Raw genomic sequence first — 72,089 nt, 5'->3', positions numbered from 1 at the left:
ACCATTCAAATATTTTATGTTTTTAATAGATGCATCAACAAGATGGTCACATGTCTGTATACTTTCTGCTAGGAATGCTGCATTTGCTGGAATGCTGCATTTGCTAGAATGCTTGCTCAAATCATTAAGTTGCAGTCATAATTTCCTGGTTTTCCAATTAAGAACATTCGCTTAGATAATGCAGGTGAATTTATATTTCAAGTATACAATGACTACTCCATGTCAGTTGAAATTGATGTTGAACACCCTGTTCCACATACACACTAAAAAAATGGTTTAGCTGAATTACTGATCAAAAGACTTCAATTGATTGCTCATCCTTTGCTTATGAAAACAAAATTACCTATTTTTTTTAGATACATGCTATATTACATGTTGCATCATTAATTCATATTAGGCTAACTGCTTACTATAAACACTCTTCAATGCAATTTGTTTGTAATAAAAAACCAAGTGAGAAACATTTGGTTGTGCTATATATGTTCTCATTTCACCTCCACAACGCACTAAAATGGGTCCTCAACGTAAAATTGGTATTTATGTTGGTTTTGATTCTCCATCTATTATTAGATATTTTAAACCTTTGACTGGTGATGTTTTTAAGGTATGTTTTGATGATTGTCATTTGATGAAATAGTCTTCCCGACATCGAGGGAGAAAAGTCGTTGCTAGAAGCACAATGAGAGATAAGTTGGAATTCTTTGACGTTATCTCATCTTGATTCTCATACAAATCAATGTGAACTTGAACTTCAGAGGATTATTCATTGGCAAAGTATTGCAAACCAGTTACCGAATGAATTCACTAACAATAAGAAAATTGTAAAATCTCACATTCTAGCTGGTAATACCCCAGCAAGGATTGAAGTCCCTATAGGGCAATCCATCAACATAGCAAAAAATGAGTTTAAACCACACTTGAAGCATGGAAGACCTATTGGTGATAAAGATAAAATTCCTACAAAGAGAAAAATACAAGAAAAACAAGTCGCAACTCTTGAAGAAGCTATACCCATGAATCATACAATAGAAATAATTGATCTATCCAAATTTCATAATTTTCCTGAAAATGAATCCTCTAAAAAAGGACTATCCTGAAGAGGAGTCACCTGAAGAGTTATCCTTTGAAGAGGATTGGGTACCTGAAAATAGTGAGATCTCAATACATTATGTTGGGTTAAGCTAGCTTGACCCCGATTAATTAATTCAATTACCCAAATTGCTTAATTAGGTTCAATTGCATGCAAATCATGGAGGCACCAACAAATCACCAAATATACTAAATGCAGCAGAAAATAAATTTGCCACGGTGATTTGTTGATAAATAGGGAAAATTTTGCAAGGAAAAAATCCTATTGGGTGATTTTAAGGTCACCACTTCCAAGAATTCATTAATCAACAATCAAGTAATTACAAGTATAATGAATCTTACCAACTACCTTGGCCTATCTCAAAATACCAACCTACAGTTAAACCTTCGCTCCAATACCGAATTGGACTTGATCTTGTAGTGGCATTTTTTCTCTTGATGCACAAACTTCCAATTTGTGACTAACTCCTTTGTACAGATCCTACTACGGATCCTAGTACATGACTAATTTCAAAAATTTGAATGGTTGTTGGTTGCAAAGTTCTTCACTTCATCAATAATGAAGATCAAGAAGCACTTAGTTACTATATATGTATATTGGTGGCTTTTAAAATAAGCTTTATATATGTCTAGCGTTATGAAAAAAGAAACCCTAAATAAACACATTAGGTTGGGTTGAATATCAAATCTGAAAATTCTGAAATCGTAATTCTCAATAGATCGAGCTGGTATCGAGCTTCGAATTAAGTTTAGATAGCAACTATCTGTTGAGCTATCTGTCGAGAAATAATGAGCAGCTTTTCTTCATTTTTTTTCTTGGATCAATCTTCATATCTTTAATATTTGACTTGAACAACATATTCCTTGAAGTAGTAAACACATCTTAGATATACCCAATTATAAGAGATATACGGGATAAAAAAAAATTGTTGTTGACAACGTATTTCATTCAAAGTTGCCATTGACATTACCAGAAGTAATAATGATCATAAAATGGAACCACAATATGTTGAAGAATGTCAATGTATAAATGATTGGTCAATGTGGTTAGAGGCAATTTAGGCATAATTAAATTTACTAGCAAAATGTGAAGTATTTGGACCAGTAGTCCAAACACCTGAAAGTGTAATGCCTAACGAATATAAATGCGTATTTGTACAAAAGCGTAATGAAAAAAATGAAAAGTATGAGGTATAAAGCACAACTTGTGGCACGAGGTTTCTCACAGAGACCTGACATTAATTATGACAAAAAATATGCTCCTGTAATGGATGCAATTACATATAGATTTTTGATTAGTTTGGTTGTAATAGAAAATTTAGACATGCATTTAATAGATGTGGTCAAAGAATATCTATATGGGTCATTAGATAATGATATATACATGAAAATGCCTAAAGTATATGACTCCACATCTCGAAACATGTATTCTATCAAGCTACAAAGATTCTTATATGGATTAAAGCAATCTGGACACATATGGTATAATCGCCTCAACAAATATTTTTTGAAAGAAGGATTTGTGAATAATCCAATTTGTGCATGCGTTTTTATTAAAAATTCAGAATCTAGATTTGCTATTGTTGCGGTATAAGTTGGTGATTTAAATCTTGTAGGGACTCTAAAAGAGCTCACAAAAATGGCAAATTATTGAAGACTGAGTTTAAGATGAAAGATCTCGGTAAGCCAAAATTTTGTCTTGGACTGCATACTGAACATCTTCCAAATGGAATTTTAGTTCATCAATCAACATACACATAAATGGTCTTAAACCAATTCCTAATTGATAAAGCTCACCCTTTGAACACTCCAATAGTGGGTAGGTCACTAGATGTCAGAAAAGACCCTTTTCATCCTCAAGAAGAAGATGAAGAAAATTTTGGTCCCTAAGTGTCATATCTTAGTGCAATTAGTGCTCTAATGTATCTTGCTAGCAAGATATAGTTCTGTACCAACTTAAAGACATTAGAATGGAATTAAGCATGTATTACGTTACCTCCATGGAACAACTGACTTGAGATTTTTTTTATCCAAAATGATCAAATCTACAGTTGATTGGATATGCAGATGCATGTTATCTTTTTGATCCAGATAAAGGCTGAACACATATAGGATATTTGTTCACTTGTGGCAACATTGCTATTTCATGGATATCTGTCAAGCAAACATTATCTGCTACTTCCTCTAATCACTCAAAGATTATTGCAATCCATAACGCAAGTCATGAGTGCGTTTGGCTAAGATCATCAATTCAACTTATTCGAGAAAAATGTGGCTTATCACTAATTAAAGATAGCCCCATGATCTTATATGAAAACAAAGCTGCTTGCATTGCTCAGATTAGTGGAGGATACGTCAAAGGTGATCGAACTAAGTACATTTCACCAAAATTGTTTTACACATGATCTCTAGAATAACGACGAAAATTGATGTCATGTAGATACTGTCAAGTGACAATTTGGCAGATCTATTCACTAAGTATTACCAACTATAACATTTAATAAATTATTGCACTACATTGACATGCTTCGACTTAAAGATCTTTGAAGATATATGTAATTATGAGGGGGAGTATATGCCCAAAAGGATATGAGATGCACTTTAAATGCACTCAAAAGCTCACTAGAATACTATACTCTATTTCCTTCACCACTAATTTTTTTTACTAGATTTTTTCTTGGCAAGGTTTTAAAGAGGCATATTCATAGTAAGTGGTCAGGTATTAAATATCTCTTTATATTACATATGAGTAGCTTGTAAACATATGGACTACATGTGAAACATACCCTAAATCTATAGGGTAGCCAAAAGCTACTATTTAGGAGTAGAAATTTACTCCTTCAATTAATGCTTTGTCTGGAACTTTTTTATCTATAAATAGATAGTGCAAGAGGCGAATGTGTGTAGAAACGGTAAAATCGCTGGGATATCACCTAAATCTATAGGGTAGCCAAAAGCTACTATTTAGGAGTAGAAATTTACTCCTTCAATTAATGCTTTGTCTGGAACTTTTTATCTATAAATAGACAGTGCAAGAGGCGAATGTGTGTAGAAACGGTAAAATCGCTGAGATAGATATCTCTCTTTCCCTCGCTGTTATCTCTTTAGAAAACAAAGAGAGATATGTATATGTAGAATATGAATGTGACCTCTAGAAAAGAAACAATTCAAATATAATCTTATTCTTATATTTCGTATTCTTGTCTCTATATTTCCTTTATTTTACAATATTTTTGTCTATTTTGCATGTTATTGTAGCTCCTACTGCTTAAAAAAAAAAACAAAAAACAAAACAAACAAAACACCTGGCATTCTGTCACTGTTGAGAATTTTGCATTTTGCAACAGTGACTAAAAGTAAAGGTCTACTGTAGCATCATTTATATATTGAACTCTGTTATTTTATTCCGTTCCTTGATAGAAATTTCTAAGCAACAAGCCTCTTGAGAACAACTCGCCACACTTTTTTTTTTTGCTGAATAACTTGCATGCCACACTATTGGAATAGACTCTAGAACACTGACTAAACTAACACATTATTTCAAGAAAAGATTTTTTTTTTCTTATAAAAAGAAAAATAAATCTAACATATGTACTAGGATATTAAAGGCCTACTTGGTTTAATTTTTTCAAGTGGAGTAAATCCAAAGATAAGATTTATTTTACAAGAGAAGAATCTATAAGAAATTAGAATTACATATACTTGAAAATTAAATAAATAAAAAAATCGAAAATGCTAATCAAATTAGATGCCGCCAATTTGTACATATAGCAGATGTACCACAACAGTTTATGGCATAATATTAATAATAAAGAATTGGCAAATGATAGAAGGTTTCTTATCAATTTGAAAAAGAAATTTTTTATTTATTTATTTAACATTTCATGTCTCTGTAATTGAATATTTTTTATGGGTTTTCACCTAAAAATTAATGTTATCTTATTTATTGGCTAAGCAACAAAATAAAAATCAAATTTAATCCTTTTTAGGATTTAAACCCCTAAATATTAAACCACATAGGCCTGTAATATCTGTTCATGATTTTTTTTTTTTTTCAAGCTTTAAGACCCAAGTCATGAAATGCCTAAATCAACGTGTAGCCCGAACTGGGCCATTGCCAGCATCGCGAAGAAAAGAGACCCATTGTGACTGATTAATGAAGGCCCATATCGTAGAAGCAACTTATGGTGGACCCAATGACCTCCAAATATGTCGCAATAGAATAAAATCCAAGCCCTGCTGCAAACGGGCATGCATAAGTTCTTTTATTTTTGAACAGAGTGGCCCAACTCATGGAGAAAGCACGCAAGGGCCTAATGGGTCAAACCCACTGAAACTCAGTCCATGGAGAATCAGTTTGGTGTTTTTAGAAGAGGTAAGTAGTTTCAATTCATAGGGTACTGATTAATGATCATTGCTTTTTATTATTAGATCAAGATATTAATTAGTTTTTGGTATAAGCGAGTTCAAATCCAAATTTCTTATTCGACGACAAGAGACTATACTAATTGAGTTAACTAAAAATCTAGAACTCACATGTTTAATTTGGTTAAATGGAGTGTGAAAACCAAGTAATTGGTTATCTATTGCACCTCTTGACTATGTCGGCTAATGGATACATGCACCTTTGGTCTTTGAGTGGATCCTTCACCAACAGTCAAAGCCACGACCACTATGCAAAGTCGATTCCAATGGTGGTTCTTCCACTGGAGGAGCAAATGTATTTTTTGTTTGAGGGGATTTGATTTTCTAGAAAGGGTGTTAATGAAATAAGTATTGTGTGTAGTAGGCTCTAATCTTTAGGGAGAGAGACATACAGTAGAACTGTGCAGAGTTCATAGAAGCTACAAAAGAGAAGCCAAGAGATATGCGTAGTGAAGGACGATAGAGGGTAGGTGAGACACATTAAACAATTGGGGGAAATTTCGTATTATGCTGGCAAACATGTTTTCACGATTATTTTCCTTCAATTTGGAGAGATCAATTCTTAGTGGGTCAACTTATTAGTTCTGAATTCTGCCGTGACTTTGTTCAAATTTTCAGATTAAAGGAATCTTTTCTCTCACAATTAGGGCCATACGCTCCTTTTCCTTTGCTAATTACTAAACCCAGTAACGAAGTTAAACTCAGTTTGGTTAAATGGATTCAAATCTTCTAAATTTTTAGGGTACTCTACCAATAAAATTTCTTATATCCTAATCACTCTTATATGATTTAAGGGTCTAGATTCTACCATGTCAGCATTCCACTAACAATAATCTTAAAATAATAAAATAATGTTGTAAACAAAACAATTAATATTATTGTTAGTAGAATGCTGAAATGGTAAAATCTAGACCATTAAACATTAAAGAATGGTTAAGATTGAAGGAAATTTATTTGGTAGAGTACCCTAAGAAATTTAGAGGATCTGAATCCTGGTTAAATGGGTTTTCAGAGGAAACGCTTTGAAATATATATATATATATATATATATATATATATATTGAGAAACAAGCTTTGGAATATTGGTTTGAAGAGTCCAATGGTGTGCTTTAGTAGCTCTAACGGACCATTAAACTAACCATGCATATTGTAAAGTTGTAATTTACAACTATTTTGTGTTGACTTTAATTTCATGCTGAATTTGATTGTAATTTTGTTTAATCTTTTGTACCATGTATTTTATATGGTGGGATTTATTTGTAAGGGTTGTGTGTATGAGAGAGAGTGTGAAGACTCAAGACAACATTGAAGATTAAAGAAGCTTTCGCGGGTAGCTCGCGAGTAGACTTCCCGCGAAGTGAAGCATGTGCTCAGCACATGACTAGAATGCGAAGAGTCAAGACAAATGGTGATAGCTGGTTTTCAAGAGTGTCTCGTAGGTAAGGCTTTCCCATGAGATATCTGCGAAACAATCTGTTTTACTATTTTGTCATATTTGCTCCACTACATCCTCATACATACTATATATACTATCATTACCCACATATTGAAATGAGTGTTTTTCAAAGAGAAACCCTAGCTACAAACACTTGAGAGTTAGAGATTGTCATACTCACAATCCTCAACACTATCCATTTTGGTTTTTCTCAACTCCTACTTCTCTATATCCAAATTCTTGAGAGGTTGATAGCCCAAACACTTACCATACCCATATTGAGTGTCAAGTAAGGTTTTGGTGTTGCTAGAAAGTATTGGAAGAAGCCAACCTTTGACAAATGCAATCGGGCGCATTGCAGGATTTGGAAAGCTAGAAAAGACACGGTTCCGAGAAGCCTTGTTAGAGTAGGAGCTTGGAGGGCTTAGGTGCACTGGGTAGATTAGGCTTGGAGGGTCTCTTGCTATTCGTGTATCCCAACTCATTGTCTAGTGGATTGATTTACCGCTTGGAGGGTGGCAGAGAGGTTTTTCGCCGAGTTTTTTGGTTTCCTCTTCGATAACACATCGGCGTGTTATCTTGTGTTTGCATTTCTCTTCTCTACTCTTTTCGCTTTCATTTTACTGCTGTGTTTTGTTGAATATCGCTTAGAGTAGTTGTATTGTTTGTTCGCTTACATTTACTCTATTCCGCACTTAGTTTAAATTAGAGTAAAATCACCCGAGCCATAATTTATTAATTTGGGATCTAAACAGCTCTTATATTTTTAACACAAATCCGAGCTTTCACACATGAAAGTGGTCATACCAAAATGATCACTTGGGCTTCAGAAAAGCTTAAGCACAATAATGGATCTTTCACTAGCGAATATTTTTCCAATAAAACATAAAAATTGGCATTTTGCCTTATAAGAGACTACATAATTAAATCCCTAGTAGTAAGCACAGACAAGCATCCGTAGGAAAGAACACTAAATGGCTTAAACCCTCTTTTCTTACTTTTTTTTTACCCTCTTTTCTTACTTTTTTTTTTTAATTTAAATTTATATAATATCCAAAAACCAAGTATATTGCCAAAACTCACTGACCAAATAAAGGAAGGATACTTATACACATTGCATTTTCCCGTTCTTTTTCTATTCCCCTTGTTTTCTGTTATTTGCTTGCTTTGTTTTGAAACTTAATACGCTAATTATTACTTAAAGGAGCCCAAATACATTCTACAGCAACCAACTCTGTAAAACCTTGAATAGCCTTACTCTAATACAATAAAGTGATAAACCATTCCAACAAAGAAATTTAGTCCTTTCTACTATCATAATCTACACTCATAAACACCTTAGAATTCCTCACATAGTAGCGGAGCCAGGATTTCACCTTAAGGGGGACAAAATTTATTACTAATATCCATGTGTTTCCATAAACAAACATAGATATACAAATTGTGTATTTGGCATACAACACATGCATCATATATACAAAATATTAACTAAACTTGACAATTAAATGTATGTAATATGAATAGTAAGTGATCAGTCAATATTAAAAGATCCCCTAAAATCATTGCATATCATTATATTGTGTATATTTTATTAGTTTTTTTTTTTAATGTATAGCTAAATTATGTTGTAATTTTTTATGTTAAAATTTCATTTATAATTCTCATGTAATGATTTTTTATAGGATCATATAATGATTTTTAATAAATCAATAAACCTAAATTACGGGTTTTGTTAAACTTATAATATGATTAGATTATAACAATTTTAAACCACATAATGACTATTTGTGCAACTACATTTTTAGAGTTTAACTTTATAAATAATATCAAATTATGGAATTTGTCATGTAATTATTTCCAAATTTTATTGCTTAATACTTTTGAAAGGAAACTTTTTTTGTTTTTGTTTTGGAGTAATGCTATAATTACAAACTATCTTACAACATTTTTACAAACTGTTGATATTGCCAACTTCTTATTGGTTTTCACCTAGACCCAGCATTAACAACAATTTTTCATTTACCAATAATCACTTACTACATCAGCAGTTTGTAAGATTTTTTGTAAAAAATTTGTGTCTCTAGCATTACTCATTTTTTGGTGGTATTTTCGTCTATTCAATTAAGACTTTTTCTTCTTTAATTTAGTTTATTTTATTATCATTTTTTTTCTTTTTATAAATTTTGAACTTAAAAAAAATATTGATAAAGTAAAAAGAGATTTGAAGATATAAGATATATCAATTGAGTTTGACTTATAAAAAAGATATCGAGATATATGCACACCCAAAAAAAAAAAATTGGATGTATGTGGTTGCTTATTATGGCTCCATCACTTTTACAATTTTGTTTTGAAACATGTAGCTGAAGGAGTTTTCAATGCAGCTCAATTATTCAGGCACTATTTATCACAGTTCTCCACCTTTTACAGCAACACACATTAGAAAAGGGAAATTTTGGGCAGGGTCGGGGTGGGGGCTGTTGCCCCCTCTTGACCCCCTTGGCTGCGCCCCTGTCCTCACATAATCATCACTGCAGTATATAAGAGCCTTTCTCAAAACGGACAGGGGTCCTTTATTAAAAGAAGCCCTTATCTTTCCCAAACTGGTGATAAGAGAACTTGGCTAATCATGGCTGTGCAGAGTTGATCACCACACTCCAAGTTTGTTTCACAAATTTGAGGGCATCATGGAAAAGCTCAGAGTCTATACCATGTTCCATATAATAAGGTCAAAGGTTTTTTATTTTATATATATATATATATATATATATATATATATATTATGAAAGTCCAGTTTCATTTTTGAAGTCCATGTCCATGTCCATTATTTATTTATATTATTTTGAACAGCAATAGAGCAGAGAAAACGAAAACTTTTTATTAAGCTACATTCATCAAGGCCTAATTCATAAATCAATTTCACAGAAAATAAAGAAAGTAGGTAAAGAGAAAAGAACTTTATTTAAAATGATTTTTTTTTTTTGCTTAGAGTGAGAAAGTGATAAGCCAGAAAATTAAAACTAGTTTGCTATATGAAATACAGAGTTTTATTAATGGTTTCCTTTTACCTCTGCACTGTTACTTCCCAGTATAACGAAAAATGAAATAATAGAGATGTACAAGGACTTCAAACCCTTCGTAAATTTAGGAATTTATGTGATAAAATTAAAAATTTGGGTTCTAATTTGAAATATGGAATCTTTTTTTTAGTTTATAGTTTTACTACTACTGAATTTATTATTTTTGTTAGAAGTTTAACATTTTCGTTTTCTCTATCTTTGGATGTTCGTTGTCTTGTTCACCTCTCATTGTTGGATGTATACACATATTGTTCTGTTTTATGTAATGCCATTGTACACAAATTAAAAGCCAATCAACACTTCTCAAATTTTGTGTTTGGCTTATCTTGGGTCTACGTTGAGTTCCGGATTTACCTCTCAAAACAAATTGATTTAGTAAGATCGACTGTTTATCGATTCACATGTGACAAAAAAGGGTTTGATTTTTTCCGTATCCACTATTTTACCCAAAATAAAAACATTTTGGCAAAAACCAAAGCTAACTCTCTAATTTTCAGCTTTTGTCATTTCAATCCTCTTATTTTTAGTTTTGTCATTTTAGTCCTCTAACTTTCAATTTTTGTCAATGCAGTATTTCGTTAATTCTCAGTCACTTGCTACCGTTAAATGACTTTTTTTTAATTGAAATTCGGAATTAAAAGAAATTTAAAAAAAGAAGAAGCTGTTAAGGTGATGGATTTCTGAAATCAAAAAATTTGAACAATGCCTTTCCCCTTCCCTGAAATCAAAACCAAAAAATTACACAATGAGTTAGTTTGAAGAGAGAGACCAAGATTGAGGCTGTGAAGGTGATGGATTTCTGATAAACCGATTTTGAAAGAGAGACCAAGATAGAGAATGATTTGCAAAAAGATTGAGAGATTGCAAGGTTTCTATTGCTAACATTCTAATTTTAGAGAATCAACGTGAAGAAGAGAATGTTGAGTTCTGTTTTCAGGATTTAAAATATGTATAGTATGTAACAACATAAAATGCCCATCCACACAGAGCTAACAACCGCACATCAAACCAAACAATACAAACAATCACAAAAGCAAAATTAACCACAAAAATCATTAAATCAAACACAAACACCATAATTCAATATAAGAAAAACTAAATAATTATCCATCCATATCATCTAATTACCTTGAAATATCTCAAAATTCACCAAAGTATCCAATTTCTTTTTTCAAAATTAAAATAGAAGAACCTCTATCTCTCTCACTCAATCCAGAGGGACTTACATGTCACCATTGGAGATTTCCTGTTGCAAATCCTTAGGGTCTTTCCCATTGATAGTGCAACCCATAGAGACGCATGTGCCGAGATACTCTTCGTCTTCTTCCAGTCACGCTTTGACTCCTTTAGTGCCCGGATGACCAAAGCCGCTGCCAATGGCACCACCAACACCTTGGCCTGATGATTCTGCATAGTCAGCTTCACTGTCACGCGCGGGCCCTTCTAGTCATTCGCGGTCTCCTTTGCTATGTCTTCTTCGATCTTCTTCGGCGAAAGACTTAGCGGACTAATCTTTGGGGCGAGTGCACTCACAGCACTGACCTCACCTCCGGTGACTCAGTCTCTCTCTCAAACTGACCCAATTTTCCCCAAAATTAGTATTCATTGTGTTTTCTAGGTTTTTATTTTTATTTTTATTAAACATGTGTTTTTTGGTTTTGATTTAAGGGGTTCAATGTTTTTTTTTCTTTTAATTCTGAAACTAAAAAAAAAAAAAAAAAGACCAAAACGACATCGTTTTGGCTCATTTAACGACAATATATAACTGAAGTCTAACAAAATACTACATTGACAAAAATTAAAAGTTAGAGGACTAAAATGACAAAACTAAAAGTTATATGACTGAAATGACAAAAGTTGAAAGTTAGAGCATCCACACCAACTCGTTTAAAATTTTCTGTCTATTTTACACTAAAAACCTTATTTTTCTATTTTATATCATCACTTTTATAAAACACTCACATCAGATTATCTATTGTACACACTTTTTTATTAAAATAATGTTTTTTCTTATTTTTTTTTATTATTTCCCACCTACTCCACTTAATATCTTCCTCACTTTCCCCTATTCCACTCACTCCACTCACGAGACTATTCTAGTCTTCATTTTCACTCCTCTCTGAAACTCCTCTCTATTCCAAACCCTCCTTTGAAATTTCGATCCAAGCAGGAGCACGGCGAGAAGAACGCCAATCCAAGCACGGCAAGAAGCACGCTGATCCAAACACTCTGATCCAAGCACTCTAATCTGAAACTACGATCCAAGCATGGCGAGAAGAATGCCGATCCAAGCACACCGATCCGCCACAGCGCCGATCCACTCTCTCTGTCTCCGTTGGTGTCTTTGGTTGATTTGTGGTGTCTCTGGTTGATTTTGTTGTTGATTTTGTGGTTGATTTTTGATTTTGTCTATGGGAGTGCGTATATCAGAGGGAGAAGCAGATCATGAGGGAGTTAATTTTGCAGTTGGAGAGGAGAGAAAAAAAAAAGGAGCGAAATTAGAAATTATTATAATAATGTATAGAAGAGCTAGAGTAACCGTGTATATATACACGCTTACTGTAAATCATGAAAATATTTGCATAATTTTACATAGGTTTATACCCATTGATGTGAGTGTATTTTTGCCTAAAATGTGTAAAATAAGAAAATTTTTGTATTTTAGAAGAGTTTTCACTCACTGATGTGGATGCTCTTAGAGAGTTAATTTTGAATTTTTGCTAAACAATTTAACATCTAAATTTATGCATTAAAATGTGGTGTGAAATAATAAATATAAATAAGTGTGAAAACAATTTAGCCAAAAAAGAATAAAAAAACTGACAATACTGCACCTCAATTTTTAACATTAATGGTGCCTAAACATGCAAGAGGTTAGGTTTATAATTGAAATTTTTTGGAATATGGGTCTGTATCATATGTTGATTCATTGCCATTTGAAGTGTGATTGTTTCATTGCTATTTTTAGAGGATGCGAAAGGCAGAGCCCTGCCCCCTCAAAGTTGAGATGGCCGAGTTGGTCTAAGGCGCCAGATTAAGGTTCTGGTCCGAAAGGGCGTGGGTTCAAATCCCACTCTCAACATGAAATTTGATCAATTTCATGAGAAAAACCCACTATAGGTAAAAGCCATGTCACTTGTAAGCTCTCTCTCCCGTGAAGAAAAGGATGAACTTGCGCACAGCAAGAAGAAGGTCAACGATGTTAATCATGCTGGGTTCAGTGAGGATCCAAGTTCCAACCCCTCATCTCCAACTCCAAGCCATGGTTCGGGTTCCGGGAAACAGGGTATGTCTTTTAAAGAGAAGCTACTTGGTGAAATCCCAGAGGCTTACACCCAGGCTTTTAACTTTGGGGATAGCATAGTATGGAGGAGGATGCTGATTCTGATGAAGAAGTGGAGTCACTCCGACAAGGTCTGGTTGCTGTGAAATTTTCTAAGGAGTTCAAGCAACATATTAGGAGGCTATGGGCTAGAGCTTTCATTGTTAAGGTCTATGCATGGTAGGACTGTGGGCCTTAGTTTAGCAGACCGCTGATATTCGCATCCTCCACATCCTCCAAAAATAAAGACTCATATTCGCATCCTCCAAAAATCTGTTCGTCTTGATTTTTGGAGGATAGTCTTTATTTTTAGAAGACGCGAATATCAGTCTTTATTTTTGGAGGATGCGAATGGCGGAGCCACGTTGTGGCCGAAGGAGGCCCCTGCCCCCTCAAATTTTTTTGAGAAAAGTTGAAATATATGGACTTCTATACAAGTTATCTCAATTTTTTAGAAAGAAATCAAGTGGATATTCCTTAACTTAAATATTAATAACTTAAATTAACTGGATATTCATCAACTTATGATAAACATATAAAGGGCGTTTGCATTCAATGTTCATCGTCCACGTTTTGGATTTTTTTTTTTTTTCAGCGTGCCTGTCACTGTTCATTAGTCATGAACAGTGATTTTAGGCCAATGAATAGTAATTTTAGGTATGAACAGTACTTTTTACATATTTAAAAATTATTTTACTACAGTATTTTCAGTTTTCAGTTTTCAGTTTTCAGAAATAAGTTCTGTCCAAATAGACTCATAGTTTTTAACAATTACCTAAAGAAAAAATTCAAAATTTTGCTCATCCCTCATTTAAAAGAAAAGAAAGAAAAAAAAACCATTCCCTCTTTGCTTACTTTGGCGTTGATGGCAGAGATGACTGTGTTTCTGTGCATTCTTCTTCATACTAAAAAAATTACACCACCACAACACACAACACCACCAGTAAATGTACAACTGAACTAATATGCAACCCACCTTGAGCCCACAGATGAGTCTTTGACTCTTTTCTCAGTTTTAGTCCTTCCTCTCTTCTCTTTTTGCATTCCATATTTTCTTAGTTTATCTCTATGAAGCACGGGTGCGGCGTTTGGGCCGCCGCACCTGCGTCGGACGCGGCGACGCCGCTGCCTGCACGTCCGTGCCGCGTCGGGCAATAAACAATTAATTTTTTCGACGCGATTCACGCCGATACGGCGCCAATACGGCGCCGATTCGGGCTGACGTGCGCCGAATCAGCCTGAATCAGTCTGTATCGGGAAAACCGATACCGGCCGAAATTAAAAAAAAAAAAAAAAAACCCAGGTGCGCAACGCACCGTTTTACTTGGCCCAAAAAAAAAAAAAAAAAAGAAGCAAACGTTGTGTTTTGGGAAAAAAATAAAAAACCCTTATATGCTTATAGCCCTCACAGATCACTCCCAGCCAAAACCCTTGTATGCTTATATCCCTCACTGTTTTGTTAATGTATCTTTTATTTTGTTTTAGTTTCAAACTTGTGAGTTGTATTTTAATTTTCGAACATCATAGAATGTTTATATAATGGAGTTGTATTCTAGTTATTATTTACTATTATTCTTAAATTTAGTATATGTTTATATAATGTGAAAAAAGTATGTTTATCAATATATTAAAAATATAAATAAAAATATTTTTAATAATTTTTTAATCGCCGCATCCCGCCGCACCCGCACCCTACTTTTTCAAAAATTACCGAGTCTCGTACCCGCTCTTACACCCACACCCAAATCCCAAAACGCACCCGTACTTCATAGGTTTATCTCCTTCATCTTTCTTTCTTTGATTTCCCTTCTCCTTTCTTTTTTCTTCGGTAAAACTCTTTTTCTTCTCACTTCAAGTTGTTTAAACTCATTTCTCAACTATTGTAGTGCCTTTAAGTCCTTGCTTCAATTCCAAGAAGGGTACTTTCCACGTGTATGGTTGAAAACCATACACTTAGTCATGTTAAAAAATCACAGTTTTCAAGCAATCTGAGAAAGTCATACACGATTTTCCAAGCAATCTGATAAACTTTTTTTTTTTTTTTTAATAATGGTAATAAACCCTTTTAGACGCAGTTAAAAATTAAAAATATTATAATAAAATAGTTTTTAAATATGTAAATAGTATTATGAGACTTATTTTTAATAAAAAAGTGGTTGAAGAGTTAAGTTTGTGAGTCTTGTAAAAGTACACGAGACTCACTGATGTGCTGAAGAATCAACAATTATGGTTACTATTTATGAAACGTGAAACTCAAAACACAAACGGCAATAAACCCAATCCCAACAGGTACTTGATCTTCCCAACCCACTTCTCAATTTTCATCACTCTTGATTACTTGGAAGACTTGATTGATTTATTTGATTATATTTTTTTTTATCATTAAATGACTATTATTTGTCTATTTTTTAGCAATATGATTAACTCCTTTTTCTAGTCCTTTACTTTGTCTTCCCAACCCACTTCTCAATTGCTTGGAAGACTTGATTGATTTTTTTTATTTTTATTTTTCATTAAGAGAGTGTTTGGCACAATAATTTTAACATATTTTTACACACATTTTCACACATATTTTCACCTACATGTATATCAAAAACATTCAAACAACATAATTTAAACTACTCTACTAAACACCCCCTAAGTGATTATTATTTGTCTATTTTTTAGTGATCTGTAACCCATTAGTAAATTTTTATTTTAATTATAATACTTAATAAATTGTAATTTAATTTGATAATCTAGGTCTATTGACAAATTAAAAACTATTGAGTTATAAATCACTTAACTATTGAAAATCTGAAAAATATATGTTTATAGTAGTACTGTTTAGACTATTATACATAGTGTTTGTTTAACATTGACTTAAAAAGCTAATTTTTTTTACTATTTAACTTATTTTTGCTATATTTATAAGTTTCATTATATTTTTTAGTAATATTTATAAGTCTAACTATACTATTTCAGCTACTTTTTAGTTTTATTTACAACACTTTCAATAAAAATTTTTCAATTTTAATTAAATAAACTGTCCCAGACAGACACATATAATATGTATAAATATATAATTATCTCTTTTCTTTTTAGCTCCTCAAATATAAATTGCTGGCTGCGTGCGAATATTTGTACGAAATTTTACGTTCCAAAAGAGAGGAAGTAGTTTCTCCAAGTGGCAATAATGCGATCACTCCTTTAGGCTTCACCTCTGACTAGTATGGGGCTATGTCACTTGGTGACATCACACGTACATTACCTGCTGATGATGGCATGCTTTGTATTGTGAAATCAAGTAAATTTGCTCTTTTATTCAAGATACAGAAATTTTATTTTTGGGTGCAAATCTTTAGAACCAAAATGAAATGGTATGCGTTCTCAAAAAAAAAGAAAAAAGAAAAAAAAAAAGAAATGGTTTGAAACTCAAATCGCACATACGCGTATTGAATACGATATGAGAGCATGCTTGTGAATTATAAAAATTAAGCATATTGAATGTATAGTCTGAAAGGTGATAGTTGAAACTGGACAAAACCTAAACTCCTTAGACAACATTAATGGTATTAGAACCACTAAAGAATTGTCACATATTATCTTCACAAAAATAATGAATTAAGTAGAACTTTTATAAAATGTGTATGAGAGTATATTATCTTCTTCTTCTTCTTAGCCTCGATATGATGAGAATTGTACTGATTAGCAAAATAAACTTGATTAGCTCATAATCCCAAAACGATCATCCAATTATTTAACAGCATAATAATGACTTTTTCCATACACGATTAACACAATTGAGCATAAAAATAAAATTATCTTGTATCGCATATGGAAAATTTTTAGGTAAACTTGGAGCATGGAAAAATGATGTTCCTTTCTCTCATATTTATAATGGACTCCACCATGAATTTAATGAGGGGAACCCACCATGAATGTATGAGAAATGATCACTATTCTCTATGTTTTGAAAATACCTAAGAATTATTTAGTGCATATACGGTTTTATGAACTATTGAGCATTGTCTAGACTTTAGACCAATAAGGGCAGGGAGGGAGCCACCCTTGGACAATGGGGTCAATGGCCCCCCAAAATTTTTTTTTTTTTTAAAATTATTAGTGTGTATGATTGTGTGTGTGTGTGTGTATATATATATATGTATAGGTATTAATTTTAGCAATTTGTTCTATAAAATTACGTTTTACCCCCTTAACAATATTTTTAATTTTTTCTGTGAGTAATGTTACTTCCACAAAACGTTTCTACAATATTTTTACAAATTGTTAAGATAGGAGATTCTTATTGGTTTGCATCTGGACTCACCTTTTACGTCACTTTTTAACATAACAATAACCACTAACCATATCATTAATTTATAAAAACGTTTGTAACTCTAGCATTTTCCTCCTTTTAAATGTTGTAAAAAATTTATAAATCTAAAATTTAAAACAAAATATACAAGGCCATAAAAATTAGCCCATCAACAAAAATTACCAATAGCAAAAAAAAAAAAAAAAAATTATGCTCAATCAATCAATTTTACCTAAAATAAACAACCTAATTTTTAAAAAAATTTTAAACAAAATAATTTTGTTTTTGCCAGTTGTGTGCATTAAAGAAACTAAAAAAATAAAAAATAAATAAATTTGAAGCTGCTAAACAGTAGAGCTGTAGGCTGAAGTTGTTGCATGTAGTCAACAAGCCCCAGTCCAAATCCTAGCTCCATTCCTGTAGAAAGCACTAGCTTCCTTTGCTTTGCCCTTTTTACCTATCGTTTTCTTGGTTTTAGTTCATGTAATGGTCCACCAGCTACAATTTTGTAGCCCACTTGCTTGTTTTAATGATTAAAGAGTTAAATGTAGCAAGTCTTTTTCTTTCTCTCTCTCTCTCTCTTTAAAATTCTTTATCTATATAAATTTATGAAAAATGTTATATTTACATTATTTTTTATTTTTTTTAGTGATAAATTGTTACCGGGCATTATAAGTGAACATAAAAGTAATTCAAAAAGTAAATTCAAATTAAAAATAATAAAAATTTGTCATTTAAAAGTTATTATAAGACTGCTGTAAAATTTTTGTAAATGTAACATAGCAGATTACTCTAATAATAATGAAAAGAGGCCTATGTTATATTCAATTTCAATTTCATCCTTCAACTTTCATTTTATATGAATTCGATCATTCTATCCACTTTCATAAAGTGGATTGTTTTTTAATTGGTTAAGAAATAACTTATTTAAATGTTATAAGTTATATTTAAAATATAAGAATAAAAAATCCTGCCCCGATCGATTTTAATTATCATTCTCTAGTTCTAAGGTCATACTAGGCAGAGTAACAATGATGTATTGCTGCTATTGCAGGTATGCTTTTGGAAAAAAAAAAAAAAAAAAAGTAGAGAAAAAATTAATGAGATAAGAAAAAGAAAAGAAAAGAAAGAGTGAAGAAAATAATTCATAAATTTCCCTCTACATTCTCTATATAACCCCTCCGAAAAAAAAATCCTTAGAAAGTAGAAAGTACATTATGATTCTCCATTTTAACCTTCTTTATTTTCTATGGTATTAACATTTTTATTTATTTATTATTAGGTTATGATTTTCATACATTTCATTATTTCACATCCACTTTTACGTGTTGACATGTAAATATTCTCACATCAATAATAAATGTGTGAAATGGTAGACATAAATCAATGTGAACAAATATTTTTCATTTTTTTATTTACTCAAAATTTCAAATGTTACCTTACATATACAGCTAAGAACATTATTCAATCAACTTTTGAATAGTAGGGTAATTAATACGGTAAAATGCTCCTACACTTTCTAAACTTTCAACTACTTGTTAAAAGACCCCTTCAATTCTTTTATTGGTCAATTTATTCCTTAAATTATTTAAAATGATCAAATCAATGCTTCAGATTGTCTTAGGATAAAACAAATAATCACGTGAGTCCCACGTTACTTTTAAAAACAATCTTGAATCCCCCAAAAGTCCAAAACTCAGCCACCACCGAGTTGTAAAGACTCGCCGGCGACATTGTGAACGTTGTCCCCAAGTCTACCACCGTTTCGCCGTTCCCACTCCGGCGAGCCGTTTCACAATCTCCGGTGATTCAATCTTAAAACAATTTATTCCTTCTGCCTAGGTTATGGATTTTTCTCTAAAAAAAACCTTTAATTTCAGTCTGGGTTCTCCAAATTTCCTTATATTTCTTACCCAAAAAAAAAAAAAGAGAAAGAACAAAGCAAAGTCAGATGAACCCACAACCAAAACCACAAAAAAAAAAAAAAAATGAAACCCACGAAGCAAGAACGAAGGCATCACAGTTCGATCTAGATCGTCGGGATGAAAGAACAAAGCAAAATCAGATGAACCCACTACCAAAACCACAAACAAATGAAACCCATGAAGCAATGAAGGCATCACAGTCCGATCTAGACCGTCAGGATGAAAGAACAAAGAAAAATCAGATGAACCCACAACCAAAACCACAAAAAAATGAAACGCACGAAGCAAGAACGAAGGCATCACAGTCCAATCTAGACCGTCAGGATGGATTCCTCACAAAAACAGTGGTGTCGATCTGGGCCAGGAATTAATATTCTCTTTTGTGGTCATCTGGCCTTTTGCTGTGGTGGCTAATGTCCTCCTTAACTCTACCATCGGAGAGAGAGAGAGAGAGCAAAGAGATGAGAGAGAGAATGTTGCAGAAGAATATTGCGGCACCGGAGATTGTGAAACGGCCTGAACGGAGTGGGAACGGCGGGACGGTGGTGGACTTGGGGACAACGTTCACGATGTTGCCGGCGAGTCTTTACCACTCGGTGGTGGGTGAGTTTTGGATTTTTGGGTGATTGAAGATTGTTTTTAAAAGTTTATTTCGTTACTGTTTTAACGTGAGATTAACCAAAGTATTGGTTTGACAATTTTAAATAGTTTTAAAAAATTGGCTAAAAAAAAAAAAAGTTTAGAATCTTTTGGCCAGTTCAGGGGTATATGGGATTTTTTCTTAATTAATATGCCTTTTTTTTTGTTTTTTTATTTTTTTTATTTTTATGAATAGGGTACCATGTCTTTAAACATGTAAAATTGTAAAATTGGAAATAAATTGCCTGTCTCAAAACCATGGAATAGATATAGACAACCCATACACCATTTGTAGGCCCACCTCTTTGTGAGGTACCTGGGGCTGGCATATACCGGGTACAGGATATACCAAATCCCAATTAGCAGGAAAAAGGTAAGTGTACAATCAGAGAGTGAGAGAGACAAGCATATAACTTTCATTCTATTATATATAGATATAAGTCTAGGTACACAACACAAGCATTGATACATTGTTATTGCTTGAGAAAAATTAATGGCTGGATCATGCTTTCTATTTAGGAGAAGCAAGAGTTGTTTCCTAGACTTCCAATATAACCCAAAGAAGGAGAAAATAGTAAAATAGGCCTAATTTTCTAACTATATAGTTAGTTGTTACGGTTTGCAAACTATATCTTTTACTAGCATCTCGAGTCTTAGAGGCTCGATTTTGGGTCAAAAATCGAGTTTTTGATAGTCGATTTTTAATGTCTGATGTGGCATTTTTTTCCACGTGGAACCACCTAAAAATCGAGTTTCTAAGACTCGATTTACAAACCCCAAATAAAAAAAAAATCCAAGTCTTTTGCCATCTGAAATCCACAGCCATCAAAATCCAAAATCCATCAAAATTCATCCACCATGTGAAGATCAAGACTGAACAGAACCCAGCATGCACAAAAAAAAAGAAAAAGAAACCATTGCCCCAGATCCACGGCTGCCTGGGTCTCGCCGGCCGGGGTCACGCGACCTGGGGCGCGCCGGCCTGGGACACGCGACCTGGGCGCTCCGGCCTGGGTCGCGCGACCTGAGGCGCGCCGGCCTGGGTCGCGCGACCTGAGGCGCGCCGGCCTGGGTCGCGCGACCTGAGGCGCGCCGGCCTGGGTCGCGCGACCTGGGCGCGCTGGCCTGGGTCCGCGTGGGTCGGCGGCGGCTGGGTGTGCAGAGGAGGAGGAAGAAAGAAGCAGTGAGAGTAGTGAGGAAGAAAGAACGGAGTGAAACGCAGAAAATGGGAAAAATAAGAAGGAAAGAGGGAAAGATATAAGACATAAATCGAGTTTTTAAGTCTCGATTTCCAACTATACGCCACGTGGAAAATACGCCACATCAGACAGAATTAGACCATAAAAATCGACTCTCGAAAATTCGATTTTTGACCCAAAATCGAGCCTCTGAGACTCGAGATGTTAGTTTATGATATAGTTTGCAAACCGGGCCTGCTAACTATATAGTTAGAAACTGAGGGTTATTTTGCTATTTCGTCCCCCAAAGAAGGACAATGCAGAGAAAGTCCGAGACACTCTTGGTAGTTGCCACTCTAATTGCTGCAGTCACTTTTCGAGCTGGGGTTAACCCTCCTGGTGGTGTTTGGCAAGATTATACGACAAGGAATCTCACTTTATGTGCAGAAAAACGTGCTCAAGGGATTTGGCCAGACCCTTCATGTTATAAATCACATGATGCAGGGACGGCCTTTTATGCGTCTCTAGAAGCCGACTTCTATGTTTTCTTGCTCTTTAACACTGGCACTTTCCACTTCGGTTCTTGTCATTATGTCTCTCACTATAGCTTCCCTTTCCATTTAGAAGTATTGATTGCCACAGCTTCGATGCTTGCAACTTACGCATCGGCCATATTTGCTGTCACGCCAGCTGATTGTTCTTATAGACTTCGGTTCATCCTCATTGCAGCTGCTTTGCCTTTTGTGCTACGAGCTTTGATTTATATGGTCAAGTACAAAGCATATAAAGAACAAGATGGTCTGTGTGACAAATGTAGAAGTGGGAATTCTGAAGATAAGTTATGCAGAAAATGTGGAAGTGAGATTCCCAAAAATCCAGGAAGCGTCTAAGTTTGAATTTCCATCAGTTCTATCAAAAATAAAGTTCAGAAGACGTCTAGCATGTTCCGATTCTGTATTATTATGCCATAAAGCTGTCGTGGTACAGCTACTCTATGTACAACTTTCCATACATGCGTCTGTTTGATTTAGCTTCTTTGAAGTGCTTTTTTTCCCCTCTATGTATCTTTAGCTGTAAATTTTATGGACTTTTCAAGTTACAAATTATCTTCTTTTTTTTTTTTTTGGGTTAACCAGGAAAGATAAAAATCAGGTTTAATAAACTTTTATGATTTAAAACACTTGAAAAATTCAAACCCATTAGGCCCTTAACATCTTCACTACATATGTTAGATTTATTCTTCTTTTTTCTTATTAAAAAAAAAAAACTTTTCTTATTAGAAAAATTGAATTTCAATTAGAGTTTAATTTTGTCTCACGTGTCCCATCTATTCTAAATTTTTAAATTTTTGTGCCAAATTAGTTAATTTTGTGTAGAAAACAAGGAGTCCAATATATTAAATCATAAAAAATATAATCGTATAACTAAAAAAAAAATTTATAAGTCATCTATATGTATATTAATAGATAAAGCTTAGAAAAAATTGAATTAGAATTTGAAATTATAATCTAATTTTGCGCCATGTGTTTAAATTTAAGTGGGAACTATAATATAATTATCCACTTAAACTTGTGCCATGTGTCTACTTAAGTTTTTTAATCTTTATGCCAAGTGAGCTAATGAATGCAAAATACTAAGAATCTAATATTAATGAATTGTAAATTTTTTTTTAAAAATCACATATACTCAATAAAAATCATCACATGTTTCTCAAAAAATAAATAAAATAAAAATCACCACACATTCTATCTTAGTATAGAGTTACATGCTAGTAATAATAACAGGTGAAACTGAGAGAAAATCAAATTAGAATTCCAAATTAGAGTTTCAATTTACGTAATGTGTCATAAATTATTTATTCTTAAAGAGTTTTATTTCTTAATTTTAGAATTAGCTGTGGGACCACATCATAAATATTCATTCAAGTGAGTTATTAAGTACCAAAATTAAAGAGTCTAAAATAAATGAATTGTAAAAAACAAAAATTGCTTCACAATAATTAAAAAAAAATGGACAATTTACATTTTATACATAATAATATCTTACAAATTTTTTTTATTGTAGCTACCATCCCTTCAGTCATGTCAGAGAGAGGGTTAACCCTGACATGACTGAAGGGATGGTAGTTGCCACCGCATTTAATACACCCTGCCAAACCCTTTGACCGCATTTATGTGAAGAAGACCTCTAAACAGTGCTGTCTTGGTTGTCATAACTCACAAAAGATCTGGAAATGACATCTAATGGGACAAACACTCAAGTAGCGTCCTGCACGATCAACAAATGTAAGGCCAAGATCAATTGGAAGATGCTATATAATGTAAGGGATCCTCTGGAGGGAGTGGATCATTAGAAAAACGGTGGAAAAAGACACTGCAGCAACCAAGAACTGAAATTGTAACCAAATCTGAAGAAATATATTCAAGAACTACTCTCCTCGGCAACTCGAGGAGGGATTTTCTTTGCACCCAGCTTAAGTTTTTTTGCTTTTTTACTATCCTTAGTCCACTGTGTGCATTGCTCAATCCATTAAAACCCAGTCCATAAGCCCACTCTTTACAAATTCCTTGTGTTGAGCTCTTTGGGCCTTAACCCAGATACTCTTTGGGCTTAGGATCCAAATCCTGCCCTTACAACTATCAATAATATTTAAATTTTTTATATATAAATTATATTATCTATCTTATTGTATATTTTTAAGTGTATTTATGCATATGCATGAAGTTATAAGCTAGTAAATAATTAATACATGAAAATAAATGTATATACCCTATTAATACTTTGTTTAATTACATAGTATAACTTAGTTTATTACAGCATTGGTCAAACACACATATACATTATGTCATTAAAGGAGTTTGTAAATGTAAATTTGTAAGAATAATAAATTAGAATATGCAATATTAGTCACACACGTATACATTTTCTATTTTTATTGAACGTGTTATTAAATTTTCCTTGTGTATTATTGATATTTTTGTTTCAATTGTTGCCAAAACAACTACATATGAGAAGGAATTTCATATTCCAAATTGATTGCTTTTATCTTTTTATTTTTATTTTTTATTTATTTACCATAAGTATTCCAAATAAATTATTTCTTACATAAATTTTTAAAAATCTATCACATAAATTCATTTTATATAAATATTAGTACACCTCATGTGAGAGAGGGAGGACTCATGCATTCGATGCATGATATATTTTTCCTTACTAAATTTCATGTAATTAATGCATTGACATAGATGCAAAATTTTTTATGAGGTGGATGACTAAATGAACTAATAAAGAGAACTTTCTTTTTTTCTCGAATCCTTTTCTTCCTAAACTCTCAAATATTTTATGTACGGAGAGATGCCAATTAAGTTACAAGACTTTTTTGTACCTTGACAAAATCTTGCCTCACATTATTATAGGCTAATAATAATAATAATAATAAATAAATAAAAAGTAAGATTTTCCTAGCTATTACCATGACTCGTTGTTCTCATTGAAAGACCATAAATTAAGTTCAGTTTCCAAGATAAAATCAAACTATAAAAATATATCAAAATAATACTACTATTAACCAAATAATAGTTGGGTGGATTTCAATTAGTTACACTAGTGAAATTAATTGTTGTCGAATATGGGATTTTACTTATTAATTCGAATTATGTTTGCACTAAAAATCAATTGTTGTTTTGATTTAATGATAAAAAACAAAAATTATGAAGCAAATACCGTAAATTCAAATCATATTGTATCTTTTTCTTAAAAAAATTTAATAATAACAAATGCAATGGACGAAAACCTCAAGTTCCCACACCAACAACATTTGGTCCATAAATAATTACTAAGTTATCTCTAATGGGTGTTCCTCAAAAAAAGAAAAAAAGAAAAGAAAAAAAAAGGTTATCTGTAATGGGTGGTAAAAAAACCGAGAAAAAGAACGATGATGAATAGCAGTTATGATATTGAGAGTTTAAGGTTATTATTCCATTTTCATTGTAGGTTAATTATATTATATATGAACAAGTAAACAAGGGCGATTGAGCCTTGCATCATGAAGTGTCATCCATGTTTGATATTGGAAGCTTCCTCATCTAGTTCATTAATCTTAACGATTCTTTTTCATTATTTACGGCTTCGTCTACCATGCAGCATTGAACTTTGGCGAAAGGAAAAGAGGGCTTCCCAGTGTTTGACTTTTTGGATTCATGAGCACAAGGCTGACCTGATGAGAGGCTCTTGACTTTGTCTTGGCCAGCACTTGTTCGTTGTTCCTTCTTCCCTTTTTTTTTTTTTTCGTTAATGATCTTCTATTAACATTAAACAAGGGAAACATGCATGAGGATAGTCTACCTTACAAGCAGAGACAAGTTCTGCAGGCAGATTATCGTTATTGGAATAAAAGGAAATGTTGTAGCGTATAGCAAGCTTTGCTGTGGTATGAACCATAGAGTTGCATACCTGCTTAACCCAACGAAAATTAAAATAAAGACAGAACTCAGAGATACTAATAATATTACAAATAGTGTTACTTGTGGACCAATCAGATGGGAGGTCACTGGAAATTAAGGGCTCAAAACAAACTTTAGACACATCGTAAAAACTAAAAAATGACATAGCTCCATTACTTGCTAGCAGCAATTTGAACCGCTCACAAGAGTGCAGCAGCTTCAGCTTGAAGAGGGGAGCACTTTCCATGCAATTTAGCCCAAACTTTCATAACCTTACAATCAGAGTCTCTAGCTACGACCGCTAAGGCAGTGACTGAGTCAAAGACTGAAGATCTTGAGACACTATTAGAATCCTTACTCTCCATATTCAGATTCTTACTACAAATGGTTAAATTTTTTTTTAAAATAAATGTGGCTTAATAAGTACTTTTATGATATTTGTTAATAAGCCATTCAAAGAAAGTTTTATTATCATTTTTTTGAGAAATATAACAAGTTGTGCAAAAAATCAATTACATTTTTTCTCTCATAAAATATTTTTAAAAATATTTTCTATACTCAATATCCTTAATTAGGGCACCTATTAACTTTTCTCAATAAAATATAATAGTAGAATTTGAATTTTAAAGGACTAATCACTACAAGAAAAAATGTCTATTATGTCGGGAAAAATCGTTACAATAACTACAAAATCGTTGCAATAAGGTGTTATTGCAACGACGAAAAAGTTATTGCAAGCCATTGTAATAAATTCCGAGGCAATAGGTTTATACAACAAAAAAATTTCGTTGCAATAAATCCTAAATATTGCAACAAACAAGTTGATGCAATCTTTATTACAACAAATAACTTTGTGGCAATAGCTTATTGCTTCAAAGGTTTTGTGAAAAAATGTCATAACTTATTACAACAAACAACCTTGTTGCAATAGGTTAAGTTTTTTTTTTTTTTTTTTTTTTTAAATAATTTGTCTATTACCCTATCTTGCAATATACACATTATAGGATAATATAAAACATTATATATAGGAACTACAAGTTAAAGGATACAATTTAAATAAATGCAAAAGTCAATAAATAAATGTCCAAGAACACAAATATATACATAACTTGTTTAGTTTACGATCAAACACACAGTTTCAAAAGTAAATATACACAAATATATACACAACTTGTAAGAAAATTTCCCTTCACAAAGTGATATCCATGCATGCTTCACAACCACTTCATTGACCTCCACCCTATACAATTGAAAAAAAAGAAGAGAAATAAGTATAAATTGAAAAAAAAAAACATGTTTGCAATCTATATATGTCTCAATAGAAGCTAAAAAAAAAACCAATAGACTCACAAACACCAAAAAATCAAATGGCATTCAAGATTATCAATGTTAGACTCCTATAAGATTAATATAATGCAACGCCTATATTAGAATTGAATAATACCAAAATTGGAACACATATATTACACAATTAAACACACACATAGATAGAGGAGAAAAATCCCATAGATAATTTACTCAAAAAATCAAAAGTCAAAAGGTCAAACACATAAAAGCAACAAAAGAAACATTCAAATGTAGCAATATTAGAAGCAATTTCAGTGATTCTTTCCCACACTCAATGGCTTCTGCAACATAAAAATCACAATCAATGCGAACACATCTCATAAATAACATATAATAGATTTGTTAATGTTCTATTTGTCAATTGAAAATAGTCCCAAGTTAACTACTAAAATAGGAGTCATAGCCATAACTGAAGATTGTACCAACTTCAATAAATATATGTATCTTTTTCTAAAAGAGTTTGTAATTCCTTTATTAAAAGAAAAAAGACCCTTCAACTTACCTTTCTTTATAACAATATTTGAGAATTGAGGGCATGAGATTCTTGACTCTCTTTCTCTGTAACTGGCTCTAAACAAAGTGTTGGGTTTGGCTCTCTAAAGTCTACGGTAAGTAAAAATTAATGTGGGAATTTCAATAATAGTAATGGTTGGGGGAGGGATTAGTTGAACAAACAGATATAATTCCCAAAATGAACTTGTATTTCATCCATAACTAGTACTATAACTATTAAAGTCTTGGTAATTGAAATCAAACAATATGACTCCTACTTACTTACAATGGGGATTATAATAATATCCTATACAATGGGTTCCTAAATGGTATAGTACTTGAACAATTATAAAATGAATTTTATGGTTCTATCTTGTTTCACATCAAGCAAAAAGAATCACAATTTTTACCTGCTAAGATGGAAGTTAGAGGGCAGCAAGAGTAAACAAAATACCAAACAATACCAACAATGAGACAAATGTAAACACAAGAGCGATCATATACAACAACAACAACGAGCCTTAAATCCAATTTGAACAAGTAAAACAATTCAGTCCTTTCAACTTGAATAGATTAATCTCACATGCTTGCAAAGAAATAAGTTGCCAAACAGCCAGACAATCAATTCACCAAAACAGTATATAAGATAGGTGTACTTGAGATTGGTTAGCTAGTATTGCCAGAAATTCCTCACGCATAGTCTGTCGGAGTCTTTGAAATTGTACTTCCATTTCTTTATGTTCAACCACCCTCACAACGCGTTTTGCTTCAAATTTTGCTTCCATTTCTACACGTTCAGCTACCCTCTCAGCGCGTTCTGCATCTAATTAACTCTTCATAGATTCAACTTCACTATTAAGTTCATTGCGTACACGCTCTATAGAAGTTGGAAGCTTTGCCATGTATCCTCGACCAAGGACATATCTTGACTTGGAGCTTGACTTGGAGCCTGACATGGGGACAACTAATTGGAATATTGTATCCCGCTCACTACTGGATAATGTTCGATCTTCATTCACTTCCATTTCAGCAATTTTTTCTTTTGCTTCCTCCTATTTACAAACACAAATTTATGTTTTTAGTCAAGTGAACAGAAATATAGTTAATCTTTGAACTAAATACACACAAAAATAATACACTTACATATACGTTTTTTGGAGTATCATGAGCCCATTGGCCCTTTGGACAGTAGGCCAACACCCACATTTAAAGATCGTCAGGCTCCTCTTGTGTTTCTGGATCACGCTAAGAAAAAAAAAAAATACAAGCATTAGCCCACATTTACAAGCATTAGCATTATATGTGTTGAGTATTGTTGTTATTTGATCTTACATTTTCAAAGCTGATTTGTGCAAATGATTTGCTACCAGTACAGTGCATGCTCTCTCGCTTGCTTCGATTTCCAGTATTTCTTTCACTTATTTTCTAAAATAAATATCTTTGTCACACACCTTATTAAGTTATTGTATAATAATACAATATATGATATCATATGCTAATAAAAACAAACCATATAATTAGATGAAAGTTTTGATCGTCTACCTTAAAATCATCTGACTCAAAATATGAGATCACATCATACCAAGTGTCCATGTTGAGCTCCTGAGGCTTATTTTGGATGACAGCCTCCCTGCCATGTTTGTATGTCTTATATGTTGCTGATAAATCAGCTCTCCATCCCCTATACCTCTCTTTGGCAATCTTGAAAATTTTAGCTTGAGTATCGTCATCATCATCTAGTCTCCACTTATTCTAATATCATTACAATATGACATACATTTACATTTGAAAATCAATAAATATATAATTATTCAGAGAGAAAAAAATACTATTAAAAAACATGTAAGTATAGCTAATGCATTATTTTTATAAATACCAAAACTTTAGCCTTTAAGATGTTTTTATTCTCATCTGGTATTTCCTTCCAGTTCTTCACATTAAGAGGCAAATGTTGTCTTACTTGAACAACCACTGAATCAACAAAAGTGCGATAATTGATGTCGATAGGTCCACCAAACTTCCTTGAAAAAGTAATTGACAATTTCCCATCACTAGTCTCACTAGCTTTCTTAGCCACCTTTAATCCTTTAAGAGTTCCACGACCCTTTTTGGGCATAGGTGTAGAATCTATATATCATTCAATAATTTCTAAATTAAAACAGATTTTTCAACAACAAAAAAAATCTAAATTAAAACAAGAAAACCATTATAGACATGAATGTTATAAAATATAAATCAATATAATAACAAGATATCAAATGCTCAGTAATGTATGATATGAAATAAAAGTGTGAAAGATCGTAAACATGAGAGTCATTTGAAGTTTATATAATATTATGTGTTTATATCTAGTTATTAACTATTAGAATAGATTTGTAAAGTGATCAAAATTTCAAAATGGAGTATCACCAAACAGTGGGAATTACTCTATATATTGCCTTGAAATTCCTATTTATAATTTTCAATCAAGAGAAAAAAAATTCCACACCACCCAAATTAACATTTATCCATCAAAATAGAATCTACATTTAGATGAAAAAAGATTCACACCTTTGTTATTAATTGATTGACTAATTTAGCAAAACAATATTCAAGGAGGCCAACAAGATACGAGTTATTACTTGGATGTGAATGTAATTAATTTCTATACAATGAAGTATCTATTGGTAATTTCATAATTAATTTGCTAAACTAATCTAGCTCTGTATAATGAATCTTTTATGAAAGTTTCTACATAATGAAGTTAGCAAAAGAACAATAACATTCAAAATTTCAAGTCTTTATTCTTCATTGTCAGGTTCCTAATAAATTTAACTATAATTATACCAAAAATCAGTGGCAATGACTAAACATCTTTGATATTACATTGATATAAAACATAAAAAGAAAATTACAATGCTTGTTTTTTTTTCTATGTACAATGTAGAGAAAAAAGCACACACATGTATGATATGAAATAAACATGAGAGAGATAGTTCATCATATAAATAATGATATAACCTGATGTCACGGGACGTGGACGACGAGCATGTGAATAAAATTTTTGTGAAGGTGGTAATGTGGATGGGTCATCTAATAGTTGAGATAAGGATGCCTCATTCGGTATTTGCATTGAAACTTCACTAGATGGTTGCAGCAGTTGTGGTAATGGTGTAGATGGCTATAAAGATACCATCTGTGGATGACGTTGCTGTGATGTTGATGGTGGAGCCATCCAAAATATAGATACATAAACTGAATAACACAATAATGGGAATGAGAGCACATCCAAAATATATACATTAACCTTAAGATAATAGTAGGAAAATGTAACATAAAGAAATTACATTCATTATTTGACAACTAATTACATAATATATATTTCGAAAGGAATCAAATATCCAAATTATATACAGACTATTATATAATAATAAAAACATAACATAAAGTCATCATATTGCATACGTTGGAAAAAATATAAAATAATAAGAAAAAACAAGTTAAGACAACTGATTTGTTATTACCATCATCGTCTTCTTTAATATCAGTCTCATTATTGTCAGACAAAAGGTCATCTTCCAAGTGAATATTTTCATCAACACTTACTTCAATACCCAATCCCTCCATATCACTTCTACACCAGCTAGTCATGTCTTCAGAACCTTCTTCGCTACCACCCATATCATGTTGACTTCTTAGAACTTCGTTCAGTTCGTAAAGCTCATAATTAGAATTATCATTCTCATCATCTACTTCTTGCTCCCTATTTGGCATAGCAAAGAGGTTTCTTGGTCTCAACTTTATCACAGAACACCAATTTGGATTTTCAACATCCTTAGCATAACAAACTTGTTCTGCTTGAATTCCTAAGATAAAAGGGGCATCTTTGTAGTGAAGACATGTTGTGTCAACATTGATAAATCCATACGCATCCTTCTTATACCCTCTACTTTGGTTTCTACCTTGAGGTGGCACCTCAAACCAATCACATTTAAACAGAATAACTTCATTACTTCCCAAATAATCTAAAGCAGTAATCTTCTTAATGACACCAAACCAATCTATATACCCTGTACTATCATCACCTTTCACAACCAAACCGAACACCCTTTCCAAATAACGTTACTGTGCTAAAGATTTCGTTAGTTGGCTGGGTTTGGAAGAAAATGGGAAACTAACAACTCGAGTTTCTAAAACTCGAGATTAAACTAGAAATCGAGTTTTTAGTACTCGATTATGGGGTTTTATTTACTGACGTGGACAAAGTTGTCCACGTGGATTGTTACAAAATCGAGTTTCTAAAACTCGAGTTTAAACTAGAAATCGAGTTTTTAGTACTCGATTATGTTTAGGAAATTGAGTTTCTAAAACTCGATATCTAATCATCGTTTTTAAACCCCCCTTTCAGAAACACATTTTTCACCACTTAAAACCTAAAATCTCAGTTACTCTCACTCCCACTCAGTTTCTCTCACTCGACTCTCTCTCTTTGATTCTCACTCTAACGGATACTCTCCTCATTCTATTCTCACACCAGTCTCTTCAAAATTCAGTCTTTCTCTGATTCGGTTTATTCCACAGTATTTGTACCAAGGTAAATCCTTTTCAAATTTTCCCTCTTGAATGCTAAGAAATTTTCCCTCATTCTATTCTCACACCAGTCCCCAAGCGTTTGCTTTGCTTTTGTTTTAGTTTCTTTTTTGCTTTTTCAAATTTTGATTGAGTTGGAGAGTGGAGACCCAGTACAAATTAGGAAAGAAAGGAATTTTAGTTCAGTGTTGCTTTTTCAGTGTTGTTTTTCTGATTTTTAAGGATTTTTAGCTGAGGTACAACAGAAATATAGAGAGAGGAAAAATAACACGCAACATATAAAACTATGGCAAGGAAAATCAAAAAAACATTCTATTTTTATTCAACTACTTGCATTTGGCTTGTCATATCAAATTAATAGCTTTACTTATAGGTCTGAAATTCAGACTTGCTCAATTGAGGCAGAATAAATAATATGGCAATACTTCAGAAGTTTTTCTGGTGTTTGAAGAAATTGAATTATAAACTAAAATTCATAGCATATTTAGTAATATTTGTCCCAATACATGAGATCTATGATGAAAATTATTTGTCAAAATCTGTACACAATTCAACAAATTTTATGAAGTATGGCTCTAGTGAAACACATAATTCAACTGTTAGATTTGACAAAGTCAATATAGTCTACGCTGGATTCAACGGTTGGGGATAAATTGGTTATTGAGTTATACCAAAGAATCATCTTTTTGAGCTGTATTTAGGAGAGAGAGAATGTCCTCCCTTTGTCATCGTGAGTTGTTGTTAGTTTTGTAATACCAATGGGGAAATTATAAATCCAACTTTAGTGTTGTTGGATCATGTGGGCCTAAAATGGGATGGGATCATGGTTTTGGATTTAGGATGATGTTGAAAGAGGCCTTTGAGCCCATCCTACATCCTTGAAAAATACCCAATATTAGTTTAACTTGCTGAGATAATATAGCCACAATACAGAGAACTCGAAGTTAAGATTTTTAGAAGCTTTTTTCTATTCCTTGCTATACGTATAAGTACAAGTTGGCCCTTGACTAGAAACAGCTCAACCCTTGATTAGCTTTCCTACATTAAGCCTTGCAATTAGGCACTCATGACCTAATAATTGAAATGGATGCTAAAGTGTTGATAAATTTGACACTCCTTACATAATTATTTAAATTGATGCTAAAGTAGCCGTACATTGGGTAAATTACTATGTTTTTTTCTCCCTAATATTTCAAACGTAAAAGTTCAGTTTCTAACTTTTTGTCTTATGTTAAAGTAGTCATATTTGTTATATAATTGATGAAAAATATTGAAGTAGCTAATGACTATAATGAAATATTATTTTTATGCCACTTAGATTGTCATATTGCATAAACTTAGAAATTATTAATCTAATAATAACTCTATAGTCAATTTAAAAAAAAAAAAAATTCTTTGCCCTAAACCTAATAGTCAACAGACATCGCGCTCCAAAAATTGATTAATTCATCCACATCCCCATAGAATATATAAATCTCCTCGAGAGTTATAAATTCCTACAAATTCAAAGGTCAAACTGCCAATGAACACCTGTTGCATTAGTGTTCAACAATGAATCTTTAGTGTACAAACTCAATACCACTCAACTTAACTCAAATGAATAGGTAAACATAGGAACATCAAAGATCAAGGTTGTACTTCTTCTTGCTTTCCATTCTTTTAGCATCCTTTTTTAAATAATGCCAATAAGCTGCTCTTCAGAATAGATTTTCATTGCATGTAGAATAGCATTCCTTTGCCCCCACACTATTAATGATCTCACAGTTGAGTATTTGAATGTTTGCAGTATGGAGCCTCGGATTGATGACGAGCCTCAGATCTTGCACCCTGGTCCGCTTGATGAGTCACTGTTGACGCGACAACGATATAATCGATCATAGGACATTTGGAATGGCGAGGTGAAATATCTAGTTCTAGCAACCGCTTTAATTTTTACGTTGTCTTTGTTTTTTAGTTAGCAAGTTCTTTCAAAGTTGTATTTGTAGTTGTAACAACCGCTATAATTTTTATGGATTTTGCAGGACCCGGGCCCACTTACATGTCGTGGTCGCACTAAGGAGATGGCAAGCATTCAGATGGGAGATAATTGAGTGATTGACATTATCAAGTTGCTAAGGCTGGAAGGATTGTTTAGGGCCCCTTCCAGAGAGATAGATCATTGCCTAATATCGGCCCTAGTTGAGTGATGGCGGCCGGAGACGCATACATTCCATCTTCCACATGATGAGATGTCAATCACCCTACAAGATGTGGAGGTCATTTTCGGACTTCCTATAGACGGTGAGGTCTTGGTTGGGCCGACTGCTGTGGTGGATGGGGATTGGCGAGATCTGTGCATGGAGTTGCTTGGTTTTACTCCGGCGAATGACAACAAAACTTTGGCGGGGCAAAGAATTCTCATCAGCCACCTTGTTGATGCCATTGCAGCGCCACTGCCTTAGGATGCAACGGAGATGCAGATACACCAGTATGCCCGGTGCTATATTTTAGCGCTGCTAGGAGATAAGCTTTTCATGGACAAGTCGGGAGATAGGGTGCATTTGATGTTCTTGGCGTTCATGCGTGACCTTCATGATCCACCACAGTATAGTTGGGGTAGTGGTTACTTGGCCTGGTTGTACAGAGAGTTGTGTCGGGCAAGTGAGAAAGGGGCATTGCAGATTGGTGGGGCGTGCACATTGGTCCAGTATTAGGCATGGGCAAGGTTGCCATTCTTGTGCCCGAGGATAGAGCCCCCACCTGGATGTGATTATGGCCCATGGCCATATGCTCCACTTGCATTTAAGTAAGTATTTTTCTGATATTGTGTGTGTTCTGCAATGTACTCTTCTTAGTAACTATAACATGGGTATTATCTTATCTTATGTTATTTGCTTGTAACTGTAGGTGGGTGCGGGTGCCAAGCTCGAAGAGTAGGCCATCCGGCATGGCCTTGATTCACTATCGCGAGCAATTAGTTAGAATGCAGCCGGACCAAGTATGGGAAACAAAAATTCTATTTGGTTATGTTAATTTTCCTTAAGAATATGGTTGCTTCATCCTTTAACACATCTTTTGTTTTAATTTTTTTTTTCCCTTTATCGATGTATTCTCCCTTGTTTCACATTCCTTGATGTTATGATAATTGTTTTTTGTTTCTATTGTAGATTGTGTGGCAGCCATACGAGGCAGACTTCGGCCACCTTCCTGACTTTTGCGTTGCAGGGAGGGATACGTGGACGGCAAGGGTGCCACTTGTGTGTTTTTGCATAGTAGAGATGCACCACCCAGATTGTGTCCTTCGTCAGTTTGGGTTGGCGCAAGAGCGGCCCGACCATGTTGTGTATGATGAAAGACTGCATAGAATAGACTTGTGGGGGAAGGTGGAAAAGAATTGGAGGGAGGAGCATGGACCGTATATCCTTACATGGGATATGAGACAACAACGACTTTGCCATGCACCTCCTCAGACTGGTGAGATGCCTCGCAATCATGACTATTACCGCTGGTACCGTCCGGTCACTCGAAAGTATGTCGATCGCAACAGCGCAAAATTAGATATATCGGTAATGTGTTCTAATTAGATATATCTTAGTTGAGTATTTGGGTAGATTAATAAGTACTATATTATCCATTCTACAATTGATACGTAAATGCCTCATCTGATTGTACTGTTTCTTTCTCGGTTTCAGATTGAAAGTCATTTTGCGCTGTTGGAGATGCTTCCTGTAGGCAGCCGAGCACACAACCATGTCCGACGCGTCCTAAATGATCTAGCTGGGCTTAGTGGTGGTCCTGCAGCGAACGGGGAGGCAAACAACGGGCATGAGACTGAATCAACAGCTACTGCAACCCCAAGCACAAGCGCAGCACCCGTAAGTACACCGACCCGTGCTACTGCATCTAGGGGCCGTGGTGGGCCTGCTACAGCAAGCCCAAGCACAACTACAGCTAGGGGCCGTGGTCGGCCTGCTACAGCAAGCCGAAGCACAAGTGCAGCTAGGGGCCGTGGTCGGTGTGCAACAACCGCTCGGGTTGTAAGTAGTCATGAGATACCTGCACCCATCCCGTACGCATCTCTCCAGCCCGAGGTCCCTCCACCCATGGTAGATGCAGCTCCTCAGCCCGAGGTCCCTTCACCCACCCCACCTTTGCAGCCCAGTTTCGATCTCGGTATTCATTCTCAGTTGACCCCTCCTATGCACCCCGAGACACCCTCAAACCCATCCACCAGCTCCAATGCACCTACTTTCCCCGTTGACCCACCCCATACTGAACCCATGACAATGAGCCCCACTCCTGGCCTATACATAGAGCATCATTACCCACCTACCTCATCCTCATCTGACCCTCTAGGACCACCAGTTGGGATTGACACTCTACAGCCAGATACTAATGTACCGGACGAGCATCCCCCTCATCAGCCCTCACCCCTATGAGGTAGACCACAACGTGCTAGAAGAGCTCCCACTTGTGGGACAGGTGGACACAAAATAGGACACAAAGGCAGCTCTATAGTACGATACCATTAATTACAATGTATAGACCTATTTGGTAGTTCATTTTATCTTATCATTACACCAAATATTGATTGCATGAATCTAATGTCTTTGTAGCACGATGATGAGCCTAAGGATGATGCCCCGCAGCCTCCTCCCCCGCCCAAACATTACACGAGGGTTAAAAAATGCAAAATTGGTGAACCTTGAAAAAGAGGTTTGTTACAGAGGTATTGTCTAATGTGATCTTTTTTCCTGTAATGAAAAAGTGAATTAATGGTCGTAAAGAAGACTTTTCCTACCGCAAATGCTTGGATAGCTTCATCAAGGGAAAGTATCCAGATGTTGCTGAAACATTCATAGGTAAATATTTTAGAAAACCCCATTCTGGTCCTCCTGGAGGCAACCGGGAGAGACACACCAATCCAGGAAAAACTGGTTCTTGTGGAGGGAATCAGGAGAAGAACAATACTCCAAAGGAAACTGAGAATGAAAATAGGCAGTGAGTTCTTTTGATTAGAAAGAAACTGATAATGCTACTCATTTGGTCAATAAGAAAATCCTGGAAAAATACTGTAGCTTAGGATTTTGATCTTTTAATATCTATTTTTTTGAATAACATACAACCATATGACTGAGTTCAAATGACCTTTTCATTTAATGGGGAAATCAGTACGACATTAATCATGTGCTATTGATGTTTGCATCCTTTTTTTTTTACCTCAGTATTTTCGGCAATCAATTGAGATGTTCAACAATCAGCCAGGAGCTGCATGTTGTTAGTGAACCAATGTAAAAACTGTGAAAGAGTAATGATTTAGTGGTCATTCATGCCTGATTATTGGGTTGCTAGATAGATGTATATTTTATTTTCTTTTCTTGTGAAAATACAGTAATTGTATGGCACATTGAGTTCAACATAACTATCATTTTGTTACTGACAAGGATCACTCTCACTTCAACGAATACTTACTTATTAGGAAAAGATTGCCATGGTTCACACTAATTCATTTCCTGTATGTTAAGAATGCGAGTCAATGTACACACCATCAATTTCTTCTAGCTACCAATTAGTAAGCTACTACTGGTACCGCCACTGTCCTCCTGATATTGCATTGCTTTAGCAAGTTGTAACAAGGAGGGTCTTAGAAATTTTTTCTCCATAAATCTGACCAACAATGAATTTTTTGTCCTTGCTGACTTTTCTCAATCTACTTGAAATTTTTTTTAGGTTAAAATCTCTATAGCTTCATCTATTCATGGTGGTTTTCAATCTCCTACAGGTGACATTACACGTCGCTTGTGTTCAGCAGCAGAATTGAAGTTTTACTTCAATAGTTTCTTTGAAAGATCTGGGAGTACCAATTACTTGAAACCTAATAAGAACTGTAATTTAACCTCATGGGTAGAAGGCTGTGAGCCAGGATGGGCTTGTAGTGTTGGCTCAAATCAGAAGGTTAACTTAAATGATTCAAAGGTCATCCCCGCAAGAACACTCAACTGTCAGGCTTGTTGTGAGGGTTTCTTCTGCCCTCATGGTATTACCTGCATGATACGTAAGTATTTGAGAATCCTGTATCTACTTTCTTTCTATAAAAACCTGGACGAACTTCTAATTGAGAACACTTAAAATGTCAATTGGCTTGTAGACATCAATTGCCATAATAAATTTGTGATACAAAGTTATTAAACTAGGAGGCCACATATTAATGTTACAGTTGGGATACCAAGTTAATAAGGTCAACCATTTCCCTCCTTGAAGTGTAAAATGTTCTTGATCTCTCCTAGGAATCAAGTAGTACTCATATATGTATACTTTTTTTTCCTAAATTAAAAGATGCCTCTGATGTTTGTTCTGATTGTTGGCATTTGATATCATGGTCTTGAAGCTTGCCCATTAGGTTCCTATTGTCCCCTTGCAACTCTCAACAAAACTACTGGTGTATGTGAACCGTAAGTTCCACTTCCAGTCCTAAACATCACTTCATTTATGGCATGGTTTATGTGCATACAAAAAATATGAAGATGTTATATGTTTCTGCAGATATCTATACCAATTATCTCCAGGGAATCCAAACCATACTTGTGGAGGAGCAAATATTTGGGCTGATGTTGGTAGTAGCAGTGAGTTATTCTGTTCAGCTGGATCATATTGTCCAAGTACCACCAGCAGACAGACTTGCACTAGTGGGTATAAAAAATTTTCTCATTATTGGTCACTTAGCAACCTTCTCTAATGTTTTGCTTGTCGCAACCTTGTACTTTATTTGAATAGTGTTTTAACTTGATATGTAAGAGTGAAAGAGTGCTTTCATTGTTGTGGACTTAGAAGCCTTCGTATCTTAATGCATGTATTTATTTTATTTGGAGCTATTAGAGCATGATCTACTTTTGGGGGAATGTGAGCTGAAGCAAATAGAACTTCTATCTTTCTATAATTGTCTTTCTTGCCTCTGTGATTATTTCCTAATGCTGTCATTTTTTCCGTGGAACTGTAGACATTCTTGCAGATGGGTTCTACATCTGAGAGAAGTAAGTTTTTTTCCTTTCCCCCACCCCCTCCCCCTTTCAACTAAATTTCTGAAAAAGTTTCACATAATATGTAGCAATGTCTACATGCCTTTGTGTAATATATTGTTTTGTATACAATTAATTTTCAAAATTTATATGTTTGCTAGTTTCAATGTTCCTATGCCTGTATATTTTTGGAGTTCAATTTCACTGTTCTTCTGGGTATGAAGTGCATTTAACTATTTACCAACCACCTTGCAGGCTGCTTTAAGTTGACTTCTTCTAATCCAAACACTGCAAACCAAAATATTCAAGCATGTGGAATAATGTTGTTAGTAAGTTGCTCCCTTTACTTCTGAACCATAAACTTGATAAATGATCTTGCCTGGCTCCACCTCTCAGCATCTTCAATTATTCTTGAAGCAAACTATGCAAGTCTTAATGCTAATATCCCGTAAACTCGAGAAAATTCTCGGTTTCAATTTGCATTTTATTGACTTTCTATAGAATCAGCAGATTTTGATTCTGTGTTACATAATAAGAAGTGTGCTCCTGCCTCCCCCCATTAACCCATGGTTAACATCAGGCCAAAAATAAAAGAAAATTTGTTAGTAGTGATTGATGTAATTTAATTGCTTTTGCAGGTTGCTTTAAGTACTCTACTACTCATCCTTTACAACTGTTCTGACCAAGTTCTAACCGCTAGGGAAAGGAGACTAGCCAAATCCAGAGAAGCAGCAGCCAGAAGTGCAAGGGAGACAACAAAAGCACGTCAGAGGTGGAGATCAGCAAAAGATGCTGCAAAGAAGCATGCAAGAGGATTGCAAGCTCATCTAGCACACACATTTTCTTGTAAAAAAGATGCAAAGGATCCCGAGAAACATAAGATTTTGGATCGAGTTAAATCTGACATAGATGATGATCCATTGCCACCTCCACATCCAAGTATGTCGGCTACCCATCTACCCTCAAGAGAAAATAAAAAGGAACCCAGTGAGCTCATGCAGAGAATGCATGAAATTGAAGATGACCCTGATAATTATCAAGGTATAAGTATTGGAACAGGGGATATGAGTTCTCATGTAAATGTGCCAAAGGGAAAACAAACTCATACCCAAATTTTTGAGTATGCATACGCTCAACTTGAGAAAGAGAGAGCTCAGCAGCAAGATAACGATAAACTTAGCTTCTCAGGAATAGTTAAATTGGCTACTCATCCAGAAACCAGGAATAGGCCTCTGATTGAGATTTCTTTCAAAGATATTACCCTTACCTTGAAAGCAAAAAATAAGCATCTATTGAGATGTGTTACTGGGAAAATTAAGCCTGGCTGCATTACTGCTGTCATGGGTCCATCTGGGGCTGGAAAAAAAACATTTCTTTCTGCTATAGCAGGAAAGGCAATTGGATGCAGGATGACTGGTTTAATTCATATAAATGGAATGAACGATTCAATCCACTCATATAAGAAAATCATTGGTTTTGTGCCACAAGATGATATTGTACATGGAAACTTGATAGTGGAAGAGAATCTCTGGTTCAGTGCAAAGTGCAGGTACACCCCATTTCCTCCTTGCAGATTCCTACTGCTTATCTTGTATGCTCCATATATTGTGGCCATCATCTTCACTTGACTGATGACGATTGCATGTGTAACAATTGCATGTGTCAATTTAGGTACTACATTTTTGAGTTTTCATGCAGAGTTGAGACAAAGTTTCCCATTACAAATTGTAATATTGTTTGAATAGTGAAATGAGGGAAAATAAGGTTGTAGATTATTTTGTTTGCTGGTTGCTAGTGCTATCTAAAGATGTGCTTATCTCCTTTGCCATACTCCTTTTTTTCTTCTTTATTATTTTAATATGATACTTCTGAAATGCTACATGGGAACTTACTATATTAAACATTAAATCAGCATTATCGCCATGGACATTGTGCTTATTTGAACACTCTCTTTTCAGATTAGCTGGAAATTTTTTTCTGCAATTCACTTTAATGCATATTCTGCGAGGTTTAAGCTTCTAGGATCATGTGTCGCCTATGGTCTTATGTTGTTTCAATCCTTGTATAATTTTTTCTTTTGAAAACTGTATTTGGTATTAGTCCCTTTCGCAGTTTAGGGCCCTCTTGGCATAACAAATAAATTAGTTTTGGAAATTCTCTCCCTTTGTTTGAGGTTCTGAACCTTTTTTTTTTTTCTCTTTCTTTTTACTAATCACTTCTTATAAGAATTATAAATTAGTACTTCTATGTGACCGAAGTGAAAATGGTTCTGGAAATATATAAATAATGTGAGCTTTAATCTGAAATATTTTTGAGTTTGTAGCATTGCATGATAAGGGAACTAAGGGCCTGTTACATAAGTGTTGAGCTATTGGGAACACATGGGCAGGTTGAGCATATTCTGGTTCCAATCCAGCTAACGGATTGGCTTTGTTTGATCAGGGGATTCAAATTTGGCTGGGGCTATAATTTATGATATTAGAAAAGTGAAATGGGCTTAACCTTTCAATGCCACTTATAGAAATTGCAAGCATCTAGCTAGAATTTATCATTGCCATTTGCGGCAAGTTGTGGTACCCTTTTGCAATTTCTTTTTCTTCTGCTGGTTTGAGATATGATTGACAGGTGACTTAGATCTCATTTATTTAGTCAAGACCCAAGCTGGAAAGTTGATTTCTCTCAGCTTGTCTGGGCTGAATACAGGTTCTGAAAGTTAGGGTCAGCTTATGCTCCTAGGAATGAGCGTAAACTGCTTAGCCTGTTAGGGGTGAATGCTCCCAGCTTGCCCAATAACAAGTTCTGGCAGGTGGGGTTAGTTGCCGGTAGGTTTTACTGGCTAGAGGTGAGTCCAAAGGGCTCTTCTTTAGTAAGGTACCCTATGTTATTTTCAAAAAATGAAAAAAAAAAAAGAAAGAAAGTTAGGATTGCCGGTAGGTTAGGCTGTGGCCTTTAAAAGTTTCATAAATATGAAATGAAAAGAAGATGTTTTCACATGCAAAAGTAGCCTAAAAAGCCCAAGCCACTCCACAAAAGCAGTGAAAAGCCCATTTCCTATTCGGCTGCAGGTAGCTTCTACTTTTTGAAAGCTGAAGCAGCTTTAGGGTAGCCATGAAAGCCCCACTAAACATGGCCTTAGTTTAGGTCTAAATAGGTCGCAGGTTAGGTGGACTGTTGATCCTTCAGTTGCTCTTGAGTTGGACTCTAGCCTCACCAATATACTTGTTTCGCAGTCCTAATAATCTGTTATTGTGGACCTCTAGCTGTTGCCCTATGAATGTATTATAAATAGCTTAATATCTACCTCTTGTAATTGTTTTGGGGGCTTTTGGCACTCAATTATCAAAACACTTCACTAAACATATAGATATTTATCTTAACAAAGTTCAGTGCAAGAAATTCAGAATTTTCAATGATTAGTTATAAAACTGCAGCAGGTTACTTGACTTTCTTCTCCACAGGCTTTTCTGAAGGAAGATACTGCTATAGTTCAACTTGTTCTATTTGACGATCAAATTGGGTGCTTCGTTCATCTACTGTTCACCAGTTTTGAAACACATTTGTTTGGATCAGGATTCGGTTAGAGGTATGCCTTAAAAGCATAAGCATATAAATAGTGCCTTTGCTGTCATGAAGGTTAGTTTGCCATTTATTATAGCTATGTGATGAGTGGAGAGAAGTAAAAGAAGGAAAGAAGCAGATATGTCAAATTGTCCATTTAGCTTTATAGTTTTCTGGATTGGAAAACAATTGGAATCATACTAAGCGCAGCTTTTGGAATCATGAAGTGCAGCGCATTTCCCTGCATTAATGATCATTTCCTGCCTAATGTTTTCTCTTTACTCAGGCGACAACAGGAAGCAAAATAGAAATTGCTAGAAGAAGAGACTGCAAAGAGGGTGGAAGAAGCGATTCGTAGGAAAGTTGAGGAGAGCTTGTTCTCTAAGGAGATTAAGGTTTAAATTCCGAGGCGGTTGGAAGAAGGACGGAAAAGACTTCATGATGAAGTTGCAGCTCAACTTGAGAACGAAAAGGAAGCTGCTATCATCGAGGCTAGACAAAAAGAGGTATATACTTAGAATCACTCTCCCTTTATTCTCTCTTTTCCCCCACTGGTCTGAAAGGCACATTATTGCCAGTATCATGATGTATCATTTGGGATTCTTATTTTAGGGTGGTGGGGGGTGGCTTTCCTCTAGCAATGCTTTTCTAACTTCTTTTGAAAATTTGCTCACTGGAATTGTCAAATGTCAGTCCTCCGTTAGATTTTGTACAACATTCTTTGTACCCTCCCCCCCTCGCCTGTCCCATCTTGTTAGTCCTTTAGAAAATCCAATTTTTAAGGAACACCATTTAATGCTGTCTTTCAAATAAAAAGGTATAAGCTTCCAAACCTACCATTGATGTGGGACAACCTAGGCTTCACCACCTAGAACAGTCCCATGGTAACCTAAGCCTTCACCACCTAGAATCACCACCAAATGCAAAAGCATTTTCACAAAGAAATTTTTGATTAACAATTAGTCTAAATACAAAATAAACCAGATAGAGCTTTATAGAGCTTCCAGGAAATAAAGTGATAAAGAACAACTAATCGTAGCTGAACTCAAATACTAATCCAAATGCTAAACTAGTCCCTATCTAAGAACATGATATTTAATCCCTATCATGACTCAAGCTAAACAAATAAAAACTTAAAATATAACATTATCCAATGAAAATACAAAATAAACTATTGAAATATGCTATAGTTGTGCACCTGCTTTAACCACTCTTAATTTAACTCAAGTGGAAGAGGGGTATGGACTTTTAAAAAACAGTTAAGAGTAAGTTATGACTTATGAGATTTACTCTCTTTTCCTGTTTTTTTTTTCCAATTCTTTTAGGCTACTTTTTGTCCATTATTTTGTGCATAAAGTATCTATTTCATAATAAAATACCATTTCTTATATAAAAAAAGGTTGGGAAAGTCATTTATAGTGTATTCATTGACTTTTCAAAGAGAACCATATTTTGGGGTATCCTGAAATGGAATAGAGGACCAACAATATGGGACAGAGGGAATATTTAAGGAGTTGTTGTTGTTGCCCTATTGGACAATAGGGATTATGGTGGTTTATGAATATTGATCATGTATGAACACATTTAATTCCAATTGATTAATGGCACCCCGAAATGTATATTATGAGGTAGTGTAGGTGAATATTTCAGAATTTTTCGAAAGGTAGGATAAATGGATCATTCAGTTAGTATAAAAATTCCCTTGGGTATAAAAATTTTCAAAAAAGCACTAATTTTGCATGTGCCTTTTACCATAATTATGAAATATGGTGTGCAGGGTCTCTCCTTCCTAAATATCTAAAATATCAAATTTTTTACTTACTATTTTTTTTATAAAAATTTATCACCATCTGTTGTTCTCTTGTGCCCTCTCATCCTACAGATATACAATTATGAAGGAGTTTTCAATGAAGACTACAACATAGCAAACACACTAGCTCCTAATGGTAAATCTTGTGAATGTGTACTAAAGATTATGATTATAAATTTTTTAACTTTGAAATGGATAAAATTGGTGAGCATAAGTGTCTCTTTCTGATGTTTGAGCTACCTCTTATTTGTTTATTTCAGATGTACTGGCAGGTACTCCTGCTGTGGTTGCTCATAATGATGTTGGAGAGGATGATGATGACGAGCCCCCATTAAACGAAAATGATGATGATGATTTTGACGATGTGGACCAAGTAGAGGAGCAAAACACACAGCATTTAGTTTTGGCACAGTTTGATAAGGTAATTTATTAGTGATCATGTACAATTGATGTCTAAACTATATTGGGCTACTATATTTAATCTTGTGATTATCGCATGTTTCATTAAATACATTATGTGTTTGGGTTGGGTAGGTGACGCGTACCAAGAGCAGGTGGAAATTAGGGGTGAAGGATGGCATTATGCACATAAACAATAAGGACATTCTCTTTAACAAGGTCAATTTTCCTCTTTTGTCTATTCGCTCTTTTGTCATTCGCTTTGTTCTCATTCTGTTCTGGACCTTAAGCTCAAAATTTCCATTCAAATTCTGTGGACATTAATGTCTCTTCAGAAACCAAGTAGGGTGTGGCAGGTGCAGCAATAGATGAGGTGGCATTTACGGGAAAAATTGTGAGCTATTTGACAGATAGGAGATTTTTTTTTTAAAGAAAATTTATTTGTTCACTATAGTAGAGGTAGAATAGGTGAGGCAGCATTTAGGGGAAACCTTGCAAGCTATTGACCTATATAGGAGTTTCTTGTTCTTTTAAAGAAAATTTATTTGTTCACCATGTATCTGTGAATTGAGCTCTTAATGCAGATAGGAGGAGTTGTATCAATTCATTGTATATGATCTCCCCTTCCCTTTATTGGTATAATTCTTATGGTGAACATATCTAAGCAGCTATGCTTCAGGTTTGACATTAAGAATGATTAATTCTTCCCCTTGCTATATGTGGGATAAAGTATGGTAGACTTGCTAATTCACTGCCGTTATTTCACTAATAACTTGTTAACCGAGAGGACAGAAAATAAAATTTTCTTGCTACTGGCATTTCCCCCATTCATCAAATCCAGCCTCACTGTTCGGTGCTAAAAATATTGATTTCTTTTTCATATGGCATTCTTTGATCATGTTTGCCTTGATTACAGGAAGCCCTTGATGGTATTGAGTTTGCTAGGGGTGATCCTAATTCTACATGGGGTTCTCTCAAGGACCTCCCAGCATTTTTTTTTTTGCCAACAATAGTGTTGTAAATATGCTGCGGGTAAAATTTTGCCGACCTTAATTTTGTTTTTACTTCCATTATATGCAGGTAACACCAACCAAGACTCTACTTGAAGATGATGGCACAGAAATGAATGTCATACTCCTCCCTCATTCTTTCACTTCATTTGATTTGTTAAAAGAATCCAGCATTATCAGGACTACAGGAACTGATTCTTCCTCTCGAGCTTCTTTTTAAACTATTAGTTGATGAATATTTAGAGTAATGTTATGAATTAATCAAAATAACTCTACGAACATGACATTGTCGTTCGCTAGCTATTCAGTAGTAACGTCATGTTGTAGATAATATCAAACTTGCTGCCTATTAGTTCCATGACTGTAACATATTTGTGGAGACAATTCTGTCCTTTAGTTGTTTTCAGAGCTTATGTGTTTGTTGAGTGTTATTATATCAAACTTCTTGTTTTCTAGTTTCATGTTTGTTATAATATAAAAACGCTTCTTGTGGATGCATTACCTCTTTCACATATAAAAAAGAAATAGTAAGATGTTGAGCTTGTACAAAAGAAAAGGAAACTAATGAGATTAGCATAATCTCGCAAAAAAAGAAGAAGGATAAAATAGAGACAAGTTTCAAGAAAAAAGGGTGAGGGAGGAGTATGACATTGTGTGTTGAATCTGAAACAAAATCTGAGGTTCCTGAGCCACATGAATATGCAGTGCCCAAGTCATTGTGTGTTGAATCTGATGACGTAGATGTGTATATTATGTGAGTTCAGACCATAATTTTCACCAAGTACTTATAATTCTTGAAAACACTAATACAAGTACACCTTTTCATTCTATACCAACAACGAACAACAGAGAAAAAATGAGCAAGTGATTTCATACAAACTTAGCCAAAAGCAATGAACAATTCATCTTTAGATTTGCAAAAATTGCACGTACATAATTATCATTTGCCAGACATTAACAACAACATTTTGTATTGCACAAAACGTGTAGACATCAACAACAACGTTGAATGTTCGTAGGTAGAAATTTTTGGAAATCATCATTGCTTGAATCTGAGAAGTCTGAAATATCACTTTCATCATGTAACGCAGTAATTTCATTAATAGACTTCATGGCTCGCTCTTGCGCCTTCCCCTTTAGATGCTTCTTAGCTTTTTGGACTGCATGAAAACGGTCTAGCCGCCTTTGCATTTGATTGTTCTCTTGTTCAAGGCGAGCAAGTATGTTGGCAGGCTTATCTCTAGGTAACTCGGCTGAGCGTGCCTTAGGAACTCGTAACCCGTGCCATCGACAATACACCTCCAACTCACACCTCTTCTCGTATAGGGTTGACCGTGGTAGTTCTGCTACGGTGAACTCCATTGCGGTGGTATCTGTACTTAGTTTTGTAGGTTTGCTGACCATGATGTGGCCAACGCTTCCAAGACTCTCGTACGTGTATATTGGCATATTAACGAAATCTCTCTTCTTTCCAACCCATTTTCCTCCATAGTGGTCTGTGTATGTTTGTAGTTGTTGATCTGCTGGAACTTGTGATAATTCATTTGTTGAAGTAGATTGAAACTTGTTTCTACGTGTACGAGATGATGTTCAGGCGTTGCGACTCATAGCTTACTCAACCTACAAAGTTAGTGGTGTAGGAATAAGAAAAGAATTGTGGTACATTTATAACCTCATTCCACTGTGTATTCAATAATAAAATTTAACATATTCAGGCTTGTCATGTCAATACAGGCTGGAAAACCACGATACGAATTTTTTGTTCAAATGTTCCCAATGTCATAGTGAGATTCTCTTATTCTGGGCAGTAGTTGCAGTGTACTGCCATGACTATTCAGCTGAGCAGTATTCATGTGAAGAGTATTTAGCATGCTTGTGTTTCATCTGACATGAACTTGACAAGACAATACCGAGTTGTGTTAAATGCATCATAAACTTTTTAGGGGTCTTCTGCATCCTTGAAAACAGTGCATTGCAAAAGGATGCAGATCTGTGTATTGACGTGAGTGTGAATGATATGACTAGATAGGGTTCAACAGTGCCGAGCTATTGAGCAGCACATGTAGCACTGCGAATATCAATGTAGCAATGGTGGACAGTTGACCCCCAAACTCGAGAATTTGTTTTAATAAATTTAGATTTAGAATAAGGGCTCTCAACCTAAACTTGTTGTCTCCAATTATATATGTAAGTACACAAAGATGGATCGAAACTGACCAAAATGGAACAAAGTGGACTGAATGGACCAAATTAGACCAAATGGACCGATTTTATTTTCCACTACAACTCGAGTATTAAAGAATCGAGATTCCCAAGGAACTCGAGTCTCTAAAACTCGATTCCCACTGGGCAAATTTTTTTTCCCCAGCAAGAGCATGCTCTGTTTCAGGCAGAGAGCAATGCTCTGTTTCAAAAAAATTTGCCCAGTGGAACTCGAGTCTCTAAAACTCGATTTTCACTGGGCAAATTTTTTTTTCCCAGCAGGAGCATGCTCTGTTTCAGGCAGAAAGGCATGCCCTGTTTCAAAAAAATTTGCCCAATGGAACTCGAGTCTCTAAAACTCGATTTTCACTGGGCAAATTTTTTTTTTCTCAGCAGAAAATGCTCTGTTTTAGGCATAGTTTTACAATGTAAATGCACTCAAATCACAACAAAAGTCATTCTTAATATATCACCATTCTAAACATGTCCAACCACGCTTAATTTGCAATTCTAACCATACTACTCAAATCACAATCTTCATAGAGGTACATTGGATAGAGAATTACAAGTACATTCAACAACAATCAAAAAGTTCACATAGAGCCAATACAACGTAGTCACTTTTCCTAAGATCAGCGGTCCGCATGACAAAAACGTCGTCCATGGAAGGATGCCTAAAAAACGTAGAGTATTTACGTTAGGAGACAAGATAGTAAACATTAGGTAAATATCGAATGAACAACAATTATTTAACCGATGCATAACTTTTTGCCAACCTACCTAGTGTGGAACATGGCCGCTTGTGGAAGCACCACGGGACTGCGGACATTTTCTGCGGTTATGCCCGGAAGCATGACACAGTCCACATGTCTGCTTGGGTTAACTCTCTATCAAATCTGCGTCCTCCCTCCGCCATCCCGGTTCTTGATCCTTATTCCTCACTCCATCCATCTCATTCCTTATTCGTAACTTCATCGGTCGGCCTTTGGCCCGCAACAATGCCGGATTAGGCAACCACTTTGGCCCCATGGGATCCCTCCATAATGACTGTGACTTAGGAACCACAAATGCATGCTCATAAGTGTTAAGGGCATGGTTCAAACCATAACATGGGTGAATATACGTGGTCGAATCAATATGTAAATAGTCACATACTCTAATTGCATGTGAACACGGGATCCCTATATTTTGCCATTTCCCACAACTGCATATTTTTTCCCGTAACCGAACTTTGTAACTGTGGTTTCCCCCTCCTGCGCTACACATGTTTAGTTGGGTAACTACTTGAAAGATCAGCTCTTCATTGCTAAATGGCTTGAGATAGTGTTTCTCAGATTTACGCTTATTTCCATCCCACGTGGATAAGGCATATTCACTCCATTTCTTACCCTTTGACAACTCATAATGGTATTCTTTGTGCCGGTTGTGGAAATATTGAACAAGTTTGTTCCAAGTGAACTCAACCAACGCGGCAATAGGAAGGCCCCGTGCACCTTTCAGCACACCATTGAAACACTCTGATATATTGGTTGTCATTGCTCCAAAACGTCTCCCACCATCGTATGACTGGGTCCACATGTCCACATCCTCGCTCATTAGGTATGTGTATGGAAGATAATCTTGATTCTTTTTCTTACCATCCCTCCCCGTCACCTTCTTCTTCTTCCTAATGGCCTCAATTTCCACCTGCTTAATGGAGTCCATTATGGTAGCAAATTTAACTACCTGACTAGCATATCCCGCTTTCAACACCGTTGACTTTAGAGTTGAGTTCTGAAAATGGGTGTTGAAGTTGCTAGCAACATGTCGAAGACAATATCTATGAAATACCCCTGCTTTTCCATCATCCCTTCTAGGCCAGTTTGCAATGGCGTTTTTGATACCGAGATGTCAGTAAGAAATTATGCAAATGCCGTCGTCAGGTATCAGATGGCCAATCGTTTCTCTGAGGCATCGTAAAAACCACCTCCAACTGGACCCTGACTCACAATCCACAACAGCAAAGGCGAGAGAGAATACCTTGTTGTTAGCATCGGTTGCCATTGCGACCAACAACTTTCCCTGATATTTACCATACAGATGGGTCCCATCAATACTGATAACCGGCTTGCAATATTTGAATCCTGATATGCATGGACCGAAAGACCAAAACACATAATGCAACAATACGGTGTGATCTTCATCAGTGGGTGTGACACGATAGCAAAACTGGGTAGTCGGGTCCTGATCAATATACGCCATTAGCAACTTTTGCAGTCTTTGGTAAGATTCTTCCCAATCTCCAAACATAAGCGCAATCGCCTTTTGTTTTGCATCCCATACCTTGTAGTAAGAAGGCTTATGGCCATTATATTTCGCCTCTATCAAAGATCTGAGATGCTTAATTTGAGTGGTGTGATCCTCATGTAACTTGTTATGGATTTCTGCTGCAATAAAATTACAACTCATCATTCTACCATTATTTCGCACCCCAGTCGGTATACACGTGTGAGGACCCACATACACGGTGACCATCCATAGATTTTGGAGCTCGGGCTTCATAACTGCATAGACATACCACTTGCATGACTCATGCACGCATTTCGCACAAAAATTTTTCCTCGTCGACCTAGTGATCTTAAAGTGTTTGTTTTCCTTGAGGGCACAAATTGTTAATACGCGCTTCACCTCCACTTTACTGGCAAAAGTCAACCATTTGCACAAATTCATCCCCTCTCTCCAAATAGACACAAATGACATCTCAATATGCGAAGGATCAACCATATTTTCCCAAGTATTTGCAGAGAATGACAACGCAGGAGGTGCGTAGGCAGGGATTGTGTTTGTAATGTTTTGGACACTAATAACATTGTCTGCATCAAGTTCACCACCGTCCAATGTCTCATCGTCATCAATGTCCCTCTCAAAGTCCCCAAAGTCCCGAAAGTCCCCTCTCTCAATCAAGTCTTCATAGTCATCTTTATCGGCAAAATCTTCACCGTTAATGGCAAGATTCTCATCAACATAGTCGTCATCATCATCGTCATCATCATTGTTAACGACAGTAGTCTCATCAACTTAGTCGTCGTCGTCATCATCATCGTCATCATCATTGTTAACGGCAGTAGTCTCATCAACATAGTCATCGTTATCATCATCATCATCATCTCCATCGGCATGAACATCATCATCCTCTACATGTGTAGAATACTCATATTGAGCATCCGGAATCGAAACTTGTAAGCTTGTGGTTGTTTGTTGGATATCCTCTTGCCATACTGCACGCGGCTCCAACTGTATGTACAACTCAATGTTACTTACTTCAGCTATACTCTCCAACTTGTCAAACATGATCTTCACATGTTTGTCTTTTTCTATCAGCATATACTTGTAATTAATCCGGTGCTTCATGATTTCATTTGGCATACGATAAGTAATTTGCATGTTGTACGCATCAGGATTCTTACACAACTCTTCCATGACAAATATCTTCAATTCATCAATGGTTTTCAACCTACGATCAACTTCAGCATAATAGGTTTTCATACCCGGCCCCTCAAATGGCAATCCCTTGTTCGCATTGGGATTCTTAAGCGGACCACCATGGTATATGATTATAACAATATCAAGCATTGTGAACCTGTTCAAGTCAAGTCCTATGTTAGTTAAATCACATAGTCGTAAAGTGAGGGAAAAAAGTAATGCAATCTTACCAATGAACATATTCAAGCCAGGTTATAGAGTGCCCATTAATATCTAAAGGCCAAGACGTAAACCTTCTAATCCTAGTGGATGGAGAGACGGAATTATCTATTACTCCATTGTGTGGTGACCTATAATGCCTAAAAGGGTTCTGAAAGAATTAGGTGGGTAGAGGAGCATGATTACATACCCATTCACTACATTCATTCACTACCCATTTCATACCCAAACCAATGATAAATAAAGTCAAAAAAACTTGAAAGATCATGATAAAAATAAAAGCCTAGAAATGATGAATAAAATTTTGATAATTACATACCCATTCCCATTCATTACATTCATTCACTACCCATTTCATACCCAAACCAATGATAAATAAAGTCAAAGAAATTTGTAAGATCATGATAAAAATAAAAACCTAGAAATGATGAATAAAATTTTGATAATTACATACCCATTCCCATTCATTACATTCATTCACTACCCATTTCATACCCAAACCAATGATAAATAAAGTCAAAGAAATTTGTAAGATCATGATAAAAATAAAATGTTGAATAAAATTTTGATAACAAAAACTATACAAATAAATACTCAAAAAATTAACACTTACAAAACAAAGTTCTATAATTCACAATATTGATAAATTAACTAAGTTATGTTAACTATCTACAAAATAAATGGTAAAACTCTTTAACCCACACCCATAGACAACATACCCAACTACAATGACAATCAAATTATGCAAACCCTTACCTTAGATATGAATTTGCTGAGAGGGAAGAGCAGTGAGAGTGGACAATGTGGTTTTGTGAGAGTGAGTGGTGTGAGAGAGTTATGGTGTGAGAAAGTTATGGGTGAGTGAGAGTTAGTGAGGGTGAGTGAGTGAGAGTTAGTGAGGTTGAGAGCTCTGTTTTAGGTTTTCTCTGTGTGTTACTGAGAGTGAGTCTCTGTGAGAGTTAATGCCATGGGCTGAGTTTTAAATAAACAGTCCAGAGGAAATCGAGTCTATAAGACTCGAGTTACTTTCATAAAACTCGAGTCTCTAAGACTCGAGTTCCATGCATATAAAAAACATAATTTAAAATAAGATATAGTAAAACTCGAGTTTTATAAACTCGAGTTTTATCCGAAGTAAAACGAGTTTTAGAAACTCGAGATCCAGGTGGCATTTTGTCCACCTCAGCAAGCCCAAAGCGAGCATAAAGCGAGTTTTTGAGACTCGATTTATTATGTAAATCTCGAGTTTCAAAAACTCAAGTTGTTATTTTCCTTTATAGTTTCAAACAATGCCTAACTTACTATATTCATGCCATCCACACTGCTAATCTGCACATTCCCCCCAACCAAACCACTATTTTGGGTTTTTAACATCTGCTCACTTTCGTTTGTACGAAATAAGAAACCATTAATAGTGTATCGAGAATAAACTCGTGCACAAGAATTTGGCCCTCAAGCTAATGGTAAAATTTGTTCATTTATCCGTTCATCTTGATTGTCGTAAAGTTGTTCAATCTACATTTACACAATTACAATCACAATCAATTGATTGCAAATTTTTGAAATGGACACATGAATGTTAGTATAAAATTAATCCACTTACTTGAGACTTAAACCACTTTGAAAATTGTTCTTTGTGTCTTTGTTGTACATTCCGAGGGTTTATTGATGTAAGCTCCCTAATATGTTCACTACATACATATAAAGGCAATATTAATAAAAAAATTATCAACAAATACAAATTTAAAAAAAATTTCTTCATATGAATATAAAATTACTTACCCAACCCATGGAGAAACTTCTTCACAATTGGTTAAAATGTAATGATGTGCCATTTGGAGCTCTGAATTACAAAGAGCTTCAAACATGCAGTTTTGCCTATCATGGTTAACAGATGTAAATACACTCAAACCAGATGCTGTTTCACTTGGACAAGTGTCAACATTCCTTTCTATTTGATTAAGTTTTGTATCCATATCATCAAAATACCAAGAGCAAAATGTCATACATTCCTCTGAAATATACCCTTCAGCAATTGATCCTTCTGGATGAGCTTTGTTACGCACGTACCCTTATAACGTGCGTAAATATCTCTCAATTGGATACATCCACTTATATTGCACAGGTCCTGCCACCTTAGCTTCATATGCAAGGTGAATCGGTAAGTGCATCATAACATCAAAGAATGAAGGTGGAAATACTTGTTCCAATCTACAGAGGGTTTTTATGCAATTTGATGATCTATTTGGTCCAATGCTTCAACAGTTAATTCTTTTGAACATATTTCCACAAAGAAATGACTTAAAGCAATTAAAGGTTCACAAACTTTCTTCGGTAATAAACCACGTATCACAAGTGGAAGTAAATGTTGAAATATAACATGACAATCATGTGTTTTCAACCCAACCACGTTGTTGTCTTTCATCTTTACACATCGCCCTATATTTGACGCATAAGCGTCAAAAAATTTCACATCTTTTAAAAACTGGCACAATATTTGTTTTTCATCTTTTGTTAGTGTGTAACATGCAAAAGGAAGAATATTCTTATCACCTTTACGTTTTGGATGTAGATCTTTTCTAATTCCCATTACTTTAAGATCATGACGTGCATTTGGGCCATCCTTTGTCTTCCCTTTTATTTTAAGCAGCGTTCCCAATATACCATCACAAATTTTCTTTTCTATATGCATCACATCCAAACTATGACGAAGTAACAATGTCTTCCAATATGGTAAATCAAAAAATATACTCTTCTTTCGCCAATTATAACACTTTATCTCTGGATCTCGTTTCCTCTTACCTATGCTTTTGCCAAAGATCACTTGCTCAAAAGTTTTATACTGTTCAATCACATCATCCCCTGATAATGGCTTTGGTGCTTCTCTTGTTTCCCTTGTGTTATCAAATGCTTCTTTATTCCTACGCCATTTATGATTAGCTTCTAAATATCTGCGATGACCCATATAACAATGCTTTCGTCCATGCTTAAGTCTTAATGACACCGTATCCTTATGGCAACATGGACATGCTAGCACTCCTTTGGTGCTCCATCCAGACATTACTACATATGCAGGGAAGTCATTGATTGTCCATAAAATTGCTGCATGTATACGAAAATTCTCCTCCAATGAGACATCATATGTCTCAACACCATTTTCCCACAATTGATTTAATTCATCAATTAATGGTTGTAGATAAACATCAATGTTATTTCCAGGTGATGTAGGACCAGGTATAATCATGGACATTATCCAATAAGGTTGCTTCAAGCATGTCCATGGTAGCAAGTTATATGGAATTAACATAACAGGCCATGTACTATGGCTTGAACTCATAACCCCTTAGGGGTTGAACCCATCACTTGCAAGGCCAAGTCGAACATTAAGAGAGTCTAATGCAAACCAAGAGTGAACCTCATCTAGTTGTTTCCATGCCATCGAATCAGCTGGATGCCTTAACACACCGTCATCTACTTTACCCTCTTTATGCCATCTCATTTCAGAAGCTATATTTTTTGTCAAAAACAATCTTTGTAGCCTAGGGGTTAATGGAAAATAACGTAGAATCTTTTGAGGAACCTTTTTGTGGTTCTTTTTTCTTCCTAATGACATTACCATTACTCTCATTCGATTTCCATCTAAACTTCTTGCATCTTGGATATTTTTCCAAATCAGCATACTCATTTTGATACAACACACAGTCATCAATGCAAGCATCAATCTTTTTGTAGTCAAGTCCTAAATCCTGAATCATTTTTTTAGCATTGTAAAATGACTCAGGAACCAAATTGCCATCAGGATATGAAACCTTAAAAATTCAAGTAATCCCTCAACTGATTTGTTACTCCACCCATATAGACAATTCATTTGAAACAACCTCATAAAAAATGATAACTTTGTTAAATTTTTACAACCAGGGTGCAACTTTTGTCCTGCATCTTGTAACAATAGTAAGAATTTCTTACCATTATCATTTGGTTCCTCACAATCCCGTATGTGCAAATCATCATCTCTACCAATTGTAGTACTAGCCAAGTTCTCAGCTCTCATCATATTATTGATCATCTCATATGCCCTAGCATCATCACTTCTTTCCTGATTGCTTTCATTATCTATGCCCACACTATTTTCATTAGATGGTTCATCATACCACTCTTCACCGTGATGGATCCATATCTTGTAGTTTTGATCCATTCCAAATTTACACAAATCCAGTGCTACCTCATTACGTGTCTTAGGAACCACATTAACACATTTACGACATGGACATCGAATTGTATTTGCCTCTTCTACGTCGGCAAAAGCCATATCTAGAAATGCTTTCATACCATTTTGCCATTCTTGTGACCCCCTATCTTTAATAAACATCCAAGCCTTATCTATTGACATCTTCACTGTAAATAAACACAAAACACATAAATTCTAGACTTTAGGTTCGTAGTCTAGTACTTGGATAATTATAAAATGAATTACATGGTTTTATTTTGTTTCACATCAAACGGAAAAAAATCACAATATTTAGCTGCTAAGATGGAAGCCACATACAACAAAAAATGGCCAAGAACTCAAGAAGCCAATAACTCAAGAAGATTCAGGTATTTCAAATGAACAATGACTCAAGAAGCCAATAAAATTAGTAGCCAAGAATCTAATCAATACAATGCCCATTGGATTACGGTTTGAAAAAAATGGTTATCTTCACAAGGTATCAATATAGTGGCGGTGTTATTTGTGAACTAGTCTAGAAGCATGGAGCCAAGGGCCCCCTGGCCTCAATGCCCTTTTTTTCTTCTCAATTGTAACATTTATTTTATTTTATTTTATTTTTATAATTATTTTATATCTTTTTTTACTTACATTTTGTTAACATTAAATAAATACTAGTTTTATTTTTAATAGTATATTAAGTCTAATACTAGCAATAAACTAAAGTGAACTAGTGCAAGTCTCCACCATATACGACACTTTCAATAAGCTAAAAGAATATATATAGCAATAGAACAACCAAAAACATCAACATCAAAGAGTCTAGCATTCAGGATAAAACTAACCTTGATCGTGTTAGTCCACTTGCTTAACTACTTGCTTTTGAGGACAAGCTTCTAATCTTCCCTTGCCTACCTTGTTGTGATCTGGTGAGGATGAAAAAGCCTTGGAATTATTAATATCTAAAATGCTAGGATGCCATTAAAGTAAACAAAAAAGCAGTGACCATTGATATCCCGATTGACTGCCTAAGGACCATGTACATTACACTAACAAGATTTGGTCTAATAAAGCTTAGCATGCATTAGTGGGAAACATAAATTTTAAAGGGGTTCATCATATCATACAGAACAGGCAACACCAACAGTTAGTTTACATAAAACAAATGTCATCGATAAATATATGTGAGTAAAGGCAAAGAAAATCATACAACTACATGCTTAAAAACCCACTTAAACAACCAAAATTCAAATTTAAAATAAAAACAAAGTTCACGGACCCCCTATGGTGCACTTGGATTCAACAGAACAACTACATAACTCCAAAAACATGAAAAAAAAAAAAAAAAAAAAAAAAAAAAAAAAAAAAAAAAAAAAAACCATTTCTCACTCACTCTACTAATATATATATTCATCAATAAAATCTTCAAAGACTGGATTCTAAAACAACAAAACATATATCTCTGCATGTATATTAATTTGAATAACACCTATCAATACACAGAAACCACACACAAACACAACCCAATTATATAGTTAAAAAAATAAATAAATAAAGTTCACTATATCCCTACAATGCAATTGGATTCATCAGAACAACTATACGACTCCAATAACATGAATAAAATCATTTCCCACTCACTAATAGTGTAAAGAATAGACCTTTGCACAGAGCATTCTATAAATTCAAACTACACATAATTTGAATTTAAAGAAATCACAAGTTTAACCTTACATTCACCAATAAACCTTCAAAAATTAGATTCCAAAATAAGAACACCTATATTCTTGTATCAGGCTACTTGATTCTACTTCACTGCTCAAAATCCAAAGTAAAATTTTGTTTTTTTTGCTAATTCTTCTCTAGAAACAAATTAATAAAAATTAAATTTAAAGAGAAGCAATAGATTACAACTGCAAGTCAGAGAAATTTCTCAAACCAACCGGAATGAGAGATAGAAATTCCTCAAAGAAAACCCAGTAAAAGAGAATAAACTCCTTCGCTGCTCCTCAAATCACAATCTTCAATAATCTCTCATCTTTGCCTCCTTCAAATCTCACGTTTTTTTTTTTTTTGCCTCTCTCAAAAATTTTTTTTTTGGACAGCTTCTGGTTGTTTGCGTGAGAGATGCCAAATCCAAGCCAGTAGAGATAAACTTCAAAATTGAGATACGGTATCATGGATGGAGACAAACACGGAACTGAGAGGATATGGGAAAAACGGAATATATGAGAAAAAACTAGGAAAATAATTCACCTTTCCCGCTCCCCAATTTTTTCCCTCAAATAAAACTTTCCCGCTGCCCACTATCTTGTCCTGCGAAATAATGCAACAATATCCGGCTCAACACTATTGCACTGCCTTGTTCTACTCTTACTCTCAACTACTAATTAAAGGCTTGCTTTTGCTGTAACTCACTTATGCTTTGTGTAAAAAAATTCTTAAATATTATGGGAACACTTTCTCTGTTTAACCCATTTTTAAATTGACATAAACCAATGTCCACCCACCCCACTCTTGTATATATTTTTTTTCTTTTAAATTCACAAATGGTTGAATGGGCATAAAAAAGAAAATATTGGATTGTCAATTATGCTTAGAATTTAACATTTTTTATTTGCATTATGAAAGTTAATTATGACATAAGAAATGTATTTAAAATATAATTCTTTATATTTATTTGGATTATTTTGGTTAATTTTGCAATTTTTACTAATTTAATATATTTGTTTGTCTTTTAAATAATTAGTATATTAATTATAACGTTATCATAGTCCGACCTCAGTTGAACCTTGGTTCGACCTTAAAAACTTTGAACTTTTCTATTTTCAAGTTGTTTGAACGATCCAGGTCTGAAAACCATATTTACCACATCAACAAGTGTGAAATGTTTTGTCAAATTTTGTGTATACCCTAATGACCAAAAAAACGGTTTCTATATCTTGCACACAAGATTCACAATGAGCTACAAAACGGGCCAAACTATTGGCCCATGCCTCCGCTCCATGGACTAAGCCTTAGAAAATCTCCCATTAAAAACCACGCAACATCATTTCAGATCGGGTTGTCATCCGAATCAAACCAACTAGACTCCATAAAGCCCAACAATTTATGTAATATTTAATTTTTTTTACATCATATATTAGAGAGTGAGAAATAGAGAGAAATATGATAAGATAGAGTTCAATTGATGGGTGTGGCCATGAGTCATCAAACATGAGTTTCGACCATGGGATTAGACCATGAGATAGAGAAAGTTCACATCATCGATTTTCGGACATGGGTTTATGGCGAAGAATGATTTTCGGCATGGATCTACAGGGAATAGGTTTTTGGCCATGGGTTTTAGGGAAGAAGAACATGAAAAAAGTATGGAGATTTTAGGTATGGCATGTTGTGGATCTTTGGAGATTTCAGGGTGTGGTTAGCTAGACTTTGGAATTTAATGATTTTGCTTGTGTTTGAGAAAATATGGGCTTTGGGATTTACTATTTTGTATTTAAGCTAAATGTTTTGGGTTTTTTTTGTTTGTTTTCTAAGAAAATTTATAGGTTTATGGGTTCGTTGGAGATTGGTTTGTTTACTGGGTTTATGGGTTTGAAGGGGTGTCCACGGGTCAGTTTGGGTCTGGTTTGTGCCCAACCCATGACCGACCTTACAGAATCAAGTGGAGGAAGTTCAAACCAGTTGCCGACCAAAGAGGGAGTCAGATTAGAGCGGTCGGATTCATGCCAGAAAGCGGTCAGTTCGGTATAAAATGTCCATGGTGGAAAAGTCTGGCCTAAATAGTTTATTTTATACAAAATTTTGCCAGATCTGGCAGAGATCTTGCTAAATCCAGTGAGATCTCCGCCAAATCTAGCTGAGATCTCACTAGATTCAACGAGATGTCCCTGAATCTGGCATAAATCTCATTGGATATAAAGTATTTTGACCAAAAACATGCCAAAAAAAGCTTGAATCGTCGGATTTTGGTAAGGTTCCGGTTAGATTGGTTGAGGCGAGTTTTAGAGGAGAAAACCCATGAACCAACCCACCAAAGTTGGTTTATTGGATTTGTAACCTGCTGCCAATCGTTGGAGCCGGTTTTTGCGATCTGTAGCCCACCGCCGACCGTCGGAGCTCTCGAGTCAATTGGATATGTCTTGATTTGGGGAAGAACATGAAGAACATGTTCTTATGTTCTTCCCAAAAAAAAAAAATTATTATTTAATTCAATTAGATTGAAGGTTTGCTACGTAGACAATTGCCATTATTAAGATGACAATAGTGACCAAAATGGTAACAATTTTCGATTTTGAGGGACCAACATAGACGCTCTAAAAAAGTAGAGACCAAAGTGAAAATTGACTCAAAATATAGGGGCCAAAAGTGTATTTTTGCCTCAAATATATAAAAAACCTCAATTTCAGCTTTTGCCTTAAACTCCCAAATGCATCAAGCCATCCTTGACCTCTATTACAACAACTTCATTTGATGTGAAACAAGGTTTTACCTATTACAACAAAATATTTTGATGTGAAATAAGTGGTTACTTATTGCAACAACACTATTTTGATGTGAAATAAGGTTTAACTATTACAACAAGACATTTAGATGTGACAAGATAATTCTTGCAACAATCTTAAATTGATGTAATACATTTAAGTTACTATTACAACAAAAAGTATATTTTTCATCTATTACAACAATATATTTTGATGTGAAATAAGTGGTTACTTATCGCATCGATATATTTCAAAATAAAATAAGGCTTAGTTATTACAACAACACATTTAGATGTAACAAGGTAATTCTTGCAACAATTTTAATTGATGTAATAAATTTAAGTTACTATTACAACAAAAAACAACTCACAGATGCAATAGTATATATATTACTCCAATGATTTTTGTTGTTGTAATATTACTTGTTATAATAGATCTTTTTTCTTGTAGTGAATACACATTGACCATGATTGGCATAGGCTCCCCAAACCTAAATTTGACTTTTACTTTTTGTATTTTTCTTTGGCCACAAAATCATATTCAACAGAAGCACACTCTTTTCGCCCCCTCTTCCTAGTTGTGAAAAATTGACTTCATTGGATAACTAAAGAATAACTCCCAGTTTTCTCACTTTGAACTAGTAAATGTAAGGAATTAAAAAGAAAAATCCATTGAACCTTAAATAAAATTACTTTAATGGACATACATTTTGAAATAGTCATAACTGAAAATTATATTTATATACAGACTGATAAAACTTATCATAACAACAGAGGGCGTATAAAAATATTACTATAGTTGCTCTCTCTCTCTCTCTCTCTCTCTCTCTATGTATAAACTCTCTCTTTCAATCCTTGACACAAGCATTGGAATATTTGTACATTGTTATTTCTAGAGGAAAATGGCTAGCCCTCCTCTTCCAACTCCAAAGAGCTGGTTCAGATATTTCCAATATGAGGAAGGAAGGGACTCGCCAAACGATGCGCAAAACGTTGTCTTAGTAGTTGTCACACACATTGCTGCAGTGACCTTTCAAGTTGGGGTTGAACACCCTGGAGGGGTTTGGCAAGATGATGAAATATATTACAACAAATGTATTTTTAGCGACGAAAATTAGTGAGGAAATATTTTTCGTCGCTAAAAATACATCTTTAGTGATGAAATATGAATTTCGTCACTAATAATGAAAAAAATTATAACATTTAGGGACGAAAAATAAATTTTGTCGCTATTGTGATTTGAAAAATGGGCGTTAGTGGAGGGAAACTTTGGCGTTAGTTTAATTAATCTATAGCGACAAAATATTTTGTTACTAAAAGTTGAAATTTTTAGTGACGAAATATTTCATCACCGTAGGTGTTGTTGTGTATAGTATTAGTGACGAAAATCCTTTCGTCACTATAAGGAAAAATTAGAGACGGAAAATATTCGTCACTAAAAATAATAATAGTTTTGCATTTATATGTTTTTAGTGATGAAATCACAATTCGTCACTAATATTTAGCGACGAAAAATGAATTTCGTCTCTAAAAATCTTAACAAAGCCTGGGTCTTTAGTGACGAAACTGAAATTCGTCGCTAAAAACTTAAAAGCCTAATTTCAATACCCAGCTAACCACCAAAACATTTCAATATCCAGTTTCATTTTGGTCAAAAAAAAAAAAAAAAAAAAACCCAAAGAAGCTCCCATACCAAAAAAACCCAGGAAGAGCATCAAGTGTCGCTTTTCACTGTCGCCTCTCAATTGTGATGCTTCGGCTCACCGTTGCCTCTCAACCGTGACGCTCCGGCTCACAGTCGCCTCTCAACCGCGGCGCTTCGGCTCGCCAATCCCTACGATTCGGCGAGGCTCGCTAGATCGCAAGGCTCACCGTTGGCGACACATCAGGTCACCGATCATAAGCGACGCTTCATCCTTCAGTTTGTGACGCTTCATCCGGCGACGCTTCTGGCGACCCTTCGCCTCCCGTTCGCACCAGCGACCTTTAGACTCCCCTTCGCATCGGCGACCCTTCGCCTCCCTTTCGCACCGGCGATGATGACTGTGAGTTTCTTTGGTCTTTCTCTCTAACTTGTCTCTCTCTCTTTTGCTTTTCGTTATTGCCATGGTTGGATTTGTTATGATTTTTGTGTTTTCATTCATTTAATGGAAATGGGTTTTTCTTTTCTAGTCTCTAATCCTTTTATGTTGTCCAAATTTATCTAGTTGATGTTTGACAAAGTGCCTCAGAGAGTTGAGTTTGTTATATGTTGTGCTATATAGTTGACTAATTGAGTTTATGTTAAATTGTTAGGTCCAACATGGTTTAAAATTTGTATTTGTGTAGTACCCTTTGACAATTTTGTTAGAATGGAGAGAATTGTTTGGTTGTTATTTTGCAAGAGAAAAATAAAAATGGGTATTGGAGTTTATTGACAACTTATACTTGTTTAATTGGTAATGGTTTTTGTTAGTTTCAGAACTAGTCATATATATGAAAATCTAATCTAAGCAATTCAAACTCATTTTTGAATAAAAAAAAAAAGATAAAATAGAAGCAAGCTTCAATACTACTCTACTATTTTTACAAGCTTCTTCATAGTCTCATAGTTGATGGTTAAACTCATTGTGTAATGTGTACCTCTTTGAGATGCTAACATATATTTATATGCTTTTTAAATATCTTAGTTTAAAAAGCATATAACTAGCAAACAAGAAATTAAAAATTTTAGGCACCACTGGTAAGAAGGAAGTCAGTTAAGGGTCATATTCTTTGATTTGAATTACTACTAATAAGACTATTTTGTTTTTATAGTTATATATAGTTCTTTGTAGTTATAGTAGATTGAACACAAAGCTCATTATGGAATCTGTACTAATTTGTTTGTTCAACTAATTAGTCCCTCCACCAATTATTACCATTATTGCAATTCCCACATTCCTTGTTTTTCTTAACTACTTTTGAATTTAGTCTTTAGAGATAGCCAAACCCAACACTTTGTTTTGAAATAGACACAAGTGAAGTGATTTCAAATGTTGTTGTGAACAAGAACTGGACACTGGTCATATATAATCATAAAGGTAACATTATTTGAGGGTCTTTTTATGTTTTGCTTTTTTTACTCCCTTTGGTTGTTATGTGTTTGTTATTGGTTTTGTTTGTGCTTAAGCTTAAATAGGGAGATAATTTTGGTTGGGCTGAAGCTAACTAAAAGTTATCTTACTTTTATCTCCAGCTCTCTTTCTCTTTTGTGGCTGAAGAAATTGTGAGGAACAAGGTGAAGAACACAAGATAACTTTGGATTTTATCTGAATATTGTAAACTTAGCTTGAGCAAAGTAAGTAAATTCTAATTAAAAACTTGTAAAACTTTATACTTGTGATGTTGAAAATTGGATTTGTGGTGATATGTTGTATTGGAGTAAGCGGGTGGCTTGCATGGTGTTATAAGGTGGTTTAAACTAATATAGAGAGTGTTTTTCATTTCTTGCAAATGTGAATGGACCTTGCTGATTAGATGTGATGAATAATACTTTAATTGATTTTAATACTTGTAAACACTCTATACTTGTGATGTTTGTGACTGATTTTGTGGTGTATTGTTGTGTTAGAGCAGGCGGGTGACTTGCATGGTGTTATAAGGTGGTTTAAATTCATATCAGGAGTGTTTTTAGTTTCTTGCAAATGTGAATGGACCTTGTTGATTAGATGTGATGAATAATACTTTAATTGATTTTAATATTTGTAAACACTCTATACTTGTGATGTTTGTGATTGCTTTTGTGGTGGCTTGCATGATGTTATAAGGTGGTTTAAATTCATATTGGGAGTGTTGAGTGTGCAATATATATTTGTTTAAGTATTAATATAGAATTGTGCATTCATGAATGAGATTGAACTTTATCTAGGTAGCTTATAGGCTACTTTTAATGCATTGTTAGAAATGTTTCTTCTAACATAGTTAATGTTTTTACGTTATGATTTTAATGTAGTATTATTTTTATATTTGTGCATATTTTTTATTGGTGGCTTTTAGGGAATTTACTTTTGGCATTACTTGAAGACACATGAGGACATCTTCTGTTAGTTCTAATTATATTATGCTACACTTTTTGTATTGTTATAAAACATCTTGAGTTATTGTATGTATTGCAAACAGTTATTGTATGGAAGAAGTTTGAATTAGATACTTTTTTTAATTTTTACTTGTGGAATGTATTGATCTTTTTTTTATAATTGTGTTGTTGAAATAAATGTATTATTCAAATTTGCAGTTTTAATAATGTAATGACAAGTTACAGGTTAATATCAAAGTTATGAAAAAAGAAAAAAACAGAAAATAAGCTTTAGCGATGAATTTTTTCGTCACAAATATAGCAACAAAAAATTGTTTTAGTGATGAAATATTTCGTTGCTAAACGTAGAAAAATTTTGTAAGAAATGGTTTTAGTGACGAAAATTTTCGTCACTATATGTGCCTGGATTTTCTTAAAAATAGTTTTAGTGACGAATTTTTTCGTCACTATATGTATCCGAACTAGTTTTAGTGACGAAATTGTTCATCACTAAATATGATTTAATAAACTGAAGTGTTTTTAGTGACGAAATATTTTTTTTTCACTCAATAGTGTTTTTAGCTAGGAAAACATGTAGGGACGAAATATTTTCGTCATTAAAAGTTTTTTTTAAACAAATCGGACTTTTAGTGACAAAATTTTTTGTCGCTAGGACTTTTAGCGGCGGGGTTTCAGTGACGAAATGAGTTTCGTTGCTAAACGTCCAATTTCGTCGCTAAAGGTTTTTAGTGACGAAAAACTAAATTTTTAGTGACGAATTTTTTCTTAACTGAAAATACATTTTGTTGTAGTAAAGAGGCCATATGGACACAGTAGGGAGAGCAATTTATGTGTCTCAAAGACAAGCCTACTATGTTTTCTTGTTTTCTAACACCTTGGCTCTTTCAACATCGGTTCTTGTTATCATGTCCCTCGCATATAGGTTCCCTTTCCATTTAGAAGTATGTTTTGCCACAGCTTCAATGCTTGTTACTTATGCATCTGCGGTATTTGCTGTCACGCCTGATGAATCTTTCAGATTTCGGTACATCTTAATAGCTTCTCTTGGGCCTTTTGCTTTACAATGTTTGATTCAAATATTCAAAAAGTATAGAAGTTTGAGTTCCAACTAGTTAAGAAATCTTCTATCATCATTTGCCACTTTCTTTATTATTATGATAACCTGTCGAGGTACAGCTGCTCTAGCTATATACATGCATGTTGGGGCCTGTCTGATCAGCTTTTTCGATTTTTTTTTTCCCTCCATGTTTAAGTGATTGTAACTTTTATGGATTTTTCACTTTAAGAAGTTCATCATCTTATTAATTCAAATCAGATAAAAATAAAAATTAATCATTTTTAATGATTTAAACCACTTGAAAAATTCAAAACATCAAGGTCCTTAATATCCTTGCCGCATGGGCGAGATATATTCTCTCTTTTTTTTTTCGGTCACAAAAAAAATTTGCTTGAGATAATTTTTTCTTTTTTTGGTGTTCTCGAGCATTTGGCCTAACTCAAGAACTATGTTAATAACCGTGTGGCTCAATGATACTATGTGCTTCTTTCCGTGAGGAAAAATTAGAATTGAATAGTCAAATTTCTGAAAAGTGCATGCCTTTTATTTCTTTATTTACTTTTATAAATGATCCCTTTATCATTTAAGAAAGTCAAGTTAGAACAGATCATCAAATTTCCCGAACACACATGCCTTTTTCCTTTTTAATAAATTGCAGTGTTAATGTGTTATAGGACATAAACCGGACAACAGCAAAAAAAACTTGAGTAGGAATAAGGTCACGAGTATCCAACGAGGCTGAATTTCAAAGTAAAACTATAAATATCATATGGGTGACTCTATCGTATGGGAGGACCAAACACCTAGCAAAAAAACATTTGGACAAATAATATATTTCACGTAAGCTTTTATATATGAACGGTGCAAACAGAAACATTATGATAACGGCACAATATTATTATCACCTATGCGGCTATTCCACAAATAAAAAAAAAAATATTATTATGAATTAACACCCCTTGAACTAATTTGGATTTTTTTTGAGAAAAAATAAAAAAGGGAGCTTGCATGTGTTGTGTGTAATCATCACTCCACACTTCATGGTATATTGTTATTTGGGCTTTTGATAAGCTCGTGAGTACCACCAGTACACAAGGTATGCCACTATTTGATCTCATTATCACAATTTCTGCATATTAAAAAGTATGAGTCAGTACTAGTACTCAAACTAGCGACCTCTTGACACTTAGTTGTGATGAGGTTTTTTCAGGGCTTCCTACGGCTGCACCACACTTTCCAGGGGTAACTAATTTGGATACTAAGTAGAGAAGGTGAGTGGTGGATTGAGACTTTATCAGGAAAAAAGTTTGCAACTTGTAAGTGTGAAGTGATGAAAGGCATGACAATGACTCCTTCACGCAGGCAGTGACGAAAAATGTCATGTTATCTTGACGTGTTTGGTGCGATCATGAAAAACATTATTATGTTTTGCTTAGACCATGACCTTGCTATGACAATAAAGCGGAATAAGAGTAGAAACAAAACCCCTTTATCACTTTGAGTAAACATTGAAGCCAAATAACTTTTGAAGTCGCGTAAGCTAAAGCTCAATATTCTGGTTCAGTTAAGGAGTAAACAACTACAAATTAAGCATTAAACTTGAGCTTAGATGAACAAGATAATAATAGTCCTTTATGCATTATCCCACATCCAACAAAGGACAACTGTAAAATGGACTGTGCATAGTGATGTCATAGATTAACTGACAACATGAACAACATATATAACACTAATGTCCTTTTTTTCCCCAATACCATAGCTTAAAAACACATAAATAGTAGCTCATTTAACTAATTTTTCGTTTTCAACTTTGGGGAGAAGGACAAAACAAATGGAGCGAAATTAATACAGTGAAGTTCAGAATGATTTGGAGGAATTTTGTAGAGCATCTCAAAAGGTGAAATTCCACCAATGGCGGTTAAGGAGGGAATTCTATTCATTTCATTACATACACAATAGTGAAAGCTGCTTCACCTCAAACCTTCTTAGGAGCTAGGGATAGTATGATATCAATAAATTCCTTGGAAATTGATGTTGCTTATGTCTAAACCGGTCGGGTAAAATGGGCCAAAATCAGTAAAAATTGGAAACCAGACCCTTTTTCATTTCTTTGACATTTCTGGTTCTTAAAACACGGTTACAGTTTGATCTTACCCTGTTGTTGGATGTATACACATATTGCTATGTTTTATGTCATGCCAATTGGGCATAGATTAATGTTATATCAACACGCGTGTATTGCTTCTCAATTTTTTTGCTTGGTTTATCTTATAGGTGGAAGAGGTACACCGATAGCTAATAGTCTCCTTTGGGTCAATATTGAATTTTAGATTTAGTTCCCAAAAAGACAATCAAATTTGTCATAATTAATGAAATGTGTAATTGTGATTAGTGAACCATCACTTTTATATGGAATCACTATTTTTTCTCTATTAATCATAATCACACGTATTATAGAATTATTAAAAAAGTTATGGTAAAAATATGTAGGTTTTAGGTCTGTATCATATCTTGATTCATTACTAGTTCCATTTGAAGCGTGATCGTTTCCTTTTATTTTTCGTAGGTTCAATTTGATAGTTAGCAAAGTTTTGATTTGAGTTATTGATGCTATAGGTCAAACATTTTTTACTCGACGGTGCTATGTGATTTTTTTTTTTTTTTTCTATATCAAATCTTATTTTGAATTATTGGTGCTAGACAGACCCGTTCTAACTAGCTAGCATGGCACATCACATGCTATCTTTTTATTTGGAGGATGCCAATTGGCCATTTGAATGTGAAATGAATGTTGAAGAAAATTTCACTATCCAAAATAGAGGAAGTGCTCTCCAGTTGGAAAATTTAAACTCCTTTTTCATGTCGTAACTTTATTAAGCACATCTATGCTTTAGTTTGTTATTTTAAGAGAAGAATCTATGCTTTAGTTGATAGTTGATATATATAGATTAAACAAATATGTAACAACTTTATACACATTTGCAAAAAAATATGTAATATTGTACACATATTTTTAATCTACAATATAAAAAGTATGAATTTTCCTATATCACATGTGAGTGTCAAATAATTGTAACATGTAGGCCCAAACCCACCCGAAAAGAAAATGTTGATCCTTTTCGTCATAACGCTTATGTCACCTACTGATGTGGCAAGCTTTCGTCTTGCATTGTAAAGCAGAATCAATTATATATATATATATATATATATATATATATATATATATATATATATATATATATATATATATATATATATTTTGTGAGAGGTAATTAAGTTAAAATTACAAAGAAATTCTTAATTTAATTTCTTTTATGTATTTTTAACATCATAAGCTTGGCTTATGTACTATTTTTCTTACAAATTGAATAAGTATTATTGAGTAATTGAAAGATCTTTAAGTGTTAATTATATAAAGAATTGAATTTAAATTGAGAGTTTATATAGTATTTGTAACATATTTTTAACTTTATTGATGTGTTTTGAGATAAATTTTGCTTTAATATCATTTACCATTCATAATTAATAATAAAAAACTTGTGTAATACACTAATTACTAAGAATATATATCAATTATTTGACCAACAAATAACAATAGAAAACTATCATTCCAATTTAGTCTCTCAAAAAACTCGATTTTCTTTTCAATTGATATCTCATGCCACTTCGCACATTGTCCTAAAGTTCAACAAAAAACTATAAAATATATTTAAAAATAAAAATAAATTGAATAAAAAAGAGTACTCAAGAAAAATATAAAAACTAAGAATATTGAAAATATAGTCTGAAAAGTGCATTGTTGAGCTTGAGTTAACAAAGCCTAAACTCCTTAGACAACATTAATTTATTACTCATACCGAATTGGTATTTAATTTTGAATTTGAAAATATATTTTCCTTTTCCACATGCGTTAAATTTAATTGAATAAGAACATTTAAAGTATTATCACAATATTATTTTCACAAAAAAAAATTTTGAGTTGAGCTTTTATGAGATTTGTATAATTTATCAATATTTAATGAGATACTACAAATTTTTTTTAGAGTTCAAAAGATCTCTCTCTCTCTCTCTCTTCTTTTGGAGGGTGGGGGGTGATTCAAATTTTTTGGTAGGCAAAATCCTTTTTTTTTTTTTTTTTGTCGAAATCTCTTAAATTTTTTAATAATGATAAATAATAAATAATACATATAGAATATTAATTTTGGGGGGGAGGGGGTTAATCTCAATATACTTCCATCTCTAGTGCACAAGAACACAAAATCCAAGCCAATCTCATTCAAGCTTCATTGTTACAATTATTCTATGAATAAGTTAAGGGACATAAATTATTTCACAATATAACACTTTCATATGGGACTAAGGATTTGTTTCGTTGGAGGAGTAGAAAAGTGGGAGAATAGAAAATGGTGGAAGGATGGAAAAGTAGGAGGATAGAAAATATTTTAATTCCATCCCTTTTTGCTTGGTTGGGAGTGAAAAAGTGGAGGGATGAAAAAAGTGAGTTTGTATAAATTTACTTATATACCATTGTTAAAAAATGATGCCTAATTAAAAAAAAAAAAATGACAAACCACAAAAAAAAACCCAAATTTATTAAAAAAAATAAAAATCACGTCTTAAAAAAATCACGTAAAAAAAAGAAAAACTGAAATGAGAACAAAAGCAACACTTATTAAGGGTACTGAAGCCCAACAAAGCAAATGAAAAAAAAGAAAAAGAATGAGAACAAAAATCATACAGTTATTAAAACTGGAATTTAAATATCTAATAATAAAAAAATATAAAAACACAACACAACACAACACATACTGAAGCGCACATGAGCATTTTTGTCCTTCACTCATTAGATTTTTTCCATCAAGTTTTCTCTTCATTTTGGAGAGAAAACTTTTTGATTGGTCTAAGTGAGCTCTAAAGGAGGCATGTATGATACTTTTACCCCCAAACAAACTCGATTCCCCTACTAATCAGATCTTTAATGATCTAAGAGAAAAGAAAATTTTCTCCAACAGATGGTCCTTCTCGCGTGTCATTTTGGAAGCCGAAAAAAAAATTGAGTATCTACAAATATTTGCATAATAATCTCCAATAATTAGCAAAGATCCCTAAATATTGTGAGAATTGCACTGATTAGCAAGATTAGATCCCAAAATGATTATCTAATTTCTGTACAACATAATCTCAAAAAAAATTTATTGTGTTTGTTAACGACTCCTTCCGTACGCAATTAATTAGCACTATTGAGCACAAAAATATAATTTTCATGCATCACATACAGCACTATTGAGCAATTTTTAGACAAGTTTTTCGACTACCATATCATTTGTTACAATTTTTGCCACAGTTTAATGATATGTGTAATTGTGATTGATAAATTATCATATAAACCCATTACTTTTTCTTTATCACTTATAATCACATATATCATGGTAGTGACAAAAATTGTGTCCAAGACTTTTGGTCTTTAGACGGGAAAAATGGCTAAATAACCTTAATTTTTAAACTATATTGCCAAGTAATCCCCTTTTCAAACTACTTTAGCAAAATACCACTTTTTTGAAACTTGACATATATATGAGTATTTTAAAGTAGAACTCAACATTTCTATTGTCAAATTTTGTATAAAATTTTCAAAATAATTTAAGTACAAAATAAGCATAAAACTAGACATTACTAATATTGAGTTCCGCGCAGAACTTGACATAAACAATATCAAATTAAAAACAAGAGTATTTTGCTATATAGTTTGAAATATAGTTCAAAAATTAAAGTTAAATGTCATTTTCCCTGAGCAGTAAGTGCATGCATGATTGCTTTTGTTGCACTTGTTGTTTTCCTTTCTTTAGATCATGAACTCTTCCACTCACTATTATTTAATAGCCCACTTATTTTTCTTTACGCTTTGTCAGTCAAATTTAGTGGTCCCTATGAATTATGCACACTAATTTTTGCCAAACAAGGATGTAACTCCACTAATTTTTGGCAGCTGATAAATGTAACAACGATGTATTGCAGGTTTGCTTGTAAAATAAAGAGAAAATTTTCAACTTAATGAGATACGAAAAAGAAAAGAAAAGAAGAAAGAATGAAAAAAAAAAAAAATCCCTCTACATATATATTCAGTATAACGAAACAACAGAGGTAAAAAAAAATTGATGTATTGCAGGTTAATTTGCTTGTAAACAACAGTCTTCTTTCTCTTCTTTATTTCTATCATAGAACGTAAATCAACTCTTTCTATTTTTATAGATTTCTAATGTTACCGTACAGTTAATAACATTATGCAATAAACTTTTGAGTAGTAGGGTACAGTGGCGGCTCTAGAAATTTTATCCAGAGGGTTCATTAAGGAATTTAAGTTAAAAAAAAAATTAATTAAAATAAAAC

At 34.2% G+C, this 72,089-nt stretch overlaps 3 protein-coding genes, 1 long non-coding RNA gene and 1 other non-coding gene across 8 annotated transcripts; 4 read left to right on the top strand and 1 right to left on the bottom strand.

Annotated features, from left to right (window-relative positions):
• The first annotated feature begins 13,030 nt into the window (after positions 1-13,030).
• On the top strand, positions 13,031-13,111 carry TRNAL-AAG (transfer RNA leucine (anticodon AAG)). The gene has a single exon. It is a non-coding gene; the product is annotated as a tRNA-Leu (tRNA).
• A 13,872-nt stretch (positions 13,112-26,983) lies between these two features.
• On the bottom strand, positions 26,984-58,193 carry LOC142615238 (uncharacterized). 4 transcript variants are annotated; one of them, XM_075787959.1, is made up of 7 exons: positions 56,948-57,454; positions 30,672-30,905; positions 29,548-29,798; positions 29,214-29,423; positions 28,815-28,916; positions 28,366-28,723; positions 26,984-27,072 (listed from the first exon to the last, which is right to left on the bottom strand). In XM_075787959.1, exons 2-5 carry the CDS (start codon positions 30,781-30,783, stop codon positions 28,878-28,880), a joined length of 612 nt encoding a protein of 203 aa, XP_075644074.1. In that variant the 5' UTR covers positions 30,784-30,905; positions 56,948-57,454; the 3' UTR covers positions 26,984-27,072; positions 28,366-28,723; positions 28,815-28,877. The 4 variants fall into 4 exon arrangements, 3 of the variants coding, with proteins under 3 accessions (XP_075644074.1, XP_075644075.1, XP_075644073.1); XM_075787960.1 differs by lacking the exon at positions 26,984-27,072 and adding an exon at positions 58,046-58,193 and having other exon boundaries at positions 28,306-28,723; positions 56,948-57,028; XM_075787958.1 differs by lacking the exon at positions 26,984-27,072 and having other exon boundaries at positions 28,306-28,723.
• Positions 34,911-35,749, top strand: LOC142614735 (uncharacterized). The gene is made up of 3 exons (XR_012840532.1): positions 34,911-35,025; positions 35,127-35,217; positions 35,387-35,749. It is a non-coding gene; the product is annotated as an uncharacterized LOC142614735 (long non-coding RNA).
• On the top strand, positions 36,842-43,304 carry LOC142614963 (ABC transporter G family member 24-like). The gene is made up of 10 exons (XM_075787611.1): positions 36,842-36,948; positions 37,095-37,220; positions 38,002-38,274; positions 38,608-38,671; positions 38,763-38,933; positions 39,017-39,023; positions 39,229-39,250; positions 39,491-39,564; positions 39,874-40,784; positions 42,694-43,304. Exons 1-10 carry the CDS (start codon positions 36,843-36,845, stop codon positions 42,701-42,703), a joined length of 1,764 nt encoding a protein of 587 aa, XP_075643726.1. The 5' UTR covers position 36,842; the 3' UTR covers positions 42,704-43,304.
• LOC142616707 (uncharacterized) lies at positions 42,863-46,503 on the top strand. The gene is made up of 7 exons (XM_075789506.1): positions 42,863-42,868; positions 43,080-43,147; positions 43,203-43,299; positions 44,676-44,739; positions 44,864-45,024; positions 45,138-45,221; positions 46,083-46,503. Exons 1-7 carry the CDS (start codon positions 42,863-42,865, stop codon positions 46,230-46,232), a joined length of 630 nt encoding a protein of 209 aa, XP_075645621.1. The 3' UTR covers positions 46,233-46,503.
• Positions 58,194-72,089: the final 13,896 nt, after the last annotated feature.

This window comes from Castanea sativa, chromosome 11, assembly GCF_040712315.1.
Source record: "Castanea sativa cultivar Marrone di Chiusa Pesio chromosome 11, ASM4071231v1".
In the NCBI taxonomy this organism is placed as follows: Eukaryota; Viridiplantae; Streptophyta; class Magnoliopsida; order Fagales; family Fagaceae; genus Castanea; species Castanea sativa.
This window is presented reverse-complemented; position numbering and strand designations above follow the sequence as displayed.

Bases quoted from the DNA above. Each gene is read 5' to 3' on its own strand.
- LOC142615238 (XM_075787960.1), bottom strand. From the start codon at position 30,783: ATGCAAATACCGAATGAGGCATCCTTATCTCAACTATTAGATGACCCA. The intron at 29,799-30,671 runs GTTATATCATTA...AATGATATATAG, and splicing joins TCCACGTCCCGTGACATCAG to ATTCTACACCTATGCCCAAA. The intron at 29,424-29,547 runs GTATTTATAAAA...TAATGATATTAG, and splicing joins TCTTAAAGGCTAAAGTTTTG to AATAAGTGGAGACTAGATGA.
- LOC142614963 (XM_075787611.1), top strand. From the start codon at position 36,843: ATGAGCCTAAGGATGATGCCCCGCAGCCTCCTCCCCCGCCCAAACATT. The intron at 38,672-38,762 runs GTAAGTTCCACT...ATGTTTCTGCAG, and splicing joins ACTACTGGTGTATGTGAACC to ATATCTATACCAATTATCTC. The intron at 39,251-39,490 runs GTAAGTTTTTTT...ACCACCTTGCAG, and splicing joins GGGTTCTACATCTGAGAGAA to GCTGCTTTAAGTTGACTTCT.
- LOC142616707 (XM_075789506.1), top strand. The intron at 43,300-44,675 runs GTATATACTTAG...CTCATCCTACAG, and splicing joins TCGAGGCTAGACAAAAAGAG to ATATACAATTATGAAGGAGT. The intron at 45,025-45,137 runs GTAATTTATTAG...TGGGTTGGGTAG, and splicing joins TTTTGGCACAGTTTGATAAG to GTGACGCGTACCAAGAGCAG.